The sequence below is a fragment of the Dendrobates tinctorius genome, unplaced genomic scaffold (genome assembly GCF_039654945.1).
Source record: "Dendrobates tinctorius isolate UK_male_01 unplaced genomic scaffold, ASM3965494v1 ptg000043l, whole genome shotgun sequence".
NCBI classification, from domain to species: domain Eukaryota; kingdom Metazoa; phylum Chordata; class Amphibia; order Anura; family Dendrobatidae; genus Dendrobates; species Dendrobates tinctorius.
In genome coordinates, this window is record NW_027361711.1 from 18,702,489 (window position 1) to 18,773,671 (window position 71,183).

The following is a 71,183-nucleotide window of genomic DNA, read 5'->3' on the forward strand; positions in this document are numbered from 1 at the left end:
TGGAATAACGCAGCTTTGGTGGGGGCATTCTGGCGCGGTCTTTCTAGTAAAATAAAGGATGAACTCGCAGGTCGAGATACCCCGTCCACCTTAGAGGACCTTATCTCGCTGGCTACCCGCATTGACCTGCGCTTCCTGGAGCGCGCTCGGGAGTCAGTGAGAGACAGGCGCTCCTCCAGGTCAGTTTCTCCTTTCACTCAGTCGGCCAGCTCACGTTCAGTCGGATCTTCTTCCCTCTCTTCGGGTGAGCCCATGCAGATAGATCATCTCAGGTTGGCCAAGTTACGTCAGAGAGAGAGACGGGCACAAGGTCTGTGCCTCTATTGCGGCCATTCGTCACACTATATCCGCACCTGTCCTAAGAGACAGGGAAACGACTCCACCTAGGTCAGGTAAGAGAGGCCTTCCTAGGTGATGATGATGATTCCTCTCAACCCCTTACGATTTCTGTGCTTTTGGTTTCAGGAGGGAGGCGTGGTTCCGAGGTGGCCTACGTGGATTCGGGCTCAGCGGGTAACTTCATTCGGCCGGAGGAGGTAGACAAATACCGAATTCCTGTAGTCACTCTACCTAACCCTATTCAGATTGCCACCGTGGATTGCAAACCGCTACAGGTGTCCGTCACCTTAGTCACTGAAGAGGTGGAATTGCAAATCGGAGCCTTACATCGAGAGAAGATAGCCTTTTACGTTTTACCTAAGCTCTCTCACGCCATTCTACTCGGTCTTCCATGGTTAAGGACTCATCAGCCTGTTCTCGACTGGTCTTCTGGGGAGATACTCCGCTGGGGGCACCCGTGCCAAGCTCGCTGTCTGATTCCTGTCCGCCTGGCGGCCGCTCCACGGTCACCTCCAGACCTCCCGGGTCTTCCTCCAGCTTACAGCTCCTACGCCGATGTTTTTGATAAGAAGGAAGCGGAGGTCCTCCCTCCACACCGGCCGTTTGACTGCCCAATTGAACTTGTTTCTGGTTCAACCCCTCCAAGGGGCAGAATCTACCCTCTGTCTCCCGTGGAGACCACCGCCATGTCCGAGTACGTCCGAGAGAACCTCGCCAAAGGCTTTATACGGAAATCCTCTTCGCCCGCAGGAGCCGGGTTCTTCTTCGTCAAAAAGAAGGACGGGACTCTTCGGCCATGCATTGACTATAGGGGCTTGAATGAGATTACCATCAAGAACAGGTACCCTCTTCCACTCATTCCAGAACTGTTTGACCGTCTCAGAGGGGCTCGGGTCTTTACCAAGCTGGACCTCAGAGGAGCCTACAATCTGGTCCGTATCCGTGCAGGTGACGAGTGGAAGACCGCTTTCAACACTCGAGATGGCCATTACGAATACCTGGTCATGCCCTTCGGTCTTTGCAATGCTCCTGCAGTCTTTCAAGAGTTCGTCAACGAGATCTTCCGGGACCTCTTGTACTCCTGTGTGGTCGTGTACTTAGACGACATCCTCGTCTTCTCGCCGGACCTCTCGTCCCACAGAAAGAGTGTCCGCCTGGTGCTTCAGCGGCTTCGGGAAAACCGTCTGTATGCAAAGATCGAGAAATGTCTCTTCGAACAGACCTCTCTGCCATTTCTGGGATACATTATCTCCGACGCTGGTCTAAGGATGGACCCCGAGAAGTTGTCTGCCATCCTCAAATGGCCTCGCCCCATCGGATTAAAGGCGATACAACGATTCCTCGGATTCGCCAACTATTACCGGCAATTTGTCTCCCACTTCTCCGCGATCACAAGACCCATTTCTGTGCTCACCCGTAAAGGGTCTACTTCCAAGGATTGGTCTCCTGAGGCAGAGCAGGCCTTTCTGACCCTAAAACGGGCTTTCTCCACGGCTCCGGTCCTGCATCGCCCTGAGAGCGATCGACCTTTTGTACTCGAGGTGGACGCTTCCTCGACTGGTGCCGGGGCGGTGTTGTCCCAGAGAACCGTCTCCGGTCGCCTGCACCCTTGTGGCTTCTTCTCGAAGGCCTTTTCTCCATCCGAGTGTAACTACTCGATCGGTGACCGGGAACTTTTGGCTATCAAGTTGGCCTTGGAGGAATGGCGCCACCTCCTGGAAGGAGCTGTACATCCTTTTGTCATCTTCTCGGACCACAAGAATCTGGCCTATCTCCAGTCTGCCCAGAGACTAAACCCTCGCCAGGCCAGATGGTCTTTATTTTTTGCCCGATTTGATTTCGAGCTCCGATTCCGTCCCGGCAACAAGAATTCCAAAGCCGACGCCCTGTCCAGGGTCTTCCAACCACACGAATCCACGGAGGAACCGTCACATATCATTGATCCCACTAGGATCATCACCGTGGCTCCAGTGAACTGGCTTACTCCTCCGCCTGGCAAAACGCTTGTGCCAGAGAATCTCAAGCAAAAGGATCTTCTATGGGGGCACTCCTCCAAACTGGCCGGCCATGCCGGAACTAAGAAGACTCTTGACCTTATCAAACGTCATTACTGGTGGCCCTCACTTCGCCAAGATGTACTCGACTTTGTGGCTTCTTGTCCATCCTGTGCAAAAAACAAGGTGCCACGGAGATCTCCGTCCGGCTTGTTGCTTCCGTTGCCTGTCCCTACGGTTCCTTGGGAGAACATCGCCATGGATTTCATCACCGATCTACCCTGCTCTGCGGGCTGCACAGTCATCCTGGTGGTGGTGGATCGTTTTTCCAAGATGGCTCACTTCATCCCTCTGCCGGGTCTTCCCTCAGCGCCAGAGCTGGCCAAAATCTTCATTCATCAAGTCTTCAGGCTTCATGGTCTACCTCGACGCATTGTGTCTGACCGAGGGGTTCAGTTTACCTCCAAGTTCTGGCGTTCGCTTTGTAAGCTCATGAACGTTTCCCTCGACTTCTCCTCGGCCTACCATCCACAGTCCAATGGACAAGTAGAGCGTACCAACCAGACGCTTACGGGATACTTACGCCACTTCTCTAACGCCCACCAGAACGATTGGGTCAACTTACTCCCCTGGGCAGAGTTCGCTTATAACAACCATGCTGGTGAGTCTTCGGCCAAGTCTCCGTTTGTCATTGTTTTTGGCAGACATCCTGGTGTTCCTCTTCCGATAACCCCTGCCTCTGAGGTACCCGCGGCCAATGCCTTGTCCTCGGAATTTTCTAAGATTTGGGCTGAGACCAACACATCACTCAAGAGATCCGCTGATCAGATGAAGAACTATGCTGACAAAAAGAGGTTGGATTCTCCTCCGTATCGTGTTGGCGACAAGGTCTGGCTCTCCTCCAAATTCGTCCGACTAAAACTGCCCTCTTACAAGTTGGGTCCACGCTACATTGGTCCGTTTGAAATTCTGGGACGTATTAACGAAGTTGCCTACAAATTGAGGTTGCCTGCTTCGCTCCGGATCCCGAACACCTTTCACGTCTCTCTCCTGAAGCCTGTGGTGCTGAATCGTTTCCACTCCTCGCTTGATCTTGGTCCTCAGCCGGTGGGGGCCGACAACATTTTTGAAGTACAGGACATCCTCGCTGTGAAAAGGGTTAGAGGTAGGACTTTCTTTCTCGTTGATTGGAAGGGCTTTGGTCCTGAGGAGAGATCCTGGGAGCCTCAGGAGAATATTAATGCTCCCCGTATCCTCAAGAGGTTTCTTGTTAACCTCCGGGGGGGGCGGCTTAGGGGAGGGGTTACTGTTACACCGCTCCGCCATACTCACCCGGCCTCCGCTCCCACGTCGCAGTCGCCCTCCGCTCCCACGCCGCAGCCTCTCTCCACCCGACGGCCGCGGCGGTCACCTGAGACAGGTCCGCGACCGATGCCTTCCCTGCATGCTATGCGCATGCGCCATAGGCCGCGGCCGCGCCTCCTTCCTGCTTCTTATGCTACGGCTGTGCCCTAACCCGGAAGCACCTGTGCACCAATGGCTGACCAGACGGGGCCATATCAGGCCGCTTCCCCCTGAGGGAGGCGCCTGATCGTTGTGTTTCCTGACACTCTGGCCTCGCTCCATCGTGCACACACTGCTGCTGCAGTTCCTGTCTCGGCTGCTCCTCACAGCAGCTTCTCAGTCCCGCCTTGTGTTCCTGCCGACCTACTCCAGTCCTGCCTTGTGTTCCTGCCGACCTACTCCACTCCTGCCTTCAGTGTTCCTGTCGTCCTACTCCAGTCCTGCCTTGTGTTCCTGCCGACCTACTCCAGTCCTGCCTTCAGTGTTCCTGCCGTCCTACTCCAGTCCTGTCTTCAGTGCTCCTGCCGTCCAACTCCAGTCTCAGTCTTACTCCGGTCCATCCTGAGCCGCCCCTCTCGGTACCGGCTACCGTGGTACTCGAACCCCTGGGCCTGCTCCTAACGGTCCCTGTATAGGGGTCGGTTCCACCTGGCAGTTCGCCCGGGGCCCCTCGGTGCCACGGTCCAGAGGGTCCACTCTCGGAGTTCCCACTCCTGACCACCCGCGCTAACACACATGTGGGGTATCAGCGTACTCAGGACAAATTGCACAATAACTTTTAGGGTCCTGTTACCCTTGGAAAAATAAGAATTGAGAGTGAAAAGATCATTTTTGTGGAAAAAATATGATTTTTTAATTGTACGGCTGTATGTTATAAACTTCTGTGAAGCCCTTGGGGGTTCAAAGTTCTCACCACACATCTAGATAAGTTCCTTAGGGGGTCTAGTTTCCAAAATGGTGTCATTTGTGGGGGGTTTCCACTGTTTTGGTACATCAGGGGTTTTCCAATCGCGACATGATGTCTGATCTCAATTCCAGCCAAAAACGTCAAATGGCGCTGCTTCCCTTCCGAGCTCTGCCATGCGCCCAAATAGTGGTTTACCCCCACATGTGGGGTATCAGCGTGCTCAGGACAAATTGCACAATAACTTTTAGGGTCCTGTTACCCTTGGGAAAATAAAAATTGGGGTGAAAAGATAATTTTTGTGGAAAAAATATGATTTTTTAATTGTACCGCTGTACGTTATAAACTTCTGTAAAGCCCTTGTGGGTTCAAAGTTCTCACCACATATCTAGATAAGTTCCTTGGGGGGTCTAGTTTCCAAAATGGGGTCACTTGTAGGGGGTTTCCACTGTTTAGGTACATGAGGGACTCTCCAAACGTGACATGGCGTCCGATCTGAATTCCAGCCAATTTTGCATTGAAAAAGTCAAACAGCGCTCCTTCCATTCTGAGCTCTGCCATGCGCCGAAACAGTCGTTCCCCCCCACATACCAGGTATCAGCGTACTCAGGACAAATTGCACAATAACTTTTGCAGTCCAATTTCACCTGTTACCCTTGGTAAAATAAAAAAATTGAACCTGAAGTATTTTTTTTGTGAAAAAAAGTTAGATGTTCATTTTTTTTAAAATATTCAAAAAAATTCCTGTGACGCACCTAAAGGGTTAATGAACTTCTTCAATGTGGTTTTGAGCACCTTAAGGGGTGCAGTTTTTAGAATGGTGTCACTTTTGGGGATTTTCTATCATATAGACCCCTCAAAGTGGCTTCAAATGATGTGATGTGGTCCTAAAAATGAAATGGTGTTGTAAAAATGAGAAATCGCTGGTCAACTTTTAACCCTTATAACTTCCTAACAAAAAAAATTTTGGTTCCAAAATTGTGCTGATGTAAAGTAAACATGTGGGAAATGTTAGTTATCAAGTTTTTTGTGTGCCATATCTTTGTGATTTAAGGGCATAAAAATTCAAAGTTGGAAAATTGCGAAATTTTCGCCAAATTTCCGTTTTTCTCACAAATAAACGCAAGTTATTTGAATGAAATTTTACCACTAACATGAAGTACAATATGTCACGAGAAAACAATGTCAGAATCACTGGGATCCATGGAAGCGTTCCAGAGTTATGACCTCATAAAGGGATAGTGGTCAGAATTGTACAAATTGGCCCGGTCATGAACGTGCAAACCACCCTTGGGGGTGAAGGGGTTAATATATTTGTATTGAATTTATTGTCTGTACATGTCCCCGCTTAATTGTAAAGTGCTGCGGAATATGTTGGCGCTACAGAAATAAAAATTATTATTATCGGAAGACTCTCCAAGCTATACTCTGCTTTCTCAATAAAAAATACTTCCCTTGCATCTTCTCTGAGCGCCGTGGTTTTCTATCTCGTTGGGCTTGGTTCACACGGCCAGTAGACATGTTTCAAACAGATCCAGCAGTCAGTCAACATAGGCGCTGATCGCACTGTGTTCCTGCAGTAAGTCCAAGGAGCCATCTGAAACCGCTGATGAGTCCAAAAGTCTGCAATGACACGAATGGAGCTCGAATAAACTCGATTTTTTTTCTCTAAGTGTCTGTTTGTTCAGATGGGCATAGAAATGTATCGTCTGAACCAGGTTCGGACTGGGGCTGAAATTCCGCCCTGCCATTTGAAATCACACAGGAGGCCCATGCTGTCCCCATCCCCAAGCACCAGGTGGGATATATTACTAATATTACCCTGGACGGAGGAAAGGAAGATTCACTACAAGATCAATATTTCTAATGATCGCTGTGGCCTGCTGGGGTTAGTGACGGAGTCAGCCACTTTGTGCTCCATCACAACTCTTAACATGGGTGTCTTGAGAACACAGATTCTGTTAACAATGTAGCAGACAAGGCAGCACATGACCAGAGAGGTTCTTCTGCATTTGCCAGAATTGCCAGATGGCCAGTCCGGCCCTGGTCTGAACTAATGGATATGATCAATGAGAAAACACTAAGGCTATGTGCACACGCTGCGGATTCTGCTGCGGGTTTTTTCCCGCAGAAACGCAGGTAAAACCACAGGTAAAGTGACCTGCAGTTTGGCCTGCGGTTTTGCCCTACGGTTTCACACCTCTACTATGTTAAAGGTGTGAAACCGCAGCAGAATCCGCAGAAACAATTGACATGCTGCGGAAAAAAACCCGCAGATTTTCCGCAGGTAAAAAACCGCAGCGTGAGCACAGCGGTTTTGAAAACCCATAGGCTAACATGGCAAAGTACCATGTCTGCGGAACTGCTGCAGTTCTGCAGGGCCAAAACCGCAGCGTGTGCACATGGCCTAAGGTAGTTTACTTGAACTCTGCATCACTGCAGTCTATGGCTATGGACGGTTTCAGAGACACCTCCAGGACGCAATGTGGAATGTGAACAGGACCCTAGCAGGGTCTTTGTCCAGCTAAGAAAACGTATCGCATTGGATCTGTTTCATTTTTTAACATTGAAGTCTATGGAAAACGGCTCCGGACGCAGACACCCAGATTTCTTCCCTCAGAAAGGGATGATGACTGGACGCGAGACCTCGGATGCTTCCACTGAGCAGCTACCTGAGAGCCAGGTACTCTCCTTGCTGGAAGCTTCCCATGTTTTAAATTTGGCGCTTTTTTTTTTAAGGACAAATGGGCGACTTTTTAAAGGCTTTGCAACTTCTGGTGCTAAATCTTAGCAAAAAACTGTGAAAAAATATATTAATGAGAGAACCATATGCTCCATTCTGAGGAATTTGGCTAAAAAAACCTTTAAGAAATCACAATCACAAATGATAATTTGGCGCTGAGACCTATACAACAGGGCAGCTGCAATCCGCCGCGTACGTAGCCGCAGCTCCCTGGCGAGCGCCCCCTAACGTCTGACCTCCAGCCGCACTAGTCTACTAGTAGCTAATCCCTTTCTATACATATTAGGGCTCTGGAATACCGCCCTCTAGCGGTCACAGGTTCCGTTGCTCTTCTCACATTTCCGAGGTGGGGGCGGGAGGGGAGGAGCCAGTGCTGCCTGTCACGTGACGCCGCTAGGTGTAGTCACATGACTGTGAGAGTGCTCGCTCAGTATCCGGCGCCTCGGACTTGTGTCGGTGTTCGCTGTGAGGTGACAACATGGCCTATCCCGGGCTCCTCGTTCCCATCATCGTCATGACCGTGTTCTGGGGCATTGTGGGCGCCGTGCTGCCGTGGTTCATTCCCAAAGGACCAAATCGAGGGTGAGTATAAAAACTTGTGAGTTCCTCTTTTTTGGAGCGTGAGGGCTGAAGTGAGCGCCATATTCCTGCGACTTCTCTGCCGGTGTGACATTAGTGGGCCGGAGGTATGTGCCGCTCCGCCATGGTAGGGCACAGAGGATCCTCGCCACTGTCTCTGGCCGTAGGTGGGAGTGTGAGCTGCGCCCTATTGTACACGGCAAGGCCTGGAGAGGCGCAGTCACGGGGGCCAGGGAGGGTGAGCAATGGCTGCTCTGATGACCTGACCGCTGCAGCCAATCACTGTGCCTAAAAGTGGGCCGAGGGAACAGCAAAGAGGGGAGTATTGTTTTCTTTCTATTTCACAAACAACTTTAATAATGAAGCGCTCACTGGTGGTTTGTCTGCTGGTCGGGAGCTCGAGAAGCGCCCGTTGGTGGGTCTGTCTGCTGGTCGGGAGCTCGAGAAGCGCCCGCTGGTGGGTCTGTCTGCTGGTCGGGAGCTCGAGAAGCGCCCGCTGGCGGGTCTGCCTGCCGGCCGGGAGCTCGAGAAGCGCCCGCTGGTGGGTCTGTCTGCCGGCCGGGAGCTCGAGAAGCGCCCGCTGGCGGGTCTGCCTGCCGGCCGGGAGCTCGAGAAGCGCCCGCTGGCGGGTCTGCCTGCCGGCCGGGAGCTCGAGAGGCGCCCGCTGGCGGGTCTGCCTGCCGGCCGGGAGCTCGAGAAGCGCCCGCTGGCGGGTCTGCCTGCCGGCCGGGAGCTCGGGAAGCGCCCGCTGGCGGGTCTGCCTGCCGGCCGGGAGCTCGAGAAGCGCCCGCTGGCGGGTCTGCCTGCCGGCCGGGAGCTCGAGAAGCGCCCGCTGGCGGGTCTGCCTGCCGGCCGGGAGCTCGAGAGGCGCCCGCTGGCGGGTCTGCCTGCCGGCCGGGAGCTCGAGAGGCGCCCGCTGGCGGGTCTGCCTGCCGGTCGGGAGCTCGGGAAGCGCCCGTTGGTGGGTCTGTCTGCTGGTCGGGAGCTCGAGAAGCGCCCGCTGGCGGGTCTGCCTGCCGGCCGGGAGCTCGAGAAGCGCCCGCTGGTGGGTCTGTCTGCCGGCCGGGAGCTCGAGAAGCGCCCGCTGGCGGGTCTGCCTGCCGGCCGGGAGCTCGGGAAGCGCCCGCTGGCGGGTCTGCCTGCCGGCCGGGAGCTCGAGAAGCGCCCGCTGGCGGGTCTGCCTGCCGGCCGGGAGCTCGAGAAGCGCCCGCTGGCGGGTCTGCCTGCCGGCCGGGAGCTCGAGAAGCGCCCGCTGGCGGGTCTGCCTGCCGGCCGGGAGCTCGAGAAGCGCCCGCTGGCGGGTCTGCCTGCCGGCCGGGAGCTCGAGAAGCGCCCGCTGGCGGGTCTGCCTGCCGGCCGGGAGCTCGAGAGGCGCCCGCTGGCGGGTCTGCCTGCCGGCCGGGAGCTCGAGAGGCGCCCGCTGGCGGGTCTGCCTGCCGGTCGGGAGCTCGGGAAGCGCCCGTTGGTGGGTCTGTCTGCTGGTCGGGAGCTCGAGAAGCGCCCGCTGGCGGGTCTGCCTGCCGGCCGGGAGCTCGAGAAGCGCCCGCTGGTGGGTCTGTCTGCCGGCCGGGAGCTCGAGAGGCGCCCGCTGGCGGGTCTGCCTGCCGGCCGGGAGCTCGAGAAGCGCCCGCTGGCGGGTCTGCCTGCCGGTCGGGAGCTCGGGAAGCGCCCGTTGGTGGGTCTGTCTGCTGGTCGGGAGCTCGAGAAGCGCCCGCTGGCGGGTCTGCCTGCCGGCCGGGAGCTCGAGAAGCGCCCGCTGGTGGGTCTGTCTGCCGGCCGGGAGCTCGAGAAGCGCCCGCTGGCGGGTCTGCCTGCCGGCCGGGAGCTCGAGAAGCGCCCGCTGGCGGGTCTGCCTGCCGGCCGGGAGCTCGAGAAGCGCCCGCTGGCGGGTCTGCCTGCCGGCCGGGAGCTCGAGAAGCGCCCGCTGGCGGGTCTGCCTGCCGGCCGGGAGCTCGGGAAGCGCCCGCTGGCGGGTCTGCCTGCCGGCCGGGAGCTCGAGAAGCGCCCGCTGGCGGGTCTGCCTGCCGGCCGGGAGCTCGAGAAGCGCCCGCTGGCGGGTCTGCCTGCCGGCCGGGAGCTCGAGAAGCGCCCGCTGGCGGGTCTGCCTGCCGGCCGGGAGCTCGAGAAGCGCCCGCTGGCGGGTCTGCCTGCCGGCCGGGAGCTCGAGAAGCGCCCGCTGGCGGGTCTGCCTGCCGGCCGGGAGCTCGAGAAGCGCCCGCTGGCGGGTCTGCCTGCCGGCCGGGAGCTCGAGAGGCGCCCGCTGGCGGGTCTGCCTGCCGGCCGGGAGCTCGGGAAGCGCCCGCTGGCGGGTCTGCCTGCCGGCCGGGAGCTCGGGAAGCGCCCGCTGGCGGGTCTGCCTGCCGGCCGGGAGCTCGGGAAGCGCCCGCTGGCGGGTCTGCCTGCCGGCCGGGAGCTCGGGAAGCGCCCGCTGGCGGGTCTGCCTGCCGGCCGGGAGCCCCAGGAGGGCCCGCTGGTGGGTCTGTCTGCCGGCTGGGAGCCCTAGTTTCCCTGTATGAAAGGAGCACCATTTGCATGTATTAACACTGCTCCTCCACTGTCTGAGACTGAATATAGCTGAGCACATATTGGACTCGAAAGGGATCATTTTCCCGGCATGTGGGGTAATTCCATGACATAAAGTGGCGGTATATAGCATAGCTAGGAAGCAGCGGGTGTGTATGGGCTGAATGCTACTGACTCCTTAGATAACTGTCCGGTTCCGCTTGAATCGGCAGGTGTTGCTGGCATTCACCCAAAATGTACGGTCACCTTTAGGCTCTGCTGTATGTATTGCTGGGGTTTTCCTTTATGAGCACAAACATTGGATTTGCTGTGTGACTGACATTGTGCTCTTTGTGGAAAGAACATCTGCCTCTTCTGCCCTGTTCTTCCTTCCAGCTTGTCTGGTCACCATGCTGGAATTTCTTTACTCCGTGTACCAGTTGCAGTTCTTTTGCTTTTGGCTTGTTGACTGTCCTCAGCCTGGCTAGTTTGTAGTGTAAACCTTCTTTCGCTCATTCCTGTTTAAGCAGCTTGTACTCGGTGTGTGTGTGTATGCCTGAGACCAGATATGAGTAGATGTCTCTAGGAAAAGCCAGGTCAGGTTACAGGATATACTGTATACAAATGAGACCTCTCACATGACAGTTACCTATGATTGCAAAAGATAGAAATATATCTGTAGCCTATTTACTTGTTTACCCCGAATTGTAACGTGCACACTGCAAACAAATGCCGCATGTTTATCCTAGGAATATACTCTACGGCTGGGGTTCCCAACCTGTGGCTCGTGGCTGTCTGCCTGCTGGGTGCATTAGCACCAGATCTAGCAAATGGCTATGAAAAGCAGGTCTCCAGATGATGACGTTTGTGAGTAGCCCTGCACAGAAGAGCAGATCTGGGTGCACATATTGAGGCCTATGGGTTTAGAGATGGTACGCTGTGGACCGGATGATACTACCTGTCAGAGGAGGTGCTTGAAGCTGGATGTATTAGTGCAGTGGGACCCCTGGATGTAAGTATACTGTCTTGGTGTGATTTCTGAGGAAAAGCTTTGGCTGTCATTATACTGGTAATGAAGGATCTGGGGGTCACTACTATGAGGGGAGATCTTCCAGATCTGAATATGCCTCTCAAGGTCACGTTGGGAACCACTGCTCTTTGATATCATACCATAGTATTTAGAACTACTAGAGGTTTATTTTTAGCTTTTGGCAGCTGGATTGAAAATTGTTTGGATCTTTCTGGAAAAAAAGGCCGAAAATGTGTTTTTCTATCGCTTTGTTTAGAGTGCTTTATTTTGGTTAATGATAAACAGTGACTTATTTATGAAGGCCTCCCCTTTATCCAGATCAGATTTCTTCTGGAATATTTTCCACTATACAATATCATATTGAGGTTTCATTGTGTATTGTTTTATGAGTGTGATAAACGCTGAACAGAGCACTGTGGATAGAGCTGGACAGTGGTGTTATTTTCCTGATGTAGCAGTACTACGTTGACTGGCGCTGTCTGCCAGACCTATAGCCACGCTTCCTTAGCTATCCTTCTCTCTGGCTAGTGAAGATTGGCTGCAAGTGGTGGACGTCTTTTATGAGGAAAAGTCTCTCGAGTCAGCTCTTTATACAGGTAATCCAGTATATTGGTGTATTGCTAGGATGCAGTGTGCATGTATATGAAGGCATCTGGGAAGATGGCTTTCAGCTGAATAATACTGGGGGTGTATTGGCAATCTTTGCAGATCTACTGCCTCACTTTTGCTCCGCCAGCCTTCTAGTCTACAGATGTGACTTTTTCTGTTGATCTCGGGTGTAGAAGTAGGACCAAGGCTGTGGAGTCGGAGTCGTGAAGTTGTGTCCATTTTCGTAGAGTCGGTGTAAAATGGACGGACTCCTAAAATATCTAATAAATTGGGTTCAGTAGTTCAATGAAGGATGTGCTGTAAATGTTTTTTTTAAGAATTAGGGAAAGTTATGAAATGTCCTATTCATGTCTATTCTGTTCCTGATCTAAGGATCTCTGCTTTTAGTTGACATGAATCTGTGCTGCACTTTATGTACATGCTCAGTAGTGACCAGTGCTGTGGGGTTGTAGTGGAGATGAATCTGTGCTGCACTTTATACACATGCTCAGTAGTGACCAGTGCTGTGGGGTCGTAGTGGAGATGAATTTGCACTTTATGTACATGCTCAGTAGTGACCAGTGCTGTGGGGTCATAGATGAGATGAATCTGTGCTGCACTTTATGCACATGCTCAGTAGTGACCAGTGCTGTGGAGTGGTAGCTGAGATGAATCTGTGCTGCACATTATGCACATGCTCAGTAGTGACCAGTGCTGTGGAGTTGTAGGTGAGATGAATCTGTGCTGCACTTTATGCACATGCTCAGTAGTGACCAGTGCTGTGGAGTTGTAGATGAGATGAATCTGTGCTGCACTTTATGCACATGCTCAGTAGTGACCAGTGTTGTGTAGTTGAGATGAATCTGTGCTGCACTTTATGCACATGCTCAGTAGTGACCAGTGCTGTGGAGTTGTAGATGAGATGAATCTGTGCTGCACTTTATGCACATGCTCAGTAGTGACCAGTGCTGTGGGGGTCATAGCTGAGATGAATCTGTGCTGCACTTTATGTACATGCTCAGTAGTGACCAGTGCTGTGGAGTTGGAGTCAAATGTCAGGGAAATTGAGCAGTTTTAAGTCAGTCTGAGTTGGTGGTTTGGCTTACCGACTGCACAGCCCTGAGTACGACATTAGCTTGCCATACACGAGTGAGCTGTAGCCGAACATTTGTATGGCAAATTTCTCACCTGACGTCCTTGTACGCGTGAGCACTCAGCTTGGCTGAACATTGGTGTGTTTTCAAAAGGGAGAAAGAAGAAAGCCATTGTCAGACAGGATAGGGATTGAAATTTCAAGTGCCTCATTCTCCTCACCCATCACATTATCTGTTGGGGGAGAGTCGGGAGGCCCCCATATACATCAGCAGGTTGGCCAACTTTCGTTTTAATATGTATGGGGGGGGGGGGGGGGTGCTTAATGGCAAAGTGTCCTAATTTTAATGTAAAGATAAAGGTCTTGTGTGTACTAGACTTGTATATCAAGTTTCTGATGACCTCTTATTCCTGCTCTTCTTTCCAGGGTCATCAATACAATGCTGGTGACGTGTGCGGTCTGCTGCTACTTGTTGTGAGTATAAACGACTGTATTTTGGGTCCCTGTGCAATGACTCTGAGACGCCCTTCTTCTGACTAACCATAATATGATCCTGTCTGTCTACTAAACATAGTCCTGGGGAAAGGACTTCTGGCCGCATCGTAAGTGTAAAACCTTTTTACTTGTTCCCTTGAAAGCAGCCAATTAATAAAGCATATTGGGTAGTAGTTAAATTTGATTCTTTTTAAAGATGCATTCACACTATTTAAGATCCGTCTTATCAAAGAAAACTGTTTAATGTATTGGCAGCCACAATCACTGATTGTACTCCTTGCAAATAGCTGTTCGTCGGTGAACGCAGCTAAACATTTTCTCTGAGGGTGAATAGCATACCATGTCATAAAAGAATGACGTGAGTCCGCCAACAGGAGAGACCCTTATATATAGCCAGTAGAGATGGGTGGATACCTGGATGTTCGGGTCCGGTGGGTTCGGCCGAACAGTTTAAAAAAAAAAAAAAAAAAAAAGTTTGGGTACCAGAATAGTACCCGGACCCCATTCACTTGAACATTCAGTGTTTGCCACGCTGTCATGTGCATGACAGTACGGCAAACACCGCTTCTGATCGGCAGGAAAATCATCCCCACTGGTCAGAGAGCTGCAGCTCCCACGCTGTCAAAAGACAGCGAGAGCGCACAGCTGTGATCTGAGGTATAAACTTTACCTCCGTTCACTGGTGTCAGCTGATGGGACTACTGATCCCATCATCCGACACCTGCTGCCGCTAATTACAGTGAGAGCAGGAGTGGCGGATGGGAGTATTCATCAATCGCTCCTGCCCTGTAAATAAATAAATCAATAATAAAAAAAAAAAAAAAACCCTGCGTGGGTTACATTGTATTTTTGCTAACCAGCCAGGCAAAACTCACAGCTGGGGGTGGCAACCCTCAGCTGTCAACTTCAGCAAGGCTTATTATCAAGAATAGAGGGGTCCCCATAGTTTTTTTTTTTTTTTTTTTTTTTTTTTTTTTTTCTAATTTAAATTAAAAAAAACGCCGTGGGGGCCCCCCCCCCCCATTTTTGACAACCAGCCTTGTTAAAGCAGGCAGCTAGGGGCTGGTATTCTCAGGGTGGTAAGGGGCCATGGATATTGACCCCCCCCCCCCCCCCAGCCTAAAAATGGCAACCCACAGCTGCCCAGGAAAGGCACATATATGGCGCTTTGCTCGGCTCTTCCCACTTGCCCTGTAGCGGTGGCAAGTGGATCTCGCAGAGGTCACCATAGTTCAGCCAGGCTGGGAATGGAGCCTCAGTGATCAGACGTAACCTTAATGACGTCACCACCGGTCACGCTCGCAGCCGCTCAGTCACCAGTGGTTCTCGGCCTGGATGGTCGCATTTTGGCACTGTCCAGGTTAAAAACTGTTTATTCCCCAGACATGGATTGCGGTGTGGGACAGGACGTCGGTCAGGTGAGGTATATTGTTGTGTTTTTTTATTGCATATTAGAGTTAGGGTACCAGCACACTTCTCTGCTTTTCTTCCTGCTTCTCGTCTAGCAGGGTAATTGGCACTTCAAAAGGGATCTGATCTCTACAGGCATGCAGTATATCCCACATCTATATAAAGGTTTTCAGTAACAGTACAGCTTATGTATAATGTGAAGGTGTCCTTGCGCAGCTTCTGATGTGGGTGGAATGCGCCTGCCCTGTCAGAGAGAAGGCCAGCAGGTTGTCTTGAGAGGAATTTAGTCCAGACTCTTGGCTAGCTCCCAGTTTCCACGGCACACGCTCTAGCTGAAGGTTGACGATAACTCCTGCTTGTCTAACAAGCCTCTGTAAGAAACCACTAAGGGCTGATCTTTATTTGGGACATCTTTTAAACTTTTCTGTGGGCTGGTGTTTATTGCTGGTACACTACATACATTATACCTTTCCCTGGTGACAGCCACTTATGTAATAATTTATTCTGTTACATTTATAAGGATATGTTCAACACCTGCAGAGAGTTTTTCTGCAGGTTCTTTGTAAAGGGCCTGTCACACTAAGAGATATCGCTAGCAATATCGCTATAACTAGTGACGTTATAGCGATATTGCTAGTGATATCTCTGTGTGTGATACTTACCTACGAACGGCTCCCCCCGCTGGTTATCGCTGATCGCGCGAGAACGTTCAGGACTGTTTCTCGTCGTCAGCTTCCTGCGGCGCTTCCTGCTGTGAAGACGAGCGACGCGTGGAGCCGGGCGGGAGGACGCAGGATCGCCTGGTGTGACAGGTAAGTAGCGATCCCCGTCCCCAGAGATGTCGCTAGTGAGATCTGCCTATGTGGCAGCTCACTAGCGACCACTTAGCGATGTACCAGCGATCCTGACCGCGTCATATCGCTGGTCGGGATCGCTGGTACATCGCTAAGTGTGACAGTACCTTAACATACATGTCAGGAGGAGCCATAAGCCATTGTGACATTCCTATCTTAAACCTCAGTAATCAAACCTGCTGTTGGCGTGCATTGTCTTGTACTTAAGGCCCTTTTACATTTAGCGATGCACCAGCAATCTGACCAGTGATACGACCCGGTCAGGATCGCTGGTGCATCGCTAAATGATCGCTAGTGAGCTTCCACACAGGAAGATCTCACAGCGATGCAGCAGCGACGCAGCGGACGATACTTACCTTTCACACACAGCGATCCTGACGTCCTCCCGCTCGCGTCCAGCGTTGCTTGTCTCACACAGCAGGAAGCCCAGCAGGAAGCAGACGACGAGAAATGGAGCTGCCCGATCTTGCGCGATCAGCGACAGCCAGCAGGGGAGCTGGTCGGAGGTAAGTATCACACATAGCGATATTGCTAGCAATATCGCTATAACGTCACAAAATCAGTGACGTTTTAGCGATATTGCTAGTGATATCGCTGTGTGTAAAACCCCCTTAAGATTAAGGCATAGTTTGAGTGGTGGTATGGCTGTCTTCCTTAACCCCTTTACCCCCAAGGGTGGTTTGCACGTTCATGACCGGGCCAATTTTTACAATTCTGACCACTGTCCCTTTATGAGGTAATAACTCTGAAACGCTTCAATGAATCCTGGTGATTATGACATTGTTTTCTCGTGACTTATTGTACTTCATGTTAGTGGTAAAATTTCATTCAAATAACTTAAGTTTATTTGTGGAAAAAAAAATGGAAATTTGGCGAAAATTTCGCAATTTTCCAACTTTGAATTTTTATGCCCTTAAATCACAGAGAGAGAGCACACAAAAAACTTATTAAGTAACATTTCCCACATGTTTACTTTACAACAACACAATTTTGGAACCAAAATTTTTTTTTTGTTAGGAAGTTGTAAGGGTAAAAGTTAACCAGCGATTTCTCATTTTTGCAACACCATTTTATTTTTACGGACCACATCACATTTGAAGTCACTTTGAGGGGTCTATATGATAGAAAACCCCCCAAAGTGACACCATTCTAAAAACTGCACCCCTCAAGGTGCTCAAAACCACATTCAAGAAGTTTATTAACCCTTCAGGTGCTTCACAGGAATTTTTTGAATGTTTAAAAAAATGAACATTTAACTTTTTTTTTTCACAAAAAAATTACTTCAGGTACAATTTTTTTTTTTTTATTTTACCAAGGGTAACAGGAGAAATTGGACTGCAAAAGTTATTTTGCAATTTGTCCTGAGGACGCTAATACCTGATATGTGGGGGGGAACCACTGATTTGGTGCATGGCAGAGCTAAGAAGGGAAGGAGCGCTGTTTGACTTTTTCAATGCAAAATTGGCTGGAATTCAGATCGGACGCCATGTCACGTTTGGAGAGCACCTGACAGGGCCGCAGCTATAATGAGGCAAGTTGAGCCAGGTGCTGAAGCGGCAGGGGGCGGCATTATGCGCTCCTCTACCCGCAGCACCTACAATTTAGCCTCTGCATACTGGTGCTGCGGTCGTGCAAGAGGCTGTAATTGATGAGATCGCAGGAGGGAAGGAGTCAGGGCCCCCCGATCATGTGACCCCTGACTCCTCCCCTCCTGTGACCTCATCACAGGTGCTGTAGTCGCTTCTCTCCTCATCTGTAGCGTCTTCAATCAGGATATCATGTGACCCTGACTCCTCCCCTCCTATGACCTCATCACAGGTCCTGTGCGCATCAGCCCTTGTTTTATGCAGGACTCTGCTGTCTGTGCTGGCTGTCATCGTCCTGGATGAGGGAAGTTTATTTGTGGGGTCAGGGTGGTTTACAGGGTGTATGTAGCAGAGCCGTGAGTGTGTGAGGTGTACAGAGCAGACCTGCAAGTGTACGAGGTGTACGGAGCAGATACGTGTATGGAGTGGAGCTGTGTGTGTGTACGAGGTGTACGGAGCAGAGATGTGTATGGAGTGGAGCAGTGTGTGTACACGGAGCGGCGCGTGGGGGTGGTGCGTGGAGCGGAGTGGCGCATGTGCACGGAACGGAGCCGTGTGTGTATGATGTATGCGGAGCCATACTTGTACAAGGTGTATGGGTGGGGAGCATTCATACCTCCCAGCGGGACAGTCCCGATTTTGAGAGAGATTCTGCCCCAGCTGGGAGCTTACTTTTCCCGCAGACACAGGAGTACACGGCGGAGCCCCGAGGAGCACTTTAAAATTCGCACGTGACGTTCCACCGGAAGTGACCTGCTAAAAGCTGACTGGAAATAAGGTGATTTCGGGAGGAGATTGTGACGGAACCATGGAGGCACTTCAGGGAATGCTTCAGATCCATCACCGTATCCTCCCCCAACAGCGCGGACAGCAGGATCGCCATGGACTCGGGATGCCGGCCATGTGAGCGGATCATGATATGTCCTGCATCGGGAGGCTCAGGTGGGCACTACAGTGGGAGCCGGGCTGCTATAGTATCTTTATAGAATCTTTCTTTTCTTTCTTTTCCTCAGTACCAGTCAGTGTGCCAACAGTACCAGTCGAATAAGAGGGGTAGGAAACTAGGTGGCACTGGTCACATTAAGCCTCTCATACTTTTTACTGATGTATAATCATTTGCCCTGAGCACCCCCATAAAGTGGGCCAGCACCAGACAACAGGGTACAAACAAATCACTATTACTATCAGTCCAAGTGGACAATTATATAAAGTTAATGATGTCCCTGTGCCAAGCACTGCGGAGGATCAGAATAAACTGAGACCAGAACAGCGGGGTTTGGGTAGAAGAATTATATGGTGCCCATTATGCTGTATGAAGTAATATATGGTGCCCATTATGCTGTATGAAGTAATATATGGTGCCCATTATGCTGTATGACGTAATATATGGTGCCCATTGTGCTGTATGACGTAATATATGGTGCCTATTGTACTGTATGACGTAATATATGGTGTCCATTATACTGTATGAAGTAATATATGGTGCCCATTATGCTGTATGAAGTAATATATGGTGCCCATTATGCTGTATGAAGTAATATATGGGGCCCATTATGCTGTATGAAGTAATATATGGGGCCCATTATACTGTATGCAGTAATATATGGGGCCCATTATACTGTATGAAGTAATATATGGGGCCCATTACTCTGTATGAAATAATGGTGATGAGGGGACGACAAAGTATAGTAAAAATTCACTAATCGGGGTGAGGAGTGCTATAGTTTGTGTGGCGGGGCTGCATTTTTGTCCCAGTCCGGCCCTCTGCCAGGCCTACCATTGCCATTATTGACCCTTGTTCTGGATACTTCTGTGTTGTTTTTCTATGTGCGTGTGATGGCGCTGACATCTTTGTGTTTGGACACCTTTTTTTTTCTATTTATCTAAATCGAAATGTCCACTATTGTACTCAGTTTTACAGGATAGATATGAAAATTTACTTTGTCATTTTGCTGTTCGTCTCAGGCAGCAGATAGGCTAGGTTCGCCCCTGATGTACCTAAACAGTGGAAACCCCCCACAAGTGACCCCATTTTGGAAACTAGACCCCCAAGGAACTTATCTAGATACAGTATGTGGTGAGAACCTTGAACTCACAAGGGCTTCACAGAAGTTTATAACGTACAGTCGTACAATTAAAAAATCATATTTTTTCCACAAAAATGATCTTTTCACCCCCAATTTTTATTTTCCCAAGGGTAACAGGACTCTAAAGGTTATTGTGCAATTTGTCCTGAGTACGCTGATACCCCATATGTGGGTGTAGATGACTATTTGGGCGCATGGCAGTGCTCGGAAGGGAAGCACCACCATTTGACTTTTTTGGCTGGAATTGAGATCGGACACCATGTCGCGTTTGGAAAGCCCCTGATGTGCCTAAACAGTGGAAACCCCCCACAAATGACACCATTTTGGAAACTAGATCTCCAAACTTATCTAGATGTGTGGTGAGCACTTTGAACCCCCTAGTGCTTCATAGAAGCCTATAACGCCCGGGCGTGAAAATAAAAAAATCATATTTTTTCCACAGACATGATCTTTTAGTCCCCAGTTTTTTTTATTTTCCCAAGGATAACAGGAGAAATTGGTCCCCAAAAGTTGTTGTCTAATTTGTCCTGAGTACCCTGATACCCCATGTGTGGGAGAAAACTACTGTATGGGCACACGTCGGGGCTCGGAAGGGAAATGGTGACATTTTGGAATGCAGACTTTGATGGAATGGTCTGCTGGTGTCATGTTGCCTTTGGAGAGCCCCTGATGTACCTAAACAGTGGAAACCCCCCCCACAAGTGACCCTATTTGGAAACTAGACCACCTAAGGAACTTATCTAGATGTGTGGTGATCACTTTGAACCCCCAAGTGCTTCACAGAAGTTTATAACGTCCGGGCGTGAAAATAAAAAAATCATATTTTTTTTTCCACAAAAATGATATTTTTGCCCCCAAATTTTTATTTTCCTAAGGGTAACAAGAGAAATTGGATCCTAAAAGTTGTCTTGCAATTTGTCCTGAGTAGGCTGATACCCTACATGTGGGGGTAAACCACTGTTTGGGTGCATGGCAGAGCTTGGAAGGGAAGGAGAACCATTTGACGTTTTCAACGCAGAATTGGCTGGAATTGAGATCAGACGCCATGTTGCGTTTGGAGAGCACCTGATGTGCCCAAACAGTGGAAACCCCCCCAATTCTAACTCCAACCCCAACACACCCCTAGCCCTAACCCTAATGGGAAAATGGAAATAAATACATTTTTTTTTTTTTTTTATTTTATTATTTTTCCCTAACTAAGGGGGTGATAACGGGGGGGGGTTTGGTTTACAATTTATGGCGGGTTTTTATTTTTGGCAGCTGTCGCACGCTAAAAGACGCTTTTTATTGTAAAAATAGTTTTTGCATCACCACATATTGAGACCTATAATTTTTCCGTATTTTGACCCATATCGTTCCGTGTGCAGTAAAATTGATAAGGCGGTTTTATTCTTTGGGTCAGTACGGTTACAGCAATACCTCATTTATGTCCTTTTTTTTTTTGTGGTGCTTTTATGTAATAAAAACAATTTTATATAAAAAATAATTTTTGCATCGCTTTATTCTGCGAGCTAGACCTTTTTTCACTGATGACGCTGTATGGCGGCTCGTTTTTTGTGGGATAAGATGACGTTTTCAGCGGTACCATGAATATTTATATGCGTCTTTTTGATCGTGCGTTATTGCACTTTTTGTTCGGCGGTATGATAATAAATCATTATTTTTTGCTTCGTTTTTTTTTTTTTTTAAGGGGTTCGCTAAAGGGGTTAACTAATGGGACAGTTTTATAGGACGGGTCGTTACGGACGTGGCGATACCAAATATGTGCACTTTTATTGTTTGTGGGGTTTTTTCAAAAAAATGAATTTATTATGGAATTTTTTTTTTTTTTTTTAATTTTTACTTTTTTTTTTACTTTATTACATTGTCCCAGGGGGAACATAGCTGTCATGTGACAGATCGCTGATCTTTCACATCACAGATCAGCGATCTGTCACAGGCAGTGTGCAGGTTTCCTCCTTGCCTGCGCTTTGCAGGCACTGAAGAAGCCAGCTCCCTGCAAGCCCCCGAAGGTCCTCGTCGCCATCTTGGATCCGGGGACCTGCAGGGAAGGAACCCCCCCCGCAGCAGCGCTGCACATTGCGCTGCTGTGGGGGGCTCAGGGAAGCACGGAGGGAGCCCCCTCCCTGCCGATGCTTCCCTTTAACCCCCGATACACCGCGATCGTGTTTGATCGTGGTGTGCAAGGGGTTAACGTGTCGGGGGCATAGGGGCCCGGGTCCCATGGACGGGATATTACGTCTGATGTCAGAAAGGGGTTAAACAGTGGTCCCATGAGTTACAATATTTTCATAACATGATCTGTCTTGGATTAATATGACTTGAAACCACGTTTAACAAGCGGTGTTACATACACTGACAATCTGTGGCACATTATAGTGGACACAGCCAATCACCATGGGCTTCCTTCTTGTAAAAACGTCTGTTAGCTAAGTGCTTGGCTGTTTAATGACACTTCTATACTACAATACTTCTGGGTGAGAGTAATAATCCAACAATGTTGCAGCTCATCTAGCCCATGCCAGTATCTAGCTCTACCACTAAAGGAGTCTTTCAGCTTAAAGTGACTGTTCAAATCCAGCACAGGTTCTCTGTGCACCCTTGGCATGGCTGGCCATTCAGTGAGACTTTCTAGCTACTTGTTTTTCTTTTATCTCTGCCTCCCTATGGTGTAATTGAGAGCTCTGGCTTTACAGGAGCCAAAGGAGGGCGAAAGTATTTGGAGACACTGAACTGTTTTGCCACATTGTGAGTGCACCAAGCAGCTGTACTTAGTTTCCACATCCAGTTTGTGCTGAAACACTCCTTTTAAAGGAGCACTAACTCCCAGGTAATGGTATGTTACTCATATAACCTGACTGCATGTCCCTGGAAGATTCTAACTATGTGGCTTTGCATCAAGCAGACTGACAAAATACTATTTTTTTTTTTTTTTCTTTTTTCCTGCAGGACAATTTAAAGGGAAAATGCATAAATGTAAGAAAATGACCTTTGGCTGTTGTCGATCATCCTACCTCTGGGACCCAGATCATCTTTCAACCAGTTTTAGGGCAGGTGGCATGCTTGCGAGGTTGAAGTCTGTGGGAGTTATGGAGACTGTGGCGCAGGGATCTTTCTTAATGGGAAGCTGTTGCGTAAAAAAAAAAGTGCTAATTTGCAGATATGGCGTTAATCTACAGGCCAATATCGTTCTAAAGCTGTGCCGCTGCTGCCCTGAAAACCCAACTACCTGGAGGAAATGCACTTTATTCCTCCCAGCAGCCTCCGGCTCTCAGTCATAGAGGAGTGGCTTCAGTCACTGCTTAGTACATAGTGAGCGGCAGCAGTAACCAACCCCATCACTGACTGACAGTCAGTCTGTACTGATGTATTGCTGATCCGGCTGTCTGTCAGTGTTGGGGCTGGTTACTGCTGCGCTCACCATATATTGAGCGGTGATCGAAGCCGTGCCTCTGACTGACAGCCGGAGGAATAGTTAATTTCCTCCCAGTAGTCGGGCTTTCAGTGCAGCAGCCGCACAGCTTTAGAACGATATTGGCCTGCAGATTAATGGCGTTTGAGAACATGACAGGCAGGGCTGTGGAGTCGTGGAGTCGGAGTCGGTGCTCATTTTGGTGGAGTCGGAGTTGGAGTCGGTATAAAATGGACCGACTCCGACTCCTAAAATATATAATAAATTGGGTACAGTAGTTCAATGCAGGATGTGCTGAATATTTTTTCATAGGAATTTGGGAAAGTTATGAAATGTCCTATAAATGGCTGTTATATTCCTGATCTAAGGCTACATTCACACACAGCGTTTTTCCTGTGTTTTTTGAGGATACGTTTTTCAGCTGCAAAAGCAGATCATCTTTTTAAAAAACTGCATCACCTGAAAGGTTTTTGAGCTCATAGATAATGTTACTCAATAGCAAAAGCAGATTAGAAATCTGCTCTATCTATCCATTTATCCATATCTGTCTATCCATATCGTATCTGTACCAAAAAGAATGAAAACCGGGTAGTACACCAATATATATTCTGTTCTATCTAAATATCTTGATTATTGGATCATAAAAATGATTAAATGTCTGAGGTTCACATTGTACTACAATAAATTTTTCACTTAAATATAAGCAATATGTGTGGGAGTCGGAGTTGGAGTCGGTGTAAGGGAAATTGAGGAGTCGGAGTCGCAGGTTTGGCTTACCGACTCCACAGCCCTGATGACAGGTTCCTTTTAAATGTAATTGGAGATGATGCAAGACCACATCTCTGTCTTAGGGAGGAGCAGTTCTATTCTACTACCCATAAGAATGGTGATCAGTTGACAATCCCTGTTTCCTGATTTGATTGTGACGTTTTTACAGCTGGATTAGTAGAATTAATTGTCGACAGCGAAATTGGGTAGCCGATGTCCCAATGTGGTGGAGGCAGTGGGGCACATATACTTGTGCCCTGACTAAAATGTGACACTGCATGATTAATTTCTGGCACTAAATTCCTTATTCTGAGTAAAACCCTGTAACTGTGGGTGCGCTATGGAGACTCCAGTGCAAAGAATCTTTTGTAATGGGGGAATTATCTAGACATAAAATAGTGGACGAGTATGACAGTAAGGGTCACATACATTAGTTCTGCTGTGAGCCGAGTGTCATGCTACTGTGCTCCGATGCTCTCACATGATAGAATGGCAGCACAGGTTCGGAGGAGATGGAAAGTCATTTCTCCATCTCCTCCATTGCTGGCACCTGCGGTAATTGCACTGCACTCGAGTGATATCTGAGTGCAGTCCGATGATTTACATACACCCAGAGACTTGTATGGGTGAGTGCAATCCGAATCTCGGATGCCATCGCAGCATGCTGCTATTGTTTTCTCATGCTGAATCGTCGTGAGAAAAAAAATTTCAGATCTGCTCTGTCTTACTTTAGCATTGCACGCCTTGGAAATATACGCCAGTGTGAGCAAGCGCTAAGGAAAATGCCATGATTTTATTTGGCCACAGTGTGAGTTGCATTAATTGCGCAGCAATAGTTCAGCTAGTAAGTGTATATTAGAGGAATTGCACATCATGCATCAACGTTCCTGATATGCAAGGAATTTCTTAAAATGCACTTCCCTCTTGGAAGTATAAAGGCTTAAAGGAAGCTTATCATAAAAAAAAATAACAGTATTTACCTGCAGCAGTCGTGCCAGTCTGCAGATGAATACCATTATAAGCGTATGTAGGTGTCTAACTGGACGATCAGCTGACGGGAGTAAATGAATTTCTGGCCTCCATTCAGCTCCTCACTTCCAGTCAAGTGGGTTGTGCTTTGAGCATTCAGCGCTCTGCACAGTGAGGTGCTGTAGACATGTCCACTCATCTCTAGGTGACATACTGCAACATCAGCAATGGTGATCCCACCAGTAGACTGCCATATTTGTGTGGAATGTTATTTACCAGTAAATTGGCACTAACGCTGCAGGTAAGTGCTGTCGCATTCCCTTTAATATTCATTTGATAGAGGCCCTTTTACACAGGATGATAAACAGTGTCATGATCACCGATTGACAACAGCACCCTCACATATGACCTGATAACAAAGCTTCTTTACCACTTTTGTAATTTGATTGCATGCATGGTTTACACAGGGCAGTGACCGGGTACGAACCCCTGAGGGGACAATCATAGCCCATTGGCTCAGTGGTTAGCACCGCAGCTTTGCAACTCTGGAGTCCTGGGTTCAAATCCCACCAAGGCCTACATCTGCAGGGAGTTTGTATGTTCTCACTGTGTTTGTGGGGGTTTCCTCCAGGTTTTTTGGTTTCCTCCCACACTCCAAAGACTTGCTGATAGGGAATTTATAATGGTAGCCCCAATGGGACCGATGATAATGATGATGACGTCTATAAAAGGCTGGAATTAATGGTATATAGGCAAGTAAAATAAATACCTCCAAGTGAAAAGAATAAGTGGCACCATTAATAATGTTCTCCTACTTCAGTACTGCTCTCATGCCGCTGCTGGAAAGAACAGGAATTATGAATTTCATATTAGGTCTAGTGACCACTATAAAGGGGTATGGTGTATATACAGCTAGGTCCATATATATTTGGACAGACAACATTTTTCTCCTTCCTCCATGACGGCACCACGGAGAGAGAGGGGATCCGCCCCACGGGGACAGGAAACCTACCGATAAAAAGGCGGTACCTCTCTCCCGCATCAGTTGGTTTCCTGTCCCCATAGGGAACCTACAGACTTGCCATCGGATGCCGGGGCCGACCAGTCTGGAAGATGGCAGCGGGAGCCCCCTGTCCCAGCTGGGGCGGTTACCCGAGGCGCCACCGCTGGGGTCAGCGGGCCTCCAGGGTGTGCGGTGGGAGAGGCGGCAGAAGCAAGAAGATCCGTACTCTCCCAGGATGGCGTCCTCCATGGCGGCCAGAGCAGGTACCGGGGTGGGAGAGCGCCAGCAGGCGCAGGTATCCCCCACGTGCGCCGGCAGCCGGGGGAGACCACGCAACGTCTCACGCGTCGGGGGACAGCGTCGTCGCAAAGCATCTGGGTAGGCCGGGTGCGCGTGTGCAGGGGGGCGGGGGCCGTCTGGTGACGTGGGTGGCGCAAAGTATCTCTGGGAGGGATGCACAGGTGTCGCTCTCCCCGAGAAGAGAGAAGAAAAAAAAAAAACCCTTTTTCTGGAAAATCCAGGTGCTCATACAGAGGGAGTGGAAAAGGCCAGAGAAAAAGGGCCTCCTAGCACCAAAAAGGAAATACCCCTTTGAGGAGCCAAGCTGTTCGTTTTGGGTCAAAGCGCCGAAAGTAGATGTAGCCATAGCAAAAGCCTTGAAAAAATTTTCTCTGCCATTCGAGGACATGGGGACACTGAAAGACCCTATGGACAACAGGAGCAATAACACGTACAGTAATGACACTCAGGAAGGCCGTGTCCTTGTCCGGCTCAATGACAGCCTGCCTACCAGCTATCCAGTGGGCCCAAGCTCATACAATAGATCTCCAGTGGGAGATACTAGAGACGGAGATTTCTCTTCATGGGAATTTAGAAGGGCAGTTAAACATCTCACCCGTAACAGCTCGCTCTCTACAATGGTGGACGAAACCATCCAACCTATCCAGGGGGGTCCCTTGGGTGATACTGGTCTCTCAGATCCTTACTGCAGATGCAAGCCCCAGGGGCTGGGGGGCTCACTGGGACAACCAGGTAGCACAAGGAGTCTGGACAGAGAACGAAAAGACAGCCTCCTCGAATATGAAGGCGCTATTAGCAGTGAAGCGCGCCCTCCTGTATTTTCTAAACTCCCTCAGAGGCCACCACGTAAGAATGTTCTTGGACAACAGCACTGTAGTTGCTTACTTAAATCAGGAGGGCACAAGATCCCGTACCCTTATGGAGGTGACAAAGTCAATTTTCCACTTTGCAGAGGGGAACCTAGGCTCACTGACGGCATTACACATAAAAGGGTCAGACAATGTAATGGCGGACTTTCTAAGTCGCACACAGCTGAGACAGGAAGAGTGGGAGTTGAACCAGGGAGTTTTCAATCAGATCACAAAGCTATCGGGGAAACCCAACATAGACCTATTTGCCAACAAGACGAATCGGAAGGTGAAAACATTTTGTTCCATAGACCCATCCGGGGACCCGATAGCCCTGGATGCCCTCATGATCCTCTGGCATATGCGTTTTCACCGATAGCCTTAATTCCATCAGTTCTGAGGAAGATTCGGGAGGACAAAGCAAGGGTAATATTAATAGCCCCCTTCTGGCCGAGAAGGACGTGGTTCTCTTGGGTGAGGAGAATGTTCATCTCCGATCCTTGGGTCCTCCCGGATATCCCGAACTTACTCTCCCAGGGCCCAGTACTGCACCCTCAGGTGGAGAACCTACACATGATGGCATGGAATTTGAAAGGGCTCTATTAATCAGAGGCTTCTCCCAAAATTTAGTGTCCACTCTACTACGAAGCAGGAAGCAGATAACCACTAAACAGTACGGGAGGGTCTGGAGGAAGTTCCTTTCAGTATCAAAGGACAGTCCAAAGGGGAAGGTACCCATATCAAAGATCTTAGAGTTCCTGCCAAAGGGCTTAGAGCAAGGCCTAGCTACCAGCACATTAAAGGTTCAAGTGGCAGCCCCGGGGGCCCTATACAACTGCGACTTGGCAGGGAATTGTTGGGTGTCCAGGTTCACTAAGGCAGCCAGTAGATCCAGGCCCGTGTCTTCCCTAAACACCCCCCCCCCCCCCCCCCCCCCCGGGATCTAAACTTGGTACCCTCAGCCCTGACCGAGACCCCCTTTGAGCCTTTGCAGGAAGCACCACTAAAATTAATATCTCTCAAGACCTCCCTCTTGATAGCCCTCACATCGACCCGTAGAATTAGTGACATCCAGTCCCTGTCAACCTTCCCTCCATTTACACAGATTCTGGATGACAGGGTGGTACTTAGGCTGCGTCTGTCCTATCTGCCGAAGGTAGCGTCCCGGTTCCACAGAACTCAGGAAATCTCCCTCCCCTCCTTTTGCCCCAATCCCAAAAACAAGGGAGGAGAGACCTTGCACACATTCGATGTCAGGAGCTGCCTAATGGAATACTGAGCGGCCAACAGGGAGTGTAGGAAGGATAGGTCTCTTTTTGTCTGCTTCCAGGGGCCAAAGAAAGGGCGAAAGGCATCAAAGAGCACACTGGCAAGGTGGATAAGGGACGCCATCACCTTGTCGTACTCCTCACAAGGCGCGGACATTCCAGGCAGAATAACGGCCCATTCCACAAGAGCGGTGTCAACTTCCTGGGCAGAGAGCGCAGGCGCCTCCATTGAGCGGATATGTAGAGCCGCTACTTGGTCGTCTCCTTCAACTTTAATCAACCACTATTGGCTGGACTTAGCCACCTCCTCAGATCTAACCTTTGGTAGAAGGGTGCTGGAGGCAGTGGTCCCCCCTAGTAGATAGTCTCTGCAATTCTCTCCGTGGTGCCGTCATGGGGGAAGGAGAAAATCGTAGTTACTTTACCGTTAACGGTATTTCTCTGAGAACATGGCGGCACCCGTATATTCCCTCCCTACATGCGTGGGGTGCGCACTTATTGTAAATACAGTTTAGTCAAAAAGTCAAGTGGTGTCTCCTACGCAGTTTATTGATTATAGAAATTCCTTTTTCTTAAAGTGTTGTGTTAGTATTAGGTTGAAGTTCCATTAATGCTCTGTAAAACAATAATGCGGGAGAGAGGTACCGCTTTTTTATCGGTAGGTTTCCTGTCCCCGTGGGGCGGATCCCCTCTCTCTCCGTGGTGCCGTCATGGGCTCAGAAATTCCGTTAACGGTAAGTAACTACGATTTTCTAATTTCGGTTCTAGACATTACCACAGTGAATTTTAAACAAAACCATTCAGATGCAGTTGAAGTTCAGACTTTCAGCTTTCATTTGAGGGTATCCACATTAAAATTGGATGAAGGGTTTAGGAGTTTCAGCTCCTTAACATGTGCCACCCTGTTTTTAAAGGGACCTAAAGTAATTGGACAGATTATATAATTGTAAATAAAATGTTAATTTCTAGTACTTGGTTGAAAACCCTTTGTTGGCAATGACTGAACTCATGGACATCACCAGACGCTGTGTTTCCTCCTTTTTGATGCTCTGCCAGGCCTTCACTGCGGTGGTTTTCAGTTGCTGTTTGATTGTGGGCCTTTCTGTCTGAAGTTTAGTCTTTAACAAGTGAAATGCATGCTCAATTGGGTTGAGATCAGGTGACTGACTTGGCCATTCAAGAATATTCCACTTCTTTGCTTTAATAAACTCCTGGGTTGCTTTGGCTTTATGTTTTGGGTCATTGTCCATCTGTAGTGTGAAATGACGACCAATCAGTTTGGCTGCATTTAGCTGGATCTGAGCACACAGTATGGCTCTGAATACCTCAGAATTCATTCGGCTGCTTCTGTCCGGTGTCACATTATCAATAAACACTAGTGACCCAGTGCCACTGGCAGCCATGCATGCCCAAGCCATCACACTGCCTCCGCCGTGTTTTACAGATGATGTGGTATGCTTTGGATCATAAGCTGTACCACGCCTTTGCCATACTTTTCTCTTTCCATCATTCTGGTAGAGGTTGATCTTGGTTTCATCTGTCCAAAGAATGTTCTTCCAGAACTGTGCTGGCTTTTTTAGATGTTGGTTTTTTTTTTAGCAAAGTCCAGTCTAGCCTTTTGATTCTTGATGCTTATGAGTGGCTTGCACCGTGCAGTGAACCCTCTGTATTTACTTTCATGCAGTCTTCTCTTTATGGTAGATTTGGATATTGATATGCCTACCTCCTGGAGAGTGTTGTTCACTTGGATGGCTGTTGTGAAGGGTTTTCTCTTCACCTTGGAGATTATTCTGCGATCATCCACCACTGTTGTCTTCCGTGGGTGCCCAGGTCTTTTTGCATTGATGAGTTCACCAGTGCTTTCTTTCTTTCTCAGGATGTACCAAACTGTAGATTTTGCCACTCCTAATGTTGTAGCAATTTCTCGGATGGGTTTTTTCTGTTTTTGCAGCTTAAGGATGGCTTATTTCACCTGCATGGAGAGCTCCTTTGACCGCATGTTTCCTTCACAGCAAAACCTTTCAAATGCAAGCACCACACCTCAAATCAACTCCAAGCCTTTTATCTGCTTAATTGAGAGTGACATAATGAAGGGATTGCCCACACCTGTCCATGAAATAGCCTTGGAGTCAATTGTCCAATTACTTTTGGTCCCTTTAAAAACAGGGTGGCACATGTTAAGGAGCTGAAACTCCTAAACCCTTCATCCAATTTTAATGTGGATACCCTCAAATGAAAGCTGAAAGTCTGAACTTCAACTGCATATGAATGGTTTTGTTTAAAATTTATTGTGGTAATGTCTAGAACCAAAATTAGAAAAATGTTGTCCCTGTCCAAATATATATGGACCTACCTGTATAATTTTTAAATATTGATATTTCAAAAGTACCGTAATATAAAAATGCATTTAAAATAAAACCTTGTATGAACTAAAGGTCATTTTCTGATTACATATTTCCCTTTAAGTGAATATTTAAAGCTGATCAGCGCTCTCGTTTGAAGCTTAGCAACCATATAAACCTGTAAGGTTGCCTTGGAACTTGATAGCTTATCGCATTCGCTTAATTACAGACGCATTCATCCTCTGTATACTGTGGCTTGATGCTGCTGTAGTTTTTTTTCACATTTCTATATGCTACTCCATAATGAAAAAGAAAAACCCTTCATCATTCCTCAGCAGTGAAATGAACCAAGGGATCCATCTCGAGTAGCTGCAGGAATTTCTGGGGCAGCGTTACATAACCATGCTCTTTCCAAGAGCTCTGCAGTCTCTGCCTAGCTTGCTGTGTTTTTTTTTTTTTTTTTTTTTTTTTTCCCCTAAACCCTGCAATGCAACAAAACAAGGCTGGAAAGTGCGGAGAATAAACCTCCTGAGGACGCCACTCTGACAACATTCGCAGTTTACTTTCTAGTTGCAGAATAACGGCAAAATGTGGATTCCTGTTTGATCAGTACGATTCCTCCATATGCTTCACATACCGTCGTGCTGTTACGTCACTGTATCTGATGTGAGAAGCATACCAGAGCAATTTTCTCTAATGGGATGCTTGATGTTTCTTAGTCTGCACCCTTGAACAATAAGCGTACTGAATTGAAGTAAGATGCTGCAAATGTATTAAAAGGTATCTGCCTCTTTAGGCTGACCATACACTGGAAAATGAAATCTATGCCAGCTACTAATAAGCTGGCATATATTTCAGCTACAGTTTATTCCAGTTTTCTGGCTTCAAATTAGTACACTTGTTGTTGTGGTACTATAACCACCTCCTACTTTTTTTTTACAATTTAGATACAGCAAACCCAAAGGTCCCAAAATATTTGCACAAATACATCAGAAAACTGGCATAACTGGTAAGCATGACTGATAAATTCCTCTGTCAATTTATTTGACGTGATGGAACCAGGAAAAATGATCAAGTTTTAAGGTACTTAATATAGTTTACACACTTGTTCAGTCTTTGTTGCAGTGGTTAGTAGCTACCAAGAAAGAGAACAGTGTTCCCTAATGCCAGTGGGGCCTTTTGCAGCAGGATAGTTCTCACTGTAAAAATTGCTCCGACATAGTTTGAAGAATATTAAAGAGTTCAACATGTTGATGTGACTTCCAAATGCACCAGAACTCCATTCAATAAAACACTTGTGGGATGTGCTGAAAACACTAATCTGATCCATGGAGGTCCTACCTCACAAAGGATGTACTGCTATCATCATGGTGGCATCTGACACCTTCAGAAGTCTTGTAAAAGTCCAGGCATCGACATGTCAGAGCTATTTTTTGGCTGGATAAGACAAACCTACACAATATTAGACTATTCGGTGTATACAACACTTATAGGGGTTAGCAAAAATACAATTCTTTAACCTATCACAAGAAGATATGTCAGCCTTTATTTTCTGCTCAAGAAACAAGTTATAGGTTGCTGCTATTGGATTGTTGAGCAATGGTGGGAAATTTGCCAAGGCCTTCTGAGTTTGCCTTGCTCTTACAATTCTTAATTTACAAAGATAGTTCTAGATTATTTTAATTTGTGAGTCTATAGGCTTCCAGACAATATAACTGCACTTACACTTAATTATAATGCAGAGATATACTTTTGTAACTTCCCATATAAAGCTGGAGTCACACATAGCAACTGACCAGCGATCCCGACAACGATATCAACGTGTCAGGATCGCTGGTAATTCGCTATGTGATCGCTGGTGAGCTGTCAAACGGACAGCTTCACCAGCGATCAGCACAGTGACCAGCGCTCAGCCCAGTGATCAGCACGCGACGTCGCTGTGTTCGTTAGTTACCAGCGCGCTGATGCAGGCAGCTGGTAACTAACGTACACATCGGGCATCTGATGGAAGAAGTGTCCAGCGGTTTCCAAGAGCGATCAGCGATACCGGCATATGGCCGATCGCTGTCACACACAGCGATCTCGCTGGGGAGATCGCTGTTGTGTCACAAAACTTGTGACTCAGCAGCGATCTCGCTAGCGAGATCTCTATGTGTGATGGGGCCCTAACTCACTATTGCTTATCAGTATATTTGGCCTGTAGGCTCTATGTACAGTTGTGTGAAAAATTGTTTGCTCCTTCCTGACTTTTTTATCTTTTGCATGATTGTCACACTTGAAAGTTTCAGATCACCAAGCAAATTTCAAAATTAGACAAAGATAACACAATTAACCACAAAATGCAGTTTTTAAATGAAGGTCTTTTATTAAGGGGGAAAAAAATCCAAACCTACAGGGCCTGTGTGAAAAAGAGATTGCCCCCTAAACCTAAAAAACTGGTTGGGCCACCCTTAGCAGCAACCACTTCAATCAAGCATTTGCTATCGTTAGTTATTGTTAATAAGTCTTTTACAATGCTCTGGAGAAATTTTGGCCTACTCATCTTTGCAGAATTGCTGTAATTCAGCCACATTGGAGGGTTTCAGAGCATGATCCTCCCTTTTTAAGTTCATGCCACAGCATCTCAATAGGACTTTGACTAGGCCACTCCAAAGTCTTAATTTTTCTTAAGTCATTCAGAGGTGAACTTGCTGGTGTGCTTTGGATCATTGTCCTGCGGCATAATCCAAGTGTGCTTCAGCTTGAGGTCACGAACAGATGGCCGAACATTCTCCTTCAGGATTTTTTGGTAGACAGCAAAATTCATGGTTCCATTTACCACAGCAAGTCTTCCAGGTCCCGAAGCAGCAAAAGAGACCCACACCATCACACCACAACCTCCACATTTTACTGTTATGACATTTTCTTTTCTGAAGTGCTGTTAATTCAACACCAGATGTAATGGGACATAAGTTGATCTTTTTGGAATCTGTCTCATCAGTCTACAAAGTATTCTTCCAAAAGTCTTGGGGATCATCAATATGTTTTTTGGCAAAACTGAGATGAGCCTTTATGTTCTTATTGCTTAGCAGTGGTTTTCATCTTGGCCTGCATGGCAGAGTTACATTTTTGCCCAGTCTTTCTTATGGTGGAGTCATGAACACTGAACTTAACGGATGCAAGTGAGGCTATACAGTTCTTTGGATGTTGTTGTGGGGTCTTTTGTGACCTCTTGGATAAGTCGTCACTGCGCTAATGGGGTAATTTTGGTCAACCGGCTACTCCTAGGAAGGATCACCACTGTTCCATGTTTTCGCCATTTGTGGATAATTGCTCTCACTGTTTGCTGGAGTCCCAACGCTTTAGAAATGGCTTTATAACCTTTTACAGACTGATAGATCTCAATTCCCATTTCTCATTTTTTCCAGAATTTTTGGGATTGTGGCACGTTGTCTAGCTTTTGAGAATCTTTTGATCTACTTCACTTTTGCCAGGCATTTAAATTTCTTGATTAAGTACAGGTATGGCAGTAATCAGGCCTGTGTGTGGCTAGGGAATTTGAACTCCACTTCCCAAAGATGTGATATACCACAGCTGATTTATGTTTTAAGGGGTAAGGAGGTGGGCAATCACTTTTTCACACAGGGCCCTGGAGGTTTGGATTTCTTTTTCACACTGCATTTTGTGTTATCTTTTTGACTAATATTTAAATTTGGTGATCTGAATCATTTAAGTGACAAACCTGCAAAAGAATAGGAAATCAGGAAAGGGGCAAACAATTTCACTCAACTGTAGGTGTCTCATAATCTTTGTCCACTTTTGTACAGTACCATTGATAAGTTTACATGCCAACATGACCTGTCCCATTGAGTCTTTATTAAATGATAGCCAGCACTATTAAACTGGTTGCTTGATCTCTGGTCTTGATCAATTGCATCTAATGTTCTCATTTTATTAATGTTATCCTGTACAGCTGGCTCATTGCAATTCTGTCCCAGTTAAATCCTTTGTTTGGACCACAGCTGAATTCTGAAGTGATCTATTACCTGAAAAACCATTGGCCTTAAACCAGCTCACCATTTCAAGGTAAGATATGTAATTGGTCAAGGATATGTACACAGGACAGCTTTGTAATACAGGAGGATGTAGTTCCCAAGACTTCTTGTATTTCCTATCATTTTAAATCACGTTCTGTTTGACGCTATGAATGCTGATATGAATGAAATCGGACAGTTGAACATCCCTTAGACTCGGCAAACTGTTAAGAGCCCAACCATACATCAGATTAAGGATGGCTAAACCCAGTGATTTCCACAGGACTGTCCTACAATCTAATGTTCTGGGGGACTCCTGATTCTCACACGTGAGATCAGGAGAGATGAGTATTAGGTGGTTTTAATTGAAAATGCATGATCCTTTGTTCTATAGGTACATAAGTCACTGTCAGACTTAACTGGCTGCAGTTTTCTCCCCTCTCCTCATTAAAAACACAAGAATGCTCATCCACGCTCTTGAATATGGGAATCGGGTGAGGTAGCTGTTAGCTGACCGCTGTGTATGGAGTGAATTTCCAAGTGCCTGATCCTTTTTTTTCCTCAAGGAATATGATATGAGCTGCAATCAAGGCCATTCTTGCTCCCCTCTCCTTATTTAGAGCACATTTATGTTTGGCCCAATCATATAAAAGATGTCAACTGACAAATATTGACTGTGAATGGACGCTGTAGAGACACGGGGGGAGGGGGGGTGCCTTGGTCGGCTAGCCGCAACCGTATGAACCAGGGATAATCCTGCCGAACGCCAACTCTTTTAATGTGGGCATAATGCTACTCGGACAACACAGGGTGAGAGTAAAACAGTGTGGCAATGCTTTACTGAACCACAAAACTGCCAGATAACACGTAGAACAGTCCCAGCAAAATACCCTAAGATGTTGCACATTAGAGTCTCACCTTCCACTGACTCGCCGGGATAATGGCAGCTGTTACTTCAGAGCTCCCATGGTCGACTAACCCACCTGTGGCACACAGAGAGAAGGTAACGACAAGCATAGGAAGATGAGTCCATTGAGGTACAAGGCCAGCTGACCCCGAGGGTGACAACCTGGCTTCTCCAAACAACTCCATGGAGTAAGGAGAGCGGTGGGTCCCAATCTTGGATTTCTCCAAACGTATCCATGATTCAGCAATGGTCAATGGAGCATATCTGTATTCTTCCAACCGGGGCCAAGGTGCCCTAGGATGTTTCCTGTAGAATGATAGCTCTGTGTCCCTCATGATAGAGCCATGATGTACTGCCAGCAGTCCTATAGGGTCCCTTGGATGTCTTGGCAGAATCTTTGTTGCTCTCTCTGTCTCTCTCTCTCCATGTAACCTATTTTTATACTAAACGAGTGTCCTTCAATTCAGTATTTACTATAAATGGTAAGAATAGAGATGAGATTAAGTAGCATTACTTGGTTATTTTATCTATTTGCATAGTTTTTCCTTTTTTTTTTTTTTTTTTTTTTTAAGTCGGCAAACTAGTCTAAACAATGCATAATTAGCATATCAGTAAACCTCACTAATCAAGCATAGGAGCACAGTATGCTATATCAAATGTCAGCTTACAAGTCCATATTACAGGTTTACACAAGCAAAAGTCTGTTTTCTTTAACAACCAGAAATTGGCACTTAAATTCAAAAGTCAGCATATAGATAATGAGTCTATTCTTCCTGGCTTGCTAAAAATAGTCGTCTGGTTAATTAAGACAAAATGATGTGTCTTCACATCAGCTTTATAGGGTTATCCATAGAATTGAAAGCTAACCCCCTATTCTTGGGTTAGAGGATAACTTACTCATAGATGGGGTTTGGCCACTAATACCCTCAGGGATCCTGAGAACATACAGAGCCCTGTTTTGAACCAAGCTGAGGCACGCATGCTTGATTTTTATGCCTTTTATTGTCTATGGGAATACTGGAAACAGACAAACGTATACACTTTCTCGGCTAGTCCCATAGACAATGAATGTGCAAAGCATGTGCAACCAAAGCATTCAAGATGGGACTCTGCAGAACCCTATTCTCAGGATCCCTGGGGCTTTTGTGAGTAAAAATGAGTCCAGTGAGGAAGAACATGGGTAGAACTGAATAGTGTGGATGTTGTCTCCTTATTGTGTCAATTTTGTGTCGTATCAATGGACTTATTCTAAATTATCTGTTTTGCTCTCTTTTTTGTTTTTCAGGAAAATGACTCGATGAAGATTTGCCTTAATGTTTTCCAGTACCTTAAATGCCTTAATATTTGTATTACTTGAATTTTCGCAGTTAATGCATTTCTAAATCTTGGCTACTATGCTTCCTTTTTCATTCCTCTAAATATTAACTTATGTTTTTTGTTTTTTTTTTTAATTGGGATCCTACTGATTGTACTTAAGGGTCTATTTGGAACTTGACATCTTTTAAACAAATACTAGGGACATGAGTAACTGGAAAAAAAGAGAAACTCACAATTTTTCCTTTGTTCGTCATGACGGATTTGTTATGAGGTGGAAATATCCTATGGTAACGTGGCTGTCTTATTGGCTCAGTATTACATGCACGAACTTCTGTAGACATTGGGTGACTTTGGTCATCCTATCAACGCCATGGGTTACAACAAGGAGGCACAGAGGAAGGGGGAATATATATTAATATATTTTAAATTTTCTGACATTTCCAATGTTTGCTTAAAATTGCTAAAGTTCCAGAGCACCCTTTAATCTGCAACATCACCAAATAATTTTAGACTTCCTAAATCCCCGAACAAACCATTGCATTCAGTGGGTAAGGGATTTTATATATTTTATACATTATTGGACACTAAGGCTGGAAAAATAGTGTTCTGTCTTTTTTTTTTCTCTCCAGTATTGAACGATCTCCAAATATGTGTACCCTATTTATGTAATTCCTTCATATTTCCAACAAAGTACATTCTGTTCCTGGTTTCCATCATTGCCACAACTCACTTTGTGCCTTTTAGTCTGGATCTTGGAATTTGTTTTAGTAGAATAAAAAACAGTTGTATGGAAATCACGAGTTCTGTTTGTCTTAACCTGAGTGTAGTTTTTCATGTGAAAGATTACTTACACGAAATGATTAAAAATATTTGTACTCCTGAAATTGACAATTTAAAAGGTTAATCCCGTAATGGCAATTTTTTTTTTTTTTTTTTCAAAGCACTGTCTTTGCATTTGCGTAAAAATTGTGAATATATATTATAAGGCCAACTTTGAAGTATTTTGTAGTCACTTTGTCTTTTTATCCTCTCTACCTGATGGGTGGTCCTATTTTTATCTGCTAAAACTACAGCAGCGCATTGCTTCTTCTCGGTGCTGTAGGCCCCTTCTGTTTCTTTCCAATATAGAGCAATCTCAACACTGGCCATTTTTATTTCTATAGTTCAGGTGATAGTTAAGAATACAGTGCCTGAGACCCACTATTTAACCAATATTCATTACTATATCTCATTGATGGTTCATGGGGATCTTCAGTGCATGACCATGCTCTCCCATGCGTGCATTGAATTAGGTGAGCTGTGGTGCATGACAGCTATCATGTACCACAGCTGAAGGGTGAGCTATACTTATGGGGGTGATAGCTGCAAATCAGTGCAGATGGGAAAATAGGTTGTATTTATCACACATTATTTCTGTATGTGCTGAAAACATGAGACCACATTGTGATTTTTGGGAATAACTTTTTGAAGAATTGAAACCTGGAAAACATGTCTAATGCAAAAACTAAATTGTGGATTACTTTCAGAGTGTGGGCTGAGCAGGCATATAGCTTTTGGCAAGAACATCAATACCACTGCCACCATTTTTTCTTTTTCTTACGAACACCACTTGGTCTCGACGTGTTACAGATTCTCCACTCTGACAATGAACTAGGCAGACCACACAGCCAGTTCTCACGTTCACCACTCGCCGTTTTGAGAGGCCAGCAATATGCCTGCACTGGGTTGGACACTAGCACAAACGCCACCCAGCTTTCCTGAGCACATGATAGGTACTCTTCTTGCACTCTTAGAGCAGCAAGTAACACATTACATTTTAGATTTAATATACAAATACTACAGTGCTAAAGTAAGTGTATACATGGCAAACCGTCTTTAATCACTTAGCTATTTCACATACAGCTGAATTGCCATGATCGCAGTGAACAGAAGTGATGCTTGCCAGTTGCTATGCTTTATCCGAGCCTACATTATTAATCAGACTTTTCTAAAAATAAGTTTGGGTGGACAATATTATTTAAAGACAAAAATGAAAATTCCAATAAAATTGGTGATAATGGAAGCTTTTGTTGAATTGCATGGCCTTTCATTAGACCTTATTTTCTCCAGTCACCTTCCACGACAGCTACTTCGGATGATGTCTTCCCCGCGCTAATAGGGGACAGGAACACAAAGAGGTTAAATACCCCTCCCCTTCCTGCAACCATTAGTGTTTTTCTGTCCCCTATGGGGCATGAAAAGGTCTACGATGGTGCTGCCGTGGCTGGCGATCGGGAGCATCCCACGTCCAGTACCAGCTGGAGATACCTGTCAGATGCTGGGCAGCTGAGTTTGGGGCCTTGCTCTCCTCTGGTGGCTGCTCCCGTCTCCGGCTGCATGGTGGGACTCGGGACTCTCCCGCCTCTCCTGCGCCTCCTTCGGGGGTAAAGCGAGGCCGTGATGTGCGTGCCGGGGGCCTCCAGATGGCTGCCCGGCTTCCTCCTCCATGCTGCTAGTTCCTGGGGGGCTCACGCTGGCCGGGGGTGGCGTTCCTCCACTTCGGGCGTTACTGGGCTTTCCACTGGGGCGCATCGCTTAGGCGCGTGTCACTTCCGGTTTGTCCCTATGCGTTCCACGGTGGAGCGCGCGTGCCGGGGGGGCGCGTTACTCCTGGGACCAGTGGTCACATTCTGGGGCGTCCTCATGTGGTTCCCCCCATTGGGCCAAAGGGAGGAGGTGCACAAACAACGCTGGACCCTCGATCTTTCAAGGTCCGGGTGAGGAGATCACCAGGTAAGACACCTGTCTGACACTGACTGTAGACGGCATGGACGGTGACAAGCCCTCTCTGCGTCGGCAGAGCCCAGCGTACCCCCTCCTACTGTAAGTAGCAGGCGTCGGCCCTGGCTATCCAGCATTTATTTTCTATATTGGCGTAGCATACCGCTCTCTCTAATATGGGGAGAAAAAGGTCTCTGACCCTAAGAGAACCAGCCACAAGTGTAAAATGTGTGCTGCCAGACTCCCTCGACATACGGGGAAAGCTCTGCCCGTCCTGTACGGAGAGGTCCTTTGCGCTGAGCAGCCCTCTCTCCTGGATAGCATCAAATCCCTCATAATACAGGAAGTTCACTCCTCCATGGCTCCCTTCACCCAGACCGCCTCCTTCTAGGAGGAGGAAGAAAGCTCCGATAGGATCTGACTCAGGCGAAATTCAGCCCCTGGATTCAGAGGACGCTCGGGAGATTGAGGGTTCCTCTTCCACATCCCCCCCTAAAACCAGGGAACAAAAAATATCACTTGGTTCTGAGAATATGGGTGAGCTAATCAGTATGGTTAAGAGCACTATAGGGGTGGAGGAGGAAGAAGTTAAATACATGGTTCAGGACAAGATGTTGGACTGAAGCCCAAAGTAGGTGTCCTGTACACGAGAACGTACAGAATCTGATCCTCCATAAAAGGAGGCCTCCCTGGGGGAAAAAATTAGCCTATCCCTTTGATGACTCCTCCCAGCTCAAAGATCCAATGGATCAAGAAAGAAAAAAAAAAATTTTTTTGAGAGCTTATCAAGGAAGTCCTGGACAGTTCTACAAATCTGCTAGAAGCTAATATAGCTTACACATGCCCTGTCTCTATGATTACGCACAGACTCAGTGCACCTCAGGGGAAAAGATACCTGACTCCCTACTGCAGAAAGCAATGAGGTTCCTAGCCGATGCTTCTGCTAGCAGTCGCTAAAACAACTTAAGACCAGGATGGAAGACCAGCCTGTAATTCGCAGGTCTCGGGTAATTCTTTAATGCACCGGCTCTTCTAGGCTGAGCGTGACTGCTCTCGTCAGGTCCGGGTAGCCGCAAAAGCGGACGTCCTTTCTAACTCCTCTAGAGGAGTGCCCTGGTTAAAATCCTAAGGGAGGAGACTTGTCTCCAAATGGTGCGCCATCCCCTACCAGGGCCACTATGTGTTCAAGCCTGTCCTGGGTAACATCCTGGACAAGGCTTCGTACAAAAAGATCTCTTCCGGAACATAGAAATCCTAGGCGACAGATTTTTCGTCCCTCTCGTGACCAAACCTTTGTCAACAGCTATTCTAAGCTGAATTTGCATGCCCTCGTCAGATCACAGCCGCTAAGCAGCTTGAGGCTGGGCCAGTACCGGCATGAGAGACTGGCTGGGAATCCCTGGTCCTGTTGACATATGCAGGAAGAGTATAGGGGGGCAAGGGCAGGAACATCCTTGTCCCTAACCATCAACAGACCCCAGATAAGCAATGACGCACGGTTGGGGGTCTATCGCTCTTTTTTTCTCCCGCTGGCAGGCCATCTCCACAAATCAGTGGGTCCACCGTGCCATACGAGATGGACTAAAAATTGGGTTTGAGTCCTTCCCAGTAATGCTTAGGGGTAACCTCCCTACAGCCTCCACACCTTCAGGGCTCCTTACCAAGAGATCTGCTCCGGTAGAATGCGTGGGTGCCAAAGCTGGAGGACACGGCCATTACGCACGTCCCTTCCTGGTGACGAAGCCATCAGAGAAAAAACGAATCATAAACCTGAAGCCATTAAACAATTTGGTCCGGTACAGGCAATTCAAAATGGAGTCAATCAGGGGGTTAATGGCAATGGTAGATCTGAAGGGTGCATATTACCATGTGCCAATCCATCCAACCATGTATCTCTCCAAGATCATGGCGGAAGCAGTGATTTTCATCCGGCGCCAGGGGATAGGCGTTATCCCATATCTGGACGACTTTCTCCTCACTCTACCATCTATCTCATGTCAGAGGATGGACGTAGGAAAGACACCGGGGATATGAAGTTCCCTGGGTTGGATACCGAACCTGGTCTATCCCTCCACGAGAAGGAAGCTTCTGGGAGTTCTCTCTGACTCAAGGGGAAAGACATCCTTCCCTACCTAAGGTTTGTCAGGTCGAAATTGTCCACAAAAGAACCTAGTTCATTGACCAGCGGGCACCGACCCTCAGAGTCAATGTATGCTCTAGGATCTCTGACCACATGCACCCAGGCGGTTTCTTGGGCTCAGACCCACACCTAAATTCTGCAAAGCCACGTGCTTTTACATTCCAGGATCCACCTGGCCTACGCGGCAACAAATTCCATTGTCCGGAAGGATTCCCCTCCCTGGTCAGGTTAATCCGGCCCTGAGGTGGTGGTTGAACTACCGAAATCTTCAGAAGGGAGTCAGCCGGGTTTAGCTTCCCCAGAAAACACTCCGCTCAGATGCCGGCCAACGAGGCTGGGGTGCAGTAGTAGATAGATCCTATTTTCAGGGGCAATGGCTGCCGAGCATCAGCACCAGTTCCTCAAATCAGAGAACTGAAGGCGGTAGTAAAAGCGCTAAAAATCATCCTCGCTAATCCAAAATTGCCACGTCTGCATCTACTCAGACAACATGACCACAGTAGCCTTTCTCCAGCCAAGAGGGTACGAAGTACACCGGCCTGAAGGCAAAAGCAGCAAGGATCTTCTGGTCAGTGCATCTGAAAGGATCAGACAACACCCAGGCAGATTTCCTCAGTCGAGAAGACGTTCATCCGGAGGAGTGGCGCCTGGACCAGACGGTATTCTTGTCCCTGGCCTCAAGATGGGGCGGAGGTGGACCTAGTTGCCAACAGGCAAAATGCGAAGACAGGGGTATTCGTCTCCCTCAACCACATGGACGGAGTGCAAGGAATAGATGCCCTTCACCCAAGGGTGGGATTCCAACCTCGCATATGCCTGCCCACCCATACCGATGCGGACAAAAAACATTTCAGGAAATCTAGATGGACCGAGTTCCCACAATACTAATCGCCTCTCTGTGGCCCGGAAGAAGTTGCTACAGTGCCCTACTTTGCCATGGCCCAGGAAGTCCCTGGCGTCTACCCCAAAAAGAGCGACCACCTTCACCAAGGTCCTCTGCTACACCCGAACGTAGGCAAATGGAACCTGGAAGCATGGTTATTGAGGCGAATTCCTAAGAGCCAAATGGCTCTCGGATAGGGTAATCCAAACCCTTCAGGAAAGCCAAAAACCAATAACCATGGCCATCTATGCCAAGGTCTGGGAAAAGGTTTACGCCCTGGTGCCCTCCAGGCACCCCTGATCCCTTCCATCCCAGTGCCGCACAGACCCTAGACATTTACAAAAGGTCTAGAACAGGGCCTTTATCCCCAGCACACTAAAGGTATAAATATCAGCTCTTAGCACCCTTTTTTTTTAATCTTGACCTGGCTAGCCACCGCTGGATCAAACGATTTTATGGCTTCGGCAGCCAGGATTCGTCAGTCAGGGGCCTCCTTGGGATCTCAACACCGTGCTCAACACCCTAACCTAAGATCCATTTGAGCCTCTAGATTCCATGAAAACCTAACCCTTTAACCATCCTCTTAGTCGCAATTACTGCGGCTAGACGTATAGGAAAATTGCAGACCCTGTCAATTCAAGAAGCTTACCTTGCAAACATTACAGATATTATCTTGAGATTAGATCATGCCTTTCTACTCAAACTTTCATAGGGATCAGGACATTGTACTGTCCTCATTCGGCCCAAGCTCTTCCAACCCTAAGGACGAGACCTTCCACACTCTCGACAGCTGCAGAGTGGTCCTGTCTACTGACAATAGAGTGAAGCCTAGCGGATTCACCAGAATTTATTCATCCAGCTCTCAGCACGAAATAAGGGCAAGAAGGCGTCAAAGAACATGATCGTGAATTGGATCACACAATCTATCTGCCTGACCTACACATCACAGGAGCTGGCTCCTCTCGCCTCACTGAGGGCACATTCTACCTGTGCGATAGCAACATAATGGGCAGAAAGGGGGAATGCTTCATCAGGGCAGATATGCAGAACCACCACCTGGTCATCCAGCCACACGTTCACCAGGCGTTACAGGCTAAATTTCAATGGGGATTCAACATTTGGCAGACGAGTGCTGCAGGCCGTGATTCCCCCCCCCTAGAGAAATTAGCTGTTGGTATTACTCCGATGTAGCTGTCGTGGAAGGTGACTGGAGAAAATAGAATTAGACTTGCCGGTAATTCGGCTTCTAGGAACCTTCCACGACAGCACTAATTTCCCTCCCTATCTGATATTCTTATTGGATGATTCCTGCACTTTGGTGGTAACTTCATACTGGTGTCCAGGAAAACACTGGTGGTTGCAGGAAGGGGAGGGGTATTTAACCTCTTTGTGTTCCTGTCCCCTATTAGGGCGGGGAAGACAACCTCCGATGTAGCTGTCGTGGAAGGTTCCTAGAAACCGAATTACCTGTAAGTCTAATTCTATTTTATTAACTGATCCCATCAGTCTTTGCCATCAATAATGATTGGACATATATAGATCATAGGCTGCACAAATCGAATATCACGGGCCAAATCTCTAATTGGCTAAGTATCAGATCACTTTCACTTCTTGTTTTTGTCAACATTTGACAAAGTATAATTTGATATTTGTCAATGGCTATTCTGATACCTTCCTAAATTCTGAGATATTTGGGGAGTGGAGAATCATAATATGCTGGAGCTGCAGTTTACACCAACAATCTCATCTCCACATGATGGATAGTAAACAGGGTTTGACTGCTGGCGTTCCAACTAGTCATCTATAGAGTTGAGCTAATCTTTCAAAATTCTGTTCCAATTACGATCGGTGGTGAATATTGTCTTTGCAATATTTGCCAAAAACAGCCAAATGTCATTGGTGTTGATGGGAGTTGAAATGAACGAGAATATTTGGAAAATATCGTCAAACGAATTTGGCACGATTAAGGTACCAATATGGCAAATTCAGATTCGGCCACCGATTCTGAACAAATTTGCTCAATTTTAGTCATCTATCATTCCAAAAGACTGAAGTAGGCTATGAGCATGACAGGCCACTGCTCTATACATTTCCACTCCCCTGCAGGAATCCATGTAGGTGGCATGGTCTCATTAAAGCAATCAACAGCAAGTCCAAGCCATTTGCTTTAAAAAGTTGTCCACTACCTGGACAACTTCTTCTCATACCCCACGTTTGGCCACGATTAAAATAAAAAAAACAAAAAACTTATACTCGCCTCCCGTGCTGGAGCTATTCCCACAGTTGTGGCACTGGCCCTCCAGTGCTGCTGTGACAGTTGACCCCGGCACCCAGTTAGCGCTGATGTCACTGTCCCCGCCTCCAGTCAAATTGAACATGAAGCGGAAGTGAGAGAGCAGCCACAGCCCGGATTTCCTCTTCATGTTTGATTTGTCTGAAGGCGTGGACAGTGATGCCTTGTGCTGATTGGGCACCAGGGTCACATGTCCCAACAACCGCACGATAGCCCAGTGACGGTGAGTGCTGATACATGGAACAGCATCAGTAAGGGAGGAGAGTATAGGTTTTTGTTTCTTTTTACCGGGGACAAACATTTAGATTAAGAAGGGGTTGTCCAAGTAGTGGACAACCTCTTTAAATATTACAATATAAGCTAGTGGAACAACTTATTTATTTGAAATAAAAGTAGTGTAAGTAGCAGAAAAAGCAAAGTCACTAATTGCGGCACAAATACAGGTGCTTCTCACAAAATTAGAATATCCTCAAAAAGTTGACTTATTTCAGTTTTTCAATACAAAAAGTGAAACTAATATAATGAGTCATTACAAACAGAGTGATCTATTTCAAGTGTTTATTTCTGTTAATGTTGAGGATTATGGCTTACAGCCAATGAAAACCCAAAAGTCATTATCTCAGTAAATTAGAATAATGAACAAAAACACCTACAAAAGGCTCTCTAAGCTTTTTAAAAGGTCCCTTAGCCTGTTTCAATTGGTTCCACAATCATGGGGAAGACTGCTGACTTGACAGATGTACAGAAGGCAGTCCTTGACACACTACACAAGGAGGGTAAGGCATAAAGGGTCATTGCTAAAGAATGTGAACATGTATTCCCTTTAAAAACCTTTAATGATTTACATTTCTAAAAAAAAAACAACCCAGTGAAAAAAGATATATATCAAAATATACCTAAAAAAAAATACCTTATAGTAGGCCTAAAAATGTCCCTGCCTGACTATGGAGGTTGGCACCCTAAAGAACGATTTTTTTGACACCCCCATTCAATGTAGGGTATCCCTCACTACACTATTAAACCCTACCAAAACAGGTGGGAAAACAATATAGGGCAGAGATCAAGAGTCTTGAAACTTGTCTCTATATAAATTCCCAAAAGGCATATAGATACTTAAAAATTCACATAAAAAAAATGATTAGTACTCCACCATGTCTCATGCCATGAGATAAAAGGCTATTGGCTAATGCAAGTCCAAACAAAACACTTCATCAGACAATCTTAATAGTTCACTTAGAATTGAGGGAGAATATACACCCCACAATGGCAACCAAAATCATAATTGATGTCACACAATGTACACAATGAATTCAATGCCATACTTATATACAACAGCTGAAAAGATATAACATCATCCATCATGGCATCTGGCATTTCTATGATTTCAACCTCCTGTTGAACCATGCTATTGATGAGGAACTGCGTCGGGGTGCATCTGAATAAGGCCTGTTTCACACTTCAGTTTTTTCTTGTCAGTTAAAATCCGCCAAAATGGCGGAAAGTGGATCAGTTGGTAACTGAAGTTGACGGATGCCAGTGGACCGGTGTTTTGACGGATCCGTTGGCTGAAGAATTTTAAAGGAACCGCAGTCTGGGGATGAGAGAGAGAATTTTTTTTTTTTGTGTTACCGTTCGCCAGAAATTATTTCAGGGTTAAATTTCCGGCTGAGATCATTCCTCCGGGCATGTGCAGTACAAACATGCTTATCCTTCAGCCAAAAAAGTTACAAGCTCCGTCCGGGCATGTCGGCGGACACAAAAAAATTGGCGGATCCATAAAAAAACGGATCCGGCGGATGGCCATCCGTCAAGATCCGCCAGTAATGCAAGTCAATGGGGAAAAAAAAGGATCCGCCAAACAAAATGGTGGATCCGTTTTTTTAGGAAAACGGCGGATCTTGACTGATGGGGAAAAAAACTGAAGTGTGAAACAGGCCTAAGTCATACGCCAAAACTTTTCACACATGGATGATACCAGGACATTGGCTACAAGTGTCGCATTCCTTGTGTCAAGCTACTCCTGACCAATAGACAACACCAGAAGTGTCTTACCTGGGCCAAGGAGAAAAAGAACTGGACTGTTGCTCAAAGTCTGGAGGAAGAGTGGAGAGGCCACAATCCAAGCTGTTTGAGGTCTAGTGTGAAGTTTCCACAATCAGTGATGGTTTAGGGAGCCATGTCATCTGCTGGTTGAGGTCCACTGTATTTTATCAAGACCAAAGTCTGCGCAGCCGTCTACCAGGAAATTTTAAAGCACGTCATGCTTCCCACTGCCGACAAGCTTTTTGGAGAAGGAAATTTCATTCTCTTGGTACTGGTCCACACTGCCAAAAGTACCAATACCCGGTTTAAAAACAACAGTATCACTGTGCTTGACTGGCCAGCAAACTTGCCTGAGCGTAACCCCATAGAGAATCTATGGGATATTGTCAAGACTGCTATCAAAGCAACCTGGGTTTCCATAACACCTCAGCAGTGCTGCAGGCTGATCACCTCCATGCCACACTGCATTAATGCAGTAACTGATGCAAAAGGAGCCCCGACCTAGTATTGAGTGCATTTACTGAACATACATTTAAATAGGCCAACAATTTGGATTTTAAAATCCTTTTTCAAGCTGGTGTTATAAAGTATTCTAATTTACTGAGATAAATGTGTCAAGGTGTGCAGCAGGCATAGGAGTTGAGACTGTTCCACACAAGGCAGAGACCTGTAACAGCAGCAAGCGGAGTTGGCCTCAGATCACTGCTGGTGACTCCATGAATGCTCTTGTGAATCACTGACAGTAATACTTGGGGTGTTCAATCCCATCCCGTCACCCATCGACTCACGCCACGACTAAATGGTGGGCCGCAGATGCATTGGCACGGCAACTGGAAGCCTGCTGAAGGGCCCCCTTCCTGTCATGTTACTTGTTGTTAAAGCCACAGGCTGGGCTTCATAGGAGATAATGATTAGGACTAATAATAATAATCTTTATTTATATAGCGCCAACATATTCCACAGCGCTTTACAGTTTAACAGTTCAAAACATAACTCATAAGTAACAACGTTAACAATACAATAATGAACGCAAAATAAAAAGAACCTGCTCGTGAGAGCTTACAATCTACAATGAGGTGGGGGAAATACAAAGTACAGGTGTCTATTTACAATGGTGTATTTACAATAATGGTCCAGCCATCTTGAGGGAGTGAGGGATGGATGGAGATAGTGAATGGGCTACACATGCACACTTACATGTTATGATTGGGTCACCGAGGAGGAGAGCAAACCCAAGGTAAGTCACAAAACCAGAGAGGTTGGTAACTAAGCGGATTGCAGACCCCTGATCCTATCCACACAACTAGCAGTAGCCATGGAGCGTACCTATGATGATCCTAGATGCCTCGGCACAGCCGGAGAGCTAACTAAGACTAAAGCAAGAAAGGGGAAATCTAAACTGCCCCAGAGCAGACCCCAAAGGAATAGATAGCCCCCAAACATATATTGTCGGTGAGACAAGATGAAAACACAAACGCAGGCAGGAAAATAGACAGAGCAAATGATGGGGCCCACACTGACTAGACAGGAAAGGAAAGACGCTGTCTGCAATCACGCAAAAAAACCCTGCAAAAGGTCCAACACATCTGATGCAAAAAACACTGAAGTCGCACGACTTCGCACACTGTATCTGCACTCTGATATATTCTGAAAGCAGACCAAAAAGGCCAATCTAATAAGGGACAAAAAAAAATTGGCACAAGCAGTAACATATGGACGGTGATTCAGCACAGCCCCAGCCAGAGCTGGCTGACCCACACAAAACTGAGATAGACAAAACCAGATCAAATGCAAACAGAATAGCAAATGAACACTTAGCTGAACATGCAGGGACTGAGCTGGAAACATCAGACCTCAGGAGGCAAGAAGAAATTCACCAGCAGGGATAGAGGGAGTCGGCTGTCTTAAATCCCAATCTGAAACCCCAGATCTCCAATCGTCGTCCTCATTATCAGGTGGCAAGCCTCTGTCAATCAGATCAGCTCCATTACCTCCAGTAACCACCAGAGGGAGCCCAGAAAGAGAACTCACAACCCCTCTGTCAATCTCACCAGCTCCACTACCTTCAGTAATAACCAGAGGGAGGCCAGAAAGCGAATTCACAACACTTGCACATAGAATGACTGTGATTACTGAACGTGATAGGCCACTCTGAACAAATGTGTTTTGAGGGAGCTCCTGAAACTATACAAATTGTGGATAGTCCTAATTTCTTGGGCTAGAGCATTGCAGAGGATTGGTGCAGCGTGGGAGAAGTCTTGGAGTCGGGAGTGGGAGGTACGGATTAATGCAGAGGTTAGTCGAAAGTTATTTGCAGAGCGCAGTGGTCGGTTAGGCCGATGGACAGAAATGAGGGAGGAGATGTAGGGGGATGCTTCACTGTGGAGAGCTTTGTGGGTGAGAACAAGTACTTTGAATTGGATCCTATAATGAATGGGCAGCCAATGTAAGGACTGGCGAAGAGCGGATGTGTCCGAGTACCGATTAGCCAGATGAACGATCCTGGCCGCTGCACTAAGTATGGACTGGAGAGGGGATAGTCGAGTAACGGGGAGGCAAATTAATAGAGCGTTGCAGTAATCCAGGCGGGAGTTGATCAATGCTACAGTGAGGGTTTTGTTTCCATGGTGAGAAACGGGCGGATTCTAGAGATATTCTTTACAGTTGTGGCCAAAAGCATTGACACCCCTGCAATTCTGTCAGATAATACTCAGTTTCTTCCTGAAAATGACTGCAAACACAAATTCTTTGGTATTATTATCTTCATTTAATTTGTCTTAAATGAAAAAACACAAAAGAGAATGAAGCAAAAAGCAAAACATTGATCATTTCACACAAAACTCCAAAAATGGGCCAGACAAAAGTATTGGCACCCTCAGCCTAATACTTGGTTGCACAACCTTTAGCCAAAATAGCTGCGACCAACCGCTTCCGGTAACCATCAATGAGTTTCTTACAATGCTCTGCTGGAATTTTAGACCATTCCTCTTTGGCAAATTGCTCCAGGTCCCTGATATTTGAAGGGTGCCTTCTCCAAACTGCCATTTTTGGATCTCTCCACAGGTGTTCTATGGGATTCAGGTCTGGACTCATTGCTGGCCACCTTAGAAGTCTCCAGTGCTTACTCTCAAACCATTTTCTAGTGCTTTTTGAAGTGTGTTTTGGGTCATTGTCCTGCTGGAAGACCCATGACCTCTGAGGGAGACCCAGCTTTCTCAGAGTGGGCCCTACATTATGTTGCAAAATTTGTTGGTAGTCTTCAGACTTCATAATGCCATGCACACGGTCAAGCAGTCCAGTGCCGGAGGCAGCAAAGCAACCCCAAAACATCAGGGAACCTCCGCCATGTTTGACTGTAGGGACCGTGTTCTTTTCTTTGAATGCCTCTTTTTTTTCTCCTGTAAACTCTATGTTGATGCCTTTGCCCAAAAAGCTCTACTTTTGTCTCATCTGACCAGAGAACATTCTTCCAAAACGGTTTAGGCTTTTTCAGGTAAGTTTTGGCAAACTCCAGCCTGGCTTTTTTATGTCTCGGGGTAAGAAGTGGGGTCTTCCTGGGTCTCCTACCATACAGTCCCTTTTCATTCAGACGCCGACGGATAGTACGGGTTGACACTGTTGTACCCTCGGACTGTAGGGCAGCTTAAACTTGTTTGGATGTTAGTCGAGGTTCTTTATCCAACATCCGCACAATCTTGCGTTGAAATCTCTTGTCAATTTTTCTTTTCCGTCCACACCTAGGGAGGTTAGCCACAGTGCCATTGGCCTTAACCGTCTTGACACTGCGCACGGTAGACACAGGAACATTCAGGTCTTTGGAGACGAACTTGTAGCCTTGAGATTGCTCATGCTTCCTCACAATTTGGTTTCTCAAGTCCTCAGATAGTTCTTTGGTCTTCTTTCTTTTCTCCATGCTCAATGTGGTACACACAAGGACACAGGTTGAGTCAACTTTAATCCATTTCAACTGGCTGCAAGTGTGATTTAGTTATTGCCAACACCTGTTAGGTGCCACAGGTAAGTTACAGGTGCTGTTAATTACACAAATTAGAGAAGCATCACATGATTTTTCGAACAGTGCCAATACTTTTATCCACCCTCTTTTTTATGTTTGGTGTGGAATTATATCCAATTTGGCTTTAGGACAATACTTTTTGTGTTTTTTCATTTAAGACAAATTAAATGAAGATAAAACCAAAAGAATTTGTGTTTGCAATCATTTTCAGGAAGAAACTGAGTATTATCTGACAGAATTGCAGGGGTGTCAATACTTTTGGCCACAACTGTAGGTGTAAGCGGCAAGAGATTGTATATGGGATGTGAAGGAGAGATTGCTGTCAAACATAACACCAAGACAGCGCGCCTGCGGCCGGGGTGTTATTGTGGTGCCACCCACGGAGAGGGAAATGTCCGATTTAGGGAGGTTAGTAGACAGCGGGAGCAGAAGTTCAGTTTTGGAGAGGATGCGTTTCAGATAGAGCGGACATGATGTTGGAGACTGCAGACAGACAGTCACTGGCGTTCGTTAGTACAGCGGGGGTAAGGTCAGGGAATGACAGTGTGTCATCAGCATAAAGATGGTACTGAAAGCCAAATCTTCTGATGGTCTGTCCAATTGGGGCCGTGTAGAGAGCGAAGAGAAGGGGGCCAAGGACTGAGCCCTGAGGTACCCCGACAGCGAGAGGAAGAGGAGATGACGTGGAGCCAGAGAACAAAACACTGAAGGAGCAGTCATTAAGACAGGAAGAGAACCAGGAGAGAGCGGTGTCCTTAATGCCTAGTGACTGGAGCATAGAGAGTAGAAGATGGTGGTCAACAGTGTCGAAAGCTGCAGATAGGTCAAGAAGAATGAGCAGAGAGTGGTCACTGTTACGTTTTGCTGTCAGAAAGTCATTGGTCACTTTGATGAGTGCAGTTTCAGTCGAATGTAGGGGGCGGAAGCCGGACTGTGAAGGGTCTAGGAGGGAGTGAGTGGGGAGGTAATGGGTAAGGCGGGAGTAAACTAGGCGCTCCAAAAGTTTAGAGATGAAGGGGAGATTGGAGACTGGTCTGTAGTTTGTGCAGGATGGGTCGAAAGCGGGTTTCTTTAGTAATGGAGTAACAATGGCGTGTTTGAAGGAGGATGGGAAAATGCCCGAGGAGAGGGAGAGATTAAAGATGGCAGTTAGGTGAGTTGTGACGACTGGAGAGAGAGACTGGAGGAGATGTGAGGGAATGGGGTCGGTAGTGCATGTGGTCGGACGAGAAGAAGAGAGGAGTCTGGAGACTTCTGTGATGGGATCAAATGTGGAAAGTGAGCCAGGGGAGATGCAGGAAGGGATGGGAGTCACAGCACTTGGTGGTTGGGAGCAGATTTCCTGACGGATATTATCTATTTTTTCTGTAAAGTGGGAGGCCAGGTCGTCAGCACAAATGTCTGTGATAGGGGCTTGTGCTTTTGGCCTGAGGAGGGAGTGAAAAGTGTCAAATAGTTTCTTGGGGTTGTTGGCTAATGAGGAGATCAGGGTGGTGAAGTAGGTCTGTTTGGCGAAGTGAAGGGCAGTGTTATAGGTTCTTAACATAAATCTGAAGTGGATGAAGTCTTCTGGCTTGTGGGTTTTTCTCCCTAGGCATTCAGCACTCCTAGAGCATCACTGGAGAAGTTGAATTTGCGATGTGAGCCAGGGCTGTTTTACTCTGTGCTTGGAGGTTCTGAGGGTGAGGGGAGCTGCTTGGTCAAGGGTGCTTGTAAGAGTGTCGTTGTAGTGATGAACAGCCAGATCAGGACAGGAAAAAGAAGAGATTAGGGACAGTGATGAGTGTAGGGAGTCTGAAAGTATCTGAGAGTTAATGGCTTGTAGATTTCTGACTGTGGTAGCTAGGAGTGAGCTGGGGTGGGTGAGAATTTGTGAGCGTGAAGGAGAGAATGTTTTGGTCAGAGAGTGTAAGCGGTGAGTTATTTAGGTGGGAGATTGAACAGAGCTGGACAAAAACCAGATCAAGGGTGTTACCGTCCTTGTGTGTCTCAAAGGTTGAAAGCTGCGAGAGGCCTAGAGAGGTGGTTAGTGATAGAAGCTGGGATGCAGATGTGGAAGTAGGGCTGTTAATGGGGATGTTGAGTCTCCCAGGATAAGAGTTGTTAGTTCTGAGGACATGAAGTACAGCAGCCAGGCTGAAAAGTGGTCAAGGAAGTGGGTGGCTGAGCCTGGGGGCCGGTATATAACCGCTACTCTGAGGGAGAGGGCATGGAAGAGCCTGATGGTGTGGACCTCAAAAGAAGGGAATGAGAGTGATGGAACTGTGGGGGGATGACCTTGAAAGTGGATAGTGGGGACAGGAGTATGCCGACTCCACCACCATGTCTAGCTGTAGGTCTCGGGGAATGAGAGAATTGTAAGCCACCATAGGAAATGGCAGCAGGAGAGACAGTGTCAGATTCCTGAATCCAGGTTTCAGTGAGGGCCAACAGATTAAGAGAGTTGTTCAGAAAGTAGTTGTGCAGGAAAGGAAGCTTGTTACATACAGACCGTGGATTCCAGAGGGCACAATTAAAAGATGGAGATGAGGGAGTACCATACATACTGCAGTCCTGTAGTATTTCATTATATAGACCAAGTTATAAAACACTAGCACATTCAAGTCACCTATGGAGACAAAAAATGGTGAAAAGATTTTTAAAAATATTAGAACACACATTCTAATGGACTCAATTTTCCCTATTAAAAAACAAACTTTAATAGACTTAAAGGGCCACTTAATATGGTGGTAATGGTGGTTTCCGAAAGGAGCCACCCCTTGGCTGGGTCCTTCCCTGGAGGAAGATCTGGCTAGTCCTGTGTTTGAGAGACTCTTAAATGAGGCTCCACGGACTTTATTTGCATATTCGTATTTCCCAAGGGAGCAATGCACCTAGGATTTCACTGTGATTGAGCGCCTTTGCCGGCTGCCGCAGTGTTTTCTTTGACTGGTCTCCCTGAGGTCAGTGATTGTTTCGTGATACTGTAGTATTTCATTATATAGACCAAGTTATAAAACACTAGTACATTCAAGTCACCTATGGAGACAAAAAATGGTGAAAAGATTTTTGAAAATATTAGAATACACATTCTAATGGACTCAATTTTCCCTAGTCAAAAATAAACTTGAATTGTATAAAAAAATGCATTCGTTATAGTCATGACTGTAAAATTCGATCTATCAAAATCTATAATTGCTATAACCCATGCTGTAAACCTAAAGCAAAAATAATTGAAAGAACAAATTTGTTGTGCATTGGAAACCATTAGCTTTTTGTTTGTATTTTTTGTGGGACTATCAAAACTCAGTATGTACCACAAAAAGTGTGTGTGTGTGTGGTGGGGGGGGCGTTGCATCCAAAAAAACACTACATCATCCTGCTACAGAATAAATTTGAAACCAATCTGATGGTATCTGCCTGTAATTCACAGCACTGAGGACACCATTAATATTGTCCAAATCCCCAACTCCATTTGCTGAAAGATAGCCCCAACCTTGTAATGAATGTCCATTGTGTTTCACTGCTCACTGCAGACACTCATTACTGTACCGGTCTGCAGCCCTTCGGTGAACAAACTGCCTTCTGTTATCACCAAATTTTTCACATTTTGTCCCCCTCACTCCAGAGCACCCAATGCCATTTTTCTGCACCCAGATTACTATATTTACATACATGTGCACAGTTGAGTCACTTGGCCTTGTTTCCATGTTGAAGGTATGAGTTTTAGCCTCAATTCTTCCATAAAGACCATTTCTGGTAAGACTTCTCTGAACAGTAGATGGATGTATCCGAGTCTCACGCTTTGCTGCCAGCTCTGTGATGATGCCACTGATGGACATATTCCAAGGTAAGTAGGCATGATGTGTCTTTCATCTGCTGCACTAAGTTTCGAACGCTGCGTCCACAGTCCTCCGTGTTTCCCATTCCATATCCTCAAAGCAGTTACTTCTCCACCATGCATTACCAGGGAAGCATCAGATTGGCTCCAAATTTATTCTGCATCAGTACGACCACAATTCTATCGCCAACGTCATTCAGGACTACCTTCAGTGTAAAGAACAAGGAGTCCTGGAAGTGATGATTGGGGCCCACAGAACCCTGATCTCCATACCATTATGTCTGTCTGCAACTACATGAAGAGACGGAAGAATTTCACAAGGCTATATCCACAGAAGACCTATGATTAGTTCTCCACAATGTCTGGGACATATTCTGTTAAGTGCCTTGAAAAACTGCCAGTGTAACAAGAAGGATTGAGGATGTTTAGAAGGCAAAGGTTGGTCACACCAAATGCTGATTTGATTTAGATTTCTCTCTGCATTTTGTTAATTTGTAAAAATAAATTGACGCTATGTTCTCTGAAAGCATTCTTACTTTGCAGCATTTTTCACCCCCTGCCTAAAACTATACATCTTTTCTATTGCTGTATTCTTATTGATCTGGAGAGTACTATTGCCAGGTAATTTTTACCGCACATTTAATGCTGTAAGAACAAAACTCAAAACATTGGGAAGATTGTGCATTTTTTTCACCATTTCACAGCACTTGGAATTGTTTTTTTTTTTTTTAAATATACGGAAAAGTTAATGGTGCCCCTCAAAGCATCAGCATGGTCATGTTGGACAAAATAGTGAAGCAGTTATCGTTCTTTGAAAAAGGGGTAGGGTAAAAAAATGAAAACATAAAAATTGGCTATGTCCTTAAGTGCTTAAAGGGAATCTGTCACCAGGTTTTTGCTACCAGTCTGCGTGCAACATGATTTAGGGGGTGAAAACCTGATTCCAGCGCTGTATAACTTACTGACCTTTATGATGTCATTTTGATAAAATCCGTATTTTTCCCTTCTCCCATGACCGCACCACCTGAGAGAGGGGGTATCCGCCCACCAGGACAGGAAACCTACTGAATAAAAAGGCGGTACCTCTCCTCCCTGCATCAGTTTGGTTTCCTGTCCTTGTGGGAACCTGCAGAATGAAGCGGTACACGTACCCGGGAGGGTGTCCGGGAACAGGGGATGCCGTCTGCGGGTGAGGTAACATCAACCGGGAGGTTGGTGCAGCACCAAGCAGGCTGAGACCTCTTGGGTAAATGTCTAGCTGACATGAGGTCCTGGGTCTGCGTGCGCTGGGGGTTGCAGGAGTGACCCAGCGATGTGCGCCGGGACTCGCTTCTGGGTCTGCTCACGTGAGGAGGAAGCTAGATGAAGCTGGCGTGCCTGGGGCCGAAGTGTGCCCAAAAACGAGGCCGCCGGGGTTGCGCGGGACGCAGGATTACATCCAGCGTGTCCCAATGATGTAGCGCGCCGGGAACTAGAGCAGACATCCGGGACTTCTCATGCGCATGGCTATTGGGATCCCTGCACACAGTGCGCCGGATTTGAACTTTAGGGAGATGGAGCCACAGGTGGGCTGGGCCATCCGGTATATAAGGGGAGGTGCCCAGAAGGTGGCATTTCCTGCAGCAATCCGGAACATGGATGAACAGCAGCCACAGCAGCAGCGTCACCGGACGCCACCACAGTAGCAGCCACCACCACCATCTTCGCTGCGGTTGACACGGGAGCCATTTCAGCACCGCCAGCAGCATCAGCAAGGACGCAGAGATGGCAGTCGTACATGCAGCCAGACCAGCCTGAATAGAAAAGCAGGTCACGAGCACACCTCCAGGGAGAGACGTTCTTCGGAACCAGCTCATCCTCCGGATCAGGTACCGTAGGTTAATCAGCTGAAAGGTGAGTGATATGTGAAAGTACACTATTAAAGCAGATCCCCTTTTTTTATTCATTTACTAGGAAAGGCCCCTGAAATGTAGTTCAAAGAAGAACAATAGGGAGTGTGCCCTGTGCAAGGGGGATTTACCATGCACTTATAGTAAGAGGCTCTGCTCTGGGTGTATACAGCAGACTGTCTTGGAAGAAACCCCTGGGTTCGCTATGAACCTGAAGGCCATCATGAGGGGGCAAAGAGGGGAAGCCAGAACTACTGCCATCAGAGTCTGAAAGGTCAGTAGCGTTTAAGGGGGAGGATTCGTAGGACCTAACGGATTTATCTTCCTCTTCCTCCTCTGATTAGGACATCGGGGGTAGACCCTGCTTCCCAGCTGAGGATACTGACAGGCTGGTTAGGGCAATAAGGTCCACTATGGGAATATCTGATCCCAAGACTACCAGGACATTATGTTTAGTGGCTTGGAGCAGAGGAAGAGGCGTTAACTGGAAACATTTCGAGCTAGTGAGAAAATCAAGATGCTCATTGGTAAAGAGTGGAAGAGGCTGGAAATGAAAGGTCCACTACCATCTTCCTCAAAGAGGCAATATCCTTTTGATTAGGAAGAGGCGGGCATATGGTAGAAGACCTCAAAGATTGGCGTCGTGGTCTCAAAATCAGTCAAAAGATCTACGTTGCCCTTTGAGGACCTAAGGACTCTAAGGGATCCTTTGGATAAGAAGGCAGAAGTCTTCCTAAAACAAGCCTGGGAATCGACAGGCTCATTAAAACCGGATGTAATAATCAGTAAGAGATGACTTCTGGAACACTCTAGAATCTTCCATTCCTCTACACACAGATGAGAAATCTGCCTGTCACAGCTGCAAACCCCCCCCCCCTTATTCACCCACAGTTCTGTGTCTGAATCTGAAATAGGACACCGGACACTTCCTCTGCAAGCATTTCCCTCCTCTCCACAGCTAAGGAATGCTGATTAGCTAAGTAGAAGAATGTCTTTGTTTGAAGCCATGAGGCCAATTCAGTTTTGGGAAATATTAAAAGAAGCCTAGTACGGACTCCGGTCGTGACAGAAAAATAAAACTGACATTTCTGTGATATGCGCTGATCCGGCTTCATTACGGTGGCTCTTGCGAAGTTCTAGCACCCCCAGAAACTGAGTAATGGGTTCTAAATGGTGTGTCATAACTACTGCATGTTTGGTTTTGAATTATTGTATTCAACGAACTACAAAAAATGATACCATGTACTTGTTTATACGAGGTACCCTCTGCGTGATATGGTTATTATAAGTTTTATATTTAGAGTTGTGCTCCTAGAGCAGGGGGAGTAACATCCCTAGACCACCCCTTTCGTGAGGTCACGGACCCAGATCTATAAGGCATTCCCTCCTGGGGTTAGGCAGTCGAGCTGCAGAGTCTGTGCTGACAAGAACCCCAGATGAGTGGAGACATGTGGCTCCCCCTTCTTTCCCCACATGGCTTGCCTAAAGACCATTAAGCAACTGTAAGTGTTGATCCTTATGTTAATCCCATTTATTTTATATTTGCATTGTACATAGCTAATGTCTCAACTTTGTAACATTGTTATCTTTGTAATCAATGCCCACCTTTTTTGGGAATGAATGATAAATTTATTAGTCTGTCTTCATGCTCTAAGAAACAAACTTATACACCTTTAAGATAATTGCTACTAATTTGAGGGTTTGCTACGGACCTTCTTAATTAACTCATTGATTAAGTGAATCATAGCTGGTGGCAGCGAAATGTGATTTGGGCCCCGGGTACTGCTGGCTGTGACGGAAAGGGATTTGACAAGCTAATTGGGTGGCTGCGGCCAGAGCATTTATAATTCCCTCACTGCAGCGTGCCGGGTGGCCAGACCTCATTGAAGCAGCCGGCCGGTGACCAATTATCCCAGGTGTAGCTCCCTGACTGACCTGAGGGTAAGGGGGGCGCCTGAGAGCTGCGAGTTCCAAAGTGGAACTGAGAAAGTGGGATATACATAAATCCCCGCAGTTCGTGGAAGATTGTTAGCAGTGGTGGGATATCCAAAATAACCCCCCTGCGATAAATTGTTAGGGCAAGGCTAGCTTGCTGTTTTTATCACATGGTGCCAGCGGTGGGATAACTAAGATAAGCCCCCCTGCACCTGTGATAGCCGTGTGTCGGCAGTGCGTTGCATCCCTCCGTCCGTGACTTACCGGTGTAAGCGGGATCGTGACATATTGGTGGCAGCGGTGCGATAATCATAGCATTAGTGATCTGGTTTGAGCAATCATTCCTCTCACTAAAAACCTGCATGGTTCCTGCGGGGCCCTGCGTCATAGGTTTTGGAGAACAGACTCAGTGGTTATTAGCCCTGAGACATGTTGTGTACTTGCAAGTATCCCCTCCCAACTCTTTGTTTTTCTTTTCTATCTTTTATTTGGCAACCATGGATACGATGGGAGCAGAGTGGTATAAGCAGCATAACAAGGATGCTCTTATTGCCCTTTGTGGGGTGTGACGGATCGACACTCCCGGGGGGCTCCGGGGGGGGGTACTCCCCACAGCCCGGAACAGTGAGCCCCACAGCACCCAGAGTCCTAAACCCCGGCCAGAGCATTATTTCCCGTGATGGAAAAGGACGGGGACTTGGACACTTTTCTGTGGGCCTTTGAGAAAACCTGCAGACAGTACCAGCTGCCTACGGACCAATGGGCAAGGTACTTGACCCCAGGGCTAAAAGGCAAAGCCCTGGAGGCGTTTGTTTCTCTCCGGCCAGAGGAAGATAATAACTATGACGCCATAAAGCAGGCCCTGATCGCCAAATACCGGCTGACACCTGAGGTATACCAAAAGAAGTTCCGTAACCTCCAACATGGCCCACACGATAGTTATAGCGATGTGGTGCAAGGACTCAGGACACACTTCAACCAGTGGATCCATGCACTGTCAGTTGATTCCTTTGAGCTGCTACGGGACCTGATGATCAAAGACCAGTTCCTGCACCTCTGCCCAGCTGAGGTCCGACAATTCATCCTGGACCGAGAACCAACGAATGCGGACAAAGCAGCGCAGATTGCCGACAACTATGAGGCCAACCGGAAGCCAGAGACACGGAGGCCAGTCACCGCCAGCTGGAGAGGGGGTAAGCCTGCAACCAACCCCAGTGCCCCAGCTAGTCATCCCTCCGGAGGCCCTGTCCCTGTTGCCAAAACCAGGCCTACTACTGACAGTCGCCAGTGTTTCAACTGCAAGCGGGCTGGTCATATCAGTGTCACCTGTCCGGAAAGGCAGAAGAATCCCCCAGCCAAGGCCTCTGGTTACGCCTCTGTTCTTTTGGTGGGAGGTGTGGTTGGGAGGATTGACGACAACGTTCAGCATGTCCAGGTGGGGACCCATTTTGCTAAAGGCCTCAAGGACACCGGGGCTGAACGAACCCTCATTCGTCCTGGACTGGGGGCCCCTGAAGAGTTTATTGAGGGGAAAACCCTGACTGTCACCTGGATCGGAGGCACCCGCTGTCCCTTGCCAGTGGCCCGGGTATTTCTTGATTGGGGTGCTGGGAGCGGGGTGAGGGAAGTGGGAGTGTCCGAGAACCTGCCCACTGATGTTTTATTGGGGACTGACTTGGGGAGGATGATTGCATACTACGTCCCTGACACCCCTCCCCAATCTAATAATAAGGGTAACGTTTACCCTGCTGCTGCTGATGATGATGATGATGACGGGGAAATAAATGTGTTACCTGCTAATGCCTTGATGAGTAATGATGCAACTAATATCCATTCTCTCCCCAGGAATGATGCTGATGGTGATGTAACTGTACCAAAGAAATCTGATAACCATTCTTTTCCTAGGAATGATGATGATAATAATAATAATAAATTTTATTTCTATAGTGCCGACATATTCCGCAGCACTTTACATTTCGGAGGGGATTTGTACAGACAAAAGACATTACAGCATAACAATAATCACATAGATTATAACAAATACCAAGAGGAATGAGGGCCCTGCTCGCAAGCTTACAGTCCGTGATGATGATGTATCTGTGCCGACTGAACCTGTTAACCATTTCTTTGAAACAGTAGATGTGTCCACAGGTACCGAAGTGCTCAGCCCCGTCACTCTGTGGAGTGAGACGGCTGAGGAACCCCTAACAGGAGCAAGCGTCGGTGCTCAAGGAAATGGGAAGGTGCATGGGAACCGCGAGGAAGGTGATGCCATGCAACTGACCAGTGCCACCGAGGAAGGTAACTGTCCCATAAGTAGCACTGTTCCTGAAGTGTTGGGGGTGGATGGGGAGATAGAGCCCATAGCAGCGCCGGCTGGTGGGTCTGTAGAAATCCCCGGGGAAACAGCATACATAGCAGCTGTCACACGCAGTCAGAGTGCCCAGATTGCAGGTAGCGCCCTGCCTTCTGGACCCTCATCTGCTACAAGAGGGAATGAACCAGAGGTGAACCTAGAGCAGGTTCCGGAGGGTCCCAGTGAGGAAGGGACCCTGACGTCACTTCGTGCTGCCTCCAGCCAGGAGTTCCAGGCCGCTATGCACTCAGATGCTAGCCTGGAGAAATTGAGAGACCTCGCCAAGATGCCCACCACCAAGTCTGATAAGGAGAGGGTGTTCTGGGAACGAGGAAGGCTGTACCAGGAGACAGTACTCGGAGAATCCCAAAAGAAGTGGTTGAGGGAAAGACAGCTGGTCGTCCCCTATCAGTTCAGAACTGAGTTGTTGCGGATTGCCCATGAGATTCCACTCGGTGGACACTTTAGGGGTCAGCAAAACTAAGGCACGGCTGTCTCAACACTACTATTGGCCCAAGTTGGGGACAGACGTCACAACCTACTGCCGCACCTGTAAAGAGTGGGTAAGGCGGGGCCTGCTCTTAAGGCTCCCCTTATCCCTTTGCCAGTGATAGAGGAGCCTTTCCAGAGAATCGCGGTGGACATTGTAGGCCCGCTGGCCATCCCCAGAAGCTCTAGAAAGCAATACATTCTCACCGTGGTAGACTACGCTACCCGGTACCCAGAGGCAGTAGCTCTGTCTTCAGTCAGGACGGATAAGGTGGCTGATGCACTGGTGACCATCTTTTCAAGGGTAGGATGTCCCAGGGAGATGGTTACAGATCAAGGGACCCAATTCATGTCTCGCCTAATGGAGGCTCTCTGTAAGAAAATGCAGGTGAAGCACCTGGTATCGAGTGCGTATCACCCACAGACCAATGGTTTGTGTGAACGCTTCAACGGTACCCTCAAACAGATGCTCCGCATGCTGTTGAGACCCAAGGGCGCGACTGGGAGCGGTACCTCCCACACCTGCTGTTCGCTAACACAGAAGTTCCGCAGGCCTCGACGGGGTTCTCCTCCTTCGAGCTGCTGTATGGCAGGCGAGTCCGGGGACCCCTTGGGTTGATAAGAGAATCCTGGGAAGATAAGCCTAACCCCACAGAAGTGTCCATCGTGGATTATGTCATGTGCTTCCGTGACAAGATGCAGACCTTGACGCAGTTGGTGCATGACAACATGACGCAGGCTCAGGCTGACCAGAAGCACTGGTACGACCTGAACGCCTGTTAGCGGACCTACCAGGTGGGTCAAAAGGTGTGGGTGCTGGTCGCCATACCAACAAATAAGCTTCAGGCAGCCTGGGAAGGCCCATACATCATCCACCAACAGCTCAACCCGGTCACCTACGTGGTCACGCTTGACCATGCTCGGGGTAGGCGCAAGGCCTTTCACATCAACATGCTGAAGGCTCACCACGAACGTGAAGCTTGCGTCCTACCGGTCTGCAACCTGCCTGAGGATGGGGAGGAAGATCCCCTCTGGGACATGCTTACCCAAGCCAAGGCCAATGGGTTCATTGAGGACATGGAGATGAGTGATTTGTTAATCGTACCCAAGCGGTTGCAGTTGTTGGCTGCCCTGGAAACCTTCCAGGCCGTGTTCACCAACCGACCTGGGAGGACGGAGTTAGCGGTTCATGAGGTGGACACCGGGAATCACGCCCCACTACGGCGAACACCTTATCGGATCTCTGAGGCGGAGCAACAGGTCATGCACCCAGAGATCAATGAGATGTTACAACTGGGAGTGATTCGACGGTCAAAAAGCGCGTGGGCTTCGCCTGTAGTACTCGTGCCTAAAAAGGATCAGACCACCCGGTTCTGTGTGGACTACAGGGGGCTCAATGCCATCACAACCTCTGATGCACACCCGATGCCGCGTATTGAGGATCTGCTTGAGCGGTTGGCAAAAGCAAAATACATATCCATTATGGATTTGAGTCGGGGATACTGGCAGATTCCCGAGCCCTGAGGGGCAGCAGAAATCCGCCTTTATCACCCCCTTTGAACTGTACGAGTCCACAGTCATGCCCTTCGGCATGAAAAATGCCCCTGCCACTTTCCAGCGGATGGTCAACCACCTGCTCCGGGGACTGGAGGAGTATGCGGTGGCATACTTGGATGACATTGCCGTCTTCAGTTCCACCTGGAACACCTTCAGCAACTCCAGGAGGTGCTCAAACGTCTTCACCAGGCATGCCTGACCATCAAGCCGGGGAAGTGCCAGATGGGCATGAGCGAAGTCCACTACCTGGGGCACCGGGTAGGCGTGGGTTCCACAAGTCCGGAGCCGGAGAAAGTGGACGCAATCATGTCCTGGCCCACCCCCAGGACCAAGAAACAGGTGAAGTCCTTCTTGGGCACTGCAGGGTACTATAGGCGGTTCGTACAGGACTATAGCGCCCTTGAAAACCCTTGACTGACCTCACCAAGCAGAGGCTACCTCAAACAGTCAACTGGACAGATGACTGTGAGGCGGCTTTCCGAGCTTTGAAAACAGCCCTGTGCAACTCTCCAGTGTTGAAAGCAGTACACAGCAGTCGCCCGTTCCTGGTACAGACTGACGCCAGCGAGTTTGGCCTCGGTGTTGTGCTCAGCCAGGTCAACTTGGGGAACCAGGAGCACCCCGTGTTGTACCTGAGCCAGAAACTTTTGCCGAGGGAAGTGGCATACTCCACCATTGAGAAGGAGTGCCTGGCCATGGTATGGGCACTGCAACATTTGCAGCCTTACCTGTACGGGCGCATCTTCACGGTGCTAACCGACCACAACCCTCTGAGCTGGCTGCACACAGTGTCCGGAACCAACGGAAGGTTGCTACGCTGGAGCCTTGCCCTTCAGCAGTACGACTTTACCGTACAACACAAAAAGGGCAGCGAGCATGGTAATGCCGATGGGCTGTCCCGCCGGGGTGAACCCACTGAGGTGCGCATGGTGGATTACCGTCAGGTTATGCCTCAGTAGCACACTCTAAAAGGGGGAGGTGTAATAATCAGTAAGAGATGACTTCTAGAACACTCTAGAATCTTCCATTACTCTACACTGTGGTGTAATGACCACTGTGTCCACTAGGGGGCGTTGTGTGTATGTCCCAAGAGAACGGATTAGTGGCAGAATCCTGAAGGATAGTTATGTATCTCAAAGTGGGTGGCTTGGAGATGGAGACTTGTGTATGTGTGATCAGCAATATCATTGCTGAGGTGTTGTTTCTAAGTATAAAGGAGAAGTCTTCAGGTAACTAGAGAGATGGGCGGGTTCTGGTTACCTACAAACCCACCCAGGGGTCTGTCTGAAAACGCCTGTATAAAAAGGCTATGTGAGTCTGTGAAGGACCTGTGATGAGGTCAAAGTCACTTGACCCGGTGGGTGTGACTATAGACCATATAATGTGGCTAGGGCAGGTCACATGTGGTGAATGCTGGGACCTGATTGGTCAAGTTTGGAAGGTCCCGTGAGAAGGATCTCCTCACTAACAGCCTGTGGAGCGGCTGTGTGTGTAATGGCGGCCAGTGTCTGAGAGTCCCTGAGGAGTGAGTGGATTTCTGCAGCCTGGAGAAACAGCCATGTGGGAACCCTGACGTGGGTGAGATAAGGATGAGGTTGAATAGCCTGTATAATGGATGCTATCCTGTAATGCTGTTTATATTGCTGTGGTTTATGATGACAAATAAACCTCATGGACTATGTTATGGCTTATGAAAACCCGAGCTGGATCTGATTGTGTGGCTGCCAAGCGAGTGTCCCCCAACCTTGAATGACGCTACCTCACAACACACAGATGAGAAATCTGCCTGTCACAGCTGCAAACCCCCCCTTATTCACCCACAGCTGTCTGCATCTGAAATAGGACACCGGACACTTCCTCTGCAAGCATTTCCCTCCTCTCCACCGCTAAGGAATGCTGATTAGCTAAGTAGAAGAATGTCTTTGTTTGAAGCCATGAAGCCAATTCAGTTTTGGGAAATATTAAAAGAAGCCTAGTACGGACTCCGGTCGTGACAGAAAAATAAAACTGACATTTCTGTGATATGCGCTGATCCGGCTTCACTACGGTGGCTCTTGCGAAGTTCTAGCACCCCCAGAAACTGAGTAATGGGTTCTAAATGGTGTGTCATAACTACTGCATGTTTGGTTTTGAATTATTGTATTCAACGAACTACAAAAAATGATACCATGTACTTGTTTATACGAGGTACCCTCTGCGTGATATGGTTATTATAAGTTTTATATTTAGAGTTGTGCTCCTAGAGCAGGGGGAGTAACATCCCTAGACCGCCCCTTTCGTGAGGTCACGGACCCAGATCTATAAGGCATTCCCTCCTGGGGTTAGGCAGTCGAGCTGCAGAGTCTGTGCTGACAAGAACCCCAGATGAGTGGAGACATGTGGCTCCCCCTTCTTTCCCCACATGGCTTGCCTAAAGACCATTAAGCAACTGTAAGTGTTGATCCTTATGTTAATCCCATTTATTTTATATTTGCATTGTACATAGCTAATGTCTCAACTTTGTAACATTGTTATCTTTGTAATCAATGCCCACCTTTTTTGGGAATGAATGATAAATTTATTAGTCTGTCTTCATGCTCTAAGAAACAAACTTATACACCTTTAAGATAATTGCTACTAATTTGAGGGTTTGCTACGGACCTTCTTAATTAACTCATTGATTAAGTGAATCATAGCTGGTGGCAGCGAAATGTGATTTGGGCCCCGGGTACTGCTGGCTGTGACGGAAAGGGATTTGACAAGCTAATTGGGTGGCTGCGGCCAGAGCATTTATAATTCCCTCACTGCAGCGTGCCGGGTGGCCAGACATAATTGAAGCAGCCGGCCGGTGACCAATTATCCCAGGTGTAGTTCCCTGACTGCCCTGAGGGTAAGGGGGGCGCCTGAGAGCTGCGAGTTCCAAAGTGGAACTGAGAAAGTGGGATATACATAAATCCCCGCAGTTCGTGGAAGATTGTTAGCAGTGGTGGGATATCCAAAATAACCCCCCTGCGATAAATTGTTAGGGCAAGGCTAGCTTGCTGTTTTTATCACATGGTGCCAGCGGTGGGATAACTAAGATAAGCCCCCCTGCACCTGTGATAGCCGTGTGTCGGCAGTGCGTTGCATCCCTCCGTCCGTGACTTACCGGTGTAAGCGGGATCGTGACATATTGGTGGCAGCGGTGCGATAATCATAGCATTAGTGATCTGGTTTGAGCAATCATTCCTCTCACTAAAAACCTGCATGGTTCCTGCGGGGCCCTGCGTCATAGGTTTTGGAGAACAGACTCAGTGGTTATTAGCCCTGAGACATGTTGTGTACTTGCAAGTATCCCCTCCCAACTCTTTGTTTTTCTTTTCTATCTTTTATTTGGCAACCATGGATACGATGGGAGCAGAGTGGTATAAGCAGCATAACAAGGATGCTCTTATTGCCCTTTGTGGGGTGTGACGGATCGACACTCCCGGGGGGCTCCGGGGGGGGTACTCCCCACAGCCCGGAACAGTGAGCCCCACAGCACCCAGAGTCCTAAACCCCGGCCAGAGCATTTTTTCCCGTGATGGAAAAGGACGGGGACTTGGACACTTTTCTGTGGGCCTTTGAGAAAACCTGCAGACAGTACCAGCTGCCTACGGACCAATGGGCAAGGTACTTGACCCCAGGGCTAAAAGGCAAAGCCCTGGAGGCGTTTGTTTCTCTCCGGCCAGAGGAAGATAATAACTATGACGCCATAAAGCAGGCCCTGATCGCCAAATACCGGCTGACACCTGAGGTATACCAAAAGAAGTTCCGTAACCTCCAACATGGCCCACACGATAGTTATAGCGATGTGGTGCAAGGACTCAGGACACACTTCAACCAGTGGATCCATGCACTGTCAGTTGATTCCTTTGAGCTGCTACGGGACCTGATGATCAAAGACCAGTTCCTGCACCTCTGCCCAGCTGAGGTCCGACAATTCATCCTGGACCGAGAACCAACGAATGCGGACAAAGCAGCGCAGATTGCCGACAACTATGAGGCCAACCGGAAGCCAGAGACACGGAGGCCAGTCACCGCCAGCTGGAGAGGGGGTAAGCCTGCAACCAACCCCAGTGCCCCAGCTAGTCATCCCTCCGGAGGCCCTGTCCCTGTTGCCAAAACCAGGCCTACTACTGACAGTCGCCAGTGTTTCAACTGCAAGCGGGCTGGTCATATCAGTGTCACCTGTCCGGAAAGGCAGAAGAATCCCCCAGCCAAGGCCTCTGGTTACGCCACTGTTCTTTTGGTGGGAGGTGTGGTTGGGAGGATTGACGACAACGTTCAGCATGTCCAGGTGGGGACCCATTTTGCTAAAGGCCTCAAGGACACCGGGGCTGAACGAACCCTCATTCGTCCTGGACTGGGGGCCCCTGAAGAGTTTATTGAGGGGAAAACCCTGACTGTCACCTGGATCGGAGGCACCCGCTGTCCCTTGCCAGTGGCCCGGGTATTTCTTGATTGGGGTGCTGGGAGCGGGGTGAGGGAAGTGGGAGTGTCCGAGAACCTGCCCACTGATGTTTTATTGGGGACTGACTTGGGGAGGATGATTGCATACTACGTCCCTGACACCCCTCCCCAATCTAATAATAAGGGTAACGTTTACCCTGCTGCTGCTGCTGATGATGATGATGACGGGGAAATAAATGTGTTACCTGCTAATGCCTTGATGAGTAATGATGCAACTAATATCCATTCTCTCCCCAGGAATGATGCTGATGGTGATGTAACTGTACCAAAGAAATCTGATAACCATTCTTTTCCTAGGAATGATGATGATAATAATAATAATAAATTTTATTTCTATAGTGCCGACATATTCCGCAGCACTTTACATTTCGGAGGGGATTTGTACAGACAAAAGACATTACAGCATAACAATAATCACATAGATTATAACAAATACCAAGAGGAATGAGGGCCCTGCTCGCAAGCTTACAGTCCGTGATGATGATGTATCTGTGCCGACTGAACCTGTTAACCATTTCTTTGAAACAGTAGATGTGTCCACAGGTACCGAAGTGCTCAGCCCCGTCACTCTGTGGAGTGAGACGGCTGAGGAACCCCTAACAGGAGCAAGCGTCGGTGCTCAAGGAAATGGGAAGGTGCGACCCAATTCATGTCTCGCCTAATGGAGGCTCTCTGTAAGAAAATGCAGGTGAAGCACCTGGTATCGAGTGCGTATCACCCACAGACCAATGGTTTGTGTGAACGCTTCAACGGTACCCTCAAACAGATGCTCCGCATGCTGTTGAGACCCAAGGGCGCGACTGGGAGCGGTACCTCCCACACCTGCTGTTCGCTAACACAGAAGTTCCGCAGGCCTCGACGGGGTTCTCCTCCTTCGAGCTGCTGTATGGCAGGCGAGTCCGGGGACCCCTTGGGTTGATAAGAGAATCCTGGGAAGATAAGCCTAACCCCACAGAAGTGTCCATCGTGGATTATGTCATGTGCTTCCGTGACAAGATGCAGACCTTGACGCAGTTGGTGCATGACAACATGACGCAGGCTCAGGCTGACCAGAAGCACTGGTACGACCTGAACGCCTGTTAGCGGACCTACCAGGTGGGTCAAAAGGTGTGGGTGCTGGTCGCCATACCAACAAATAAGCTTCAGGCAGCCTGGGAAGGCCCATACATCATCCACCAACAGCTCAACCCGGTCACCTACGTGGTCACGCTTGACCATGCTCGGGGTAGGCGCAAGGCCTTTCACATCAACATGCTGAAGGCTCACCACGAACGTGAAGCTTGCGTCCTACCGGTCTGCAACCTGCCTGAGGATGGGGAGGAAGATCCCCTCTGGGACATGCTTACCCAAGCCAAGGCCAATGGGTTCATTGAGGACATGGAGATGAGTGATTTGTTAATCGTACCCAAGCGGTTGCAGTTGTTGGCTGCCCTGGAAACCTTCCAGGCCGTGTTCACCAACCGACCTGGGAGGACGGAGTTAGCGGTTCATGAGGTGGACACCGGGAATCACGCCCCACTACGGCGAACACCTTATCGGATCTCTGAGGCGGAGCAACAGGTCATGCACCCAGAGATCAATGAGATGTTACAACTGGGAGTGATTCGACGGTCAAAAAGCGCGTGGGCTTCGCCTGTAGTACTCGTGCCTAAAAAGGATCAGACCACCCGGTTCTGTGTGGACTACAGGGGGCTCAATGCCATCACAACCTCTGATGCACACCCGATGCCGCGTATTGAGGATCTGCTTGAGCGGTTGGCAAAAGCAAAATACATATCCATTATGGATTTGAGTCGGGGATACTGGCAGATTCCCGAGCCCTGAGGGGCAGCAGAAATCCGCCTTTATCACCCCCTTTGAACTGTACGAGTCCACAGTCATGCCCTTCGGCATGAAAAATGCCCCTGCCACTTTCCAGCGGATGGTCAACCACCTGCTCCGGGGACTGGAGGAGTATGCGGTGGCATACTTGGATGACATTGCCGTCTTCAGTTCCACCTGGAACACCTTCAGCAACTCCAGGAGGTGCTCAAACGTCTTCACCAGGCATGCCTGACCATCAAGCCGGGGAAGTGCCAGATGGGCATGAGCGAAGTCCACTACCTGGGGCACCGGGTAGGCGTGGGTTCCACAAGTCCGGAGCCGGAGAAAGTGGACGCAATCATGTCCTGGCCCACCCCCAGGACCAAGAAACAGGTGAAGTCCTTCTTGGGCACTGCAGGGTACTATAGGCGGTTCGTACAGGACTATAGCGCCCTTGAAAACCCTTGACTGACCTCACCAAGCAGAGGCTACCTCAAACAGTCAACTGGACAGATGACTGTGAGGCGGCTTTCCGAGCTTTGAAAACAGCCCTGTGCAACTCTCCAGTGTTGAAAGCAGTACACAGCAGTCGCCCGTTCCTGGTACAGACTGACGCCAGCGAGTTTGGCCTCGGTGTTGTGCTCAGCCAGGTCAACTTGGGGAACCAGGAGCACCCCGTGTTGTACCTGAGCCAGAAACTTTTGCCGAGGGAAGTGGCATACTCCACCATTGAGAAGGAGTGCCTGGCCATGGTATGGGCACTGCAACATTTGCAGCCTTACCTGTACGGGCGCATCTTCACGGTGCTAACCGACCACAACCCTCTGAGCTGGCTGCACACAGTGTCCGGAACCAACGGAAGGTTGCTACGCTGGAGCCTTGCCCTTCAGCAGTACGACTTTACCGTACAACACAAAAAGGGCAGCGAGCATGGTAATGCCGATGGGCTGTCCCGCCGGGGCGAACCCACTGAGGTGCGCATGGTGGATTACCGTCAGGTTATGCCTCAGTAGCACACTCTAAAAGGGGGAGGTGTAATAATCAGTAAGAGATGACTTCTAGAACACTCTAGAATCTTCCATTACTCTACACTGTGGTGTAATGACCACTGTGTCCACTAGGGGGCGTTGTGTGTATGTCCCAAGAGAACGGATTAGTGGCAGAATCCTGAAGGATAGTTATGTATCTCAAAGTGGGTGGCTTGGAGATGGAGACTTGTGTATGTGTGATCAGCAATATCATTGCTGAGGTGTTGTTTCTAAGTATAAAGGAGAAGTCTTCAGGTAACTAGAGAGATGGGCGGGTTCTGGTTACCTACAAACCCACCCAGGGGTCTGTCTGAAAATGCCTGTATAAAAAGGCTATGTGAGTCTGTGAAGGACCTGTGATGAGGTCAAAGTCACTTGACCCGGTGGGTGTGACTATAGACCATATAATGTGGCTAGGGCAGGTCACATGTGGTGAATGCTGGGACCTGATTGGTCAAGTTTGGAAGGTCCCGTGAGAAGGATCTCCTCACTAACAGCCTGTGGAGCGGCTGTGTGTGTAATGGCGGCCAGTGTCTGAGAGTCCCTGAGGAGTGAGTGGATTTCTGCAGCCTGGAGAAACAGCCATGTGGGAACCCTGACGTGGGTGAGATAAGGATGAGGTTGAATAGCCTGTATAATGGATGCTATCCTGTAATGCTGTTTATATTGCTGTGGTTTATGATGACAAATAAACCTCATGGACTATGTTATGGCTTATGAAAACCCGAGCTGGATCTGATTGTGTGGCTGCCAAGCGAGTGTCCCCCAACCTTGAATGACGCTACCTCACAACACACAGATGAGAAATCTGCCTGTCACAGCTGCAAACCCCCCTTATTCACCCACAGCTGTCTGCATCTGAAATAGGACACCGGACACTTCCTCTGCAAGCATTTCCCTCCTCTCCACAGCTAAGGAATGCTGATTAGCTAAGTAGAAGAATGTCTTTGTTTGAAGCCATGAGGCCAATTCAGTTTTGGGAAATATTAAAAGAAGCCTAGTACGGA

General features: G+C 47.8%; 1 protein-coding gene across 2 annotated transcripts; it reads left to right on the top strand.

The window, feature by feature from the left end:
• Nucleotides 1–7,627: 7,627 nt before the first annotated feature.
• On the top strand, nt 7,628–37,489 carry ATP6V0E1 (ATPase H+ transporting V0 subunit e1). Of its 2 annotated transcripts, XR_012232109.1 has the most exons (5): nt 7,628–7,906; nt 13,543–13,590; nt 31,406–31,467; nt 34,411–34,523; nt 36,664–37,489. XR_012232109.1 is itself a non-coding variant. In XM_073575228.1 (4 exons), the coding sequence occupies exons 1-3, from the start codon at nt 7,803–7,805 to the stop codon at nt 34,502–34,504; spliced, it is 246 nt and encodes an 81-aa protein (XP_073431329.1). In that variant the 5' UTR covers nt 7,639–7,802; the 3' UTR covers nt 34,505–34,523; nt 36,664–37,489. The 2 variants fall into 2 exon arrangements, 1 of the variants encoding a protein (XP_073431329.1); XM_073575228.1 differs by lacking the exon at nt 31,406–31,467 and having other exon boundaries at nt 7,639–7,906.
• The last annotated feature ends 33,694 nt before the right edge of the window (nt 37,490–71,183 follow it).

Coding starts and splice junctions, on each gene's coding strand:
- ATP6V0E1 (XM_073575228.1), top strand. CDS start 7,803: ATGGCCTATCCCGGGCTCCTCGTTCCCATCATCGTCATGACCGTGTTC. Junction 7,907..13,542: donor CCCAAAGGACCAAATCGAGG/GTGAGTATAAAA, acceptor TCTTCTTTCCAG/GGTCATCAATACAATGCTGG. Junction 13,591..34,410: donor GCGGTCTGCTGCTACTTGTT/GTGAGTATAAAC, acceptor TATCCTGTACAG/CTGGCTCATTGCAATTCTGT.